The sequence below is a fragment of the Podarcis cretensis genome, assembly GCF_951804945.1.
Source record: "Podarcis cretensis genome assembly, chromosome: 3".
NCBI classification, from domain to species: Eukaryota; Metazoa; Chordata; class Lepidosauria; order Squamata; family Lacertidae; genus Podarcis; species Podarcis cretensis.
This window is the reverse complement of record NC_137172.1, coordinates 6,625,811-6,695,976: the sequence shown is the minus strand read 5'-3', so window position 1 is coordinate 6,695,976 and position 70,166 is coordinate 6,625,811. Positions and strand designations below refer to the sequence as shown.

Sequence of the window (70,166 nt, the reverse complement as noted above, 5' to 3'; positions counted from 1 at the left end):
TAAGGAAGCCTCAGTAGCATTTGAGTGTTGATAAGCTTATTTAAGCTTGCAGCTTTAGTCAGATGATCCAATTGCCCTTTATCCAGGGCAGTTCTGGTTTTATTTTTAAGCTTTTTAAGTAGCATGAAAACGATCTAGGGGGGCAATTTGATTTTTAAGGGGGGCAATTTGAAAGCTTGTTTGGACCAAGATAATGGCCTTTTAGACTTTGAATACAGTGGTGCCTCGCAAGAGGAAATTAATTCGTTCCGCGAGTTTTTTCATCTTGCGATTTTTTCATCTCGCGAAGCACGGACTTTGGAAAAGCTTCAAAAATCACCAAAGTCTTCAAAAACCTCAAAAAAGGCTACCACACCGTGTGCTATGAGTTGCTCCTCGAAGTGAATGCACGGTTTAAAGAAAAAGGAAACAAATTTGCAAGACAAAGGAAACAAACTTGCAAGACGTTTTCGTCTTGCGAAGCAAGCCCATAGGGAAATCTGTCTTGCGAAGCAACTCAAAAAACGAAAAACTATTTCGTTTTGCGAGTTTTTCGTCTTTCGAGGTGTTCGTCTTTCGAGGTAGCACTGTACAGTCATACCTCTTCCTGCGAACGCTTCATGTTGCATTTTTTGGGGGGTTAAGAACGTGGCAAACCTGGAAGTGTTTACTTTTGGGTTTTGCTGCATGCGCAGAAGCGTTTTGCACGGTTCGCATATGCACAGGAGCACTCTATTGCGCTTCGCACATGCGCAGAAGCACCACTCTGGTTATGGACTTTTTGGGGTGCGAATGACACCCCGGAACAGGTCGTGTCCGCAATCAGAGGTAACCACTGTAATAAGAATTACCGTATTTTTTGCTCTATAAGATTCACTTTTTCCCTCCTAAAAAGTGAGGGGAAATGTGTGGACGTCTTATGGAGCGAATGCAGGCTGCGCAGCTATCCCAGGAGCCAGAACAGCAAGAGGGATTGCTGCTTTCACTGCACAGCGATCCCTCTTGCTGTTCTGGTTTCTGAGATTCAGAATATTTTTTTTCTTGTTTTCCTCCTCCAAAAACTAGGTGCATCTTATGGGCTGGTGTGTCTTATAGAGCGAAAAATATGGTATATGTCACTGGGGGAGGAATCAGCATTTTAGAGGTGTTAAGTGGGGCGTGGCCCAAAAAAGGTTGGGAACCACTGATCTAGGGGTCTTAGTAGACAGCAAGCTTCACGTGAAGAAGCAGCAAAAAAAGTTATGCAGTTCTAGGCTGCAGCAATAGAAGTACAGTGTCCCTCTCAAGGTTAGTAATAGAATCATAGAATTGTGGCGTCGGAAGGGGTTGGGCTGGATGACCAGTGGTAGATCAGTGGTTCCAACTCTAATTAATTAATAGTTCTAAGTGGATTTTGAGGAAGTGTGCAGTTAATTGCTGCTGCTTTCAATTTTATTGTGTCTTTTCTTCCTTAGCGGGTTGTGCAAACTGCTATTCTGTTTATAGGGTAAGGAGAGGGCTCTGGAAATGAGTTTGTGGAACCAAGATGGCAATCTCCTGAAAATGTTTGGGAACCACAGGTGTGACTAATTCTGAGTTCAGTGGACTTAGTAGCCTGACTTTATATCAGGAAGCTGCTGCTTCTTCCTATGTAGAGGATTCTGTTATCTGGCGTTCCTTAGCAGCAAAAAGATTTGAAAAGGCAACCGATCTGGTCCCAAGCCAAGCAAACTAACTGATGTAATTTCCAGGAACTGTGAGCTTGTGTCTAGCTAGCGTATTGGTGGGGCATGCGCTGTTATTTGCCAAAAAAAGATTGGGAGTAGTCTGGTGGGAGGTGTCCATGCTAGAAGAAAAACAAAAGGGCCCACCTGATCTGTATTTAACTAGTGTCTGTAGGTATAAATCTCAAGAGTTTTGCATGCCACCCCTGAACAGCTGTCCATGGAGGCATAGGTCAATTCTGTGTCCAGGGCAACTGTTTATCAGCTCCATCTGGTACACAGGCTGAGACCCTACCTGCCCGCAGACTGTCTCACCAGAGTGGTGCATGCTCTAGTTACCTCACTTGGACTACTGCAATGCGCTCTACGTGGGGCTACCTTTGAAGGTGACCCGGAAACTACAACTAATCGGGAATGTGGCAGATAGACTGGTGACTGGGAGTGGCTGCCGAGACCATATAACACCGGTCCTGAAAGATCTACATTGGCTCCCAGTGTGTTTCCGAGCACAATTCAAAGTGTTGGTGCTGACTTTTAAAGCCCTAAACGGCCTCGGCCCAGTATACCTGAAGTAGCGTCTCCACCTCTATCATTCTGCCCGGACATCATCATTCTGCCCTGCGAGAAGCAAAGTTACAGGGAACCAGGCAGAGGGCCTTCTCGGTAGTGGCTCCCGCCGTGTGGAACACTCTCCCATCAGATGTCAAGGAGATAAAGAACTTCACACCTTTTAGAAGACATCTGAAGGCAGCCCTGTTTCGGGAAGTTTTTAATGTTTGGTGTTTTATCACATTTTTAATATTTTATTGGGAGTGGCCCAGAGTGGCTGGGAAACCTAGCCTGATGGGCAGGGTGCAAATAAATAATAATAATAATAATAATAATAATAATAATAATAATAATAATAATAATAATTTATTATTATTATTATTCAGAAACTGTACCCAGTGATAGGGAAACACTAGGAAGGGCTCAGTGGCACAACACTTGCATGCAGAAGGTCTCAGGTTCAATCCCTGGAGAGATGCTGCCAGTCAGTGAAGACAGTACTAAGGTAGATGGGCCAGTGGTATCTGACATGGAAGATGGCATCTTCCTATGCTCCTACATGGGTGTGTCTCCTTTAAATTGGAGCCCTTTGGCAGGTTGGTTGCAGATCATAGAATTTTAGAGTGGGAAGGGACCATGGCGGTCATCTAGTCCAACCCCCTGCAATGCTGGAATCTCTTACCAAACGTGAGACTCGAATCCGCAACCCTGATAATAAGAGTACCAGGCTGTACTTGCTGAGCAGGTGTAGAGTTACACTGATGGCCTGGCAACTCCTTTAGAGGGGGGAAGGAGAAATGGGATGAAAGGCAGCCCAGGGCCTGGGGGTGGAAAAAAACCTCTTGCTGATCTGTGGCCCAGAGGTTTCCACCCACTCAACCCTCACATCTCTGTTCCACTCTCCGCAGCGTCACCAGCTCAGACACCGGACGAGATCTTTTTTTTTGGCTGGCTCCTGTGGTTTGAGCTGACATTTTGGTTTCCTGGAGCAGCCGTGACATGTCTTGGTGGGGAAGGGGCACAGTAGGCGTCAGTTGGCTGAATAGCGAATAGGATTTGCAGTTGGGCTAATTGCGTGCCGATTTCCCGCCCCCCCCCAAGTGGAAATAAAGACACATGGCACAATTATTAAGGTTAATGGGCCACAACTTTATTGGTTACAGGTGATGAGTGGTATTGGCTTAGGCATTGGCCCTAACCCACTATCCGGCTTCAGTCTGTCCGCTTGAAGTCCAGGAAGGGTTAACCACCAGTAGGGGGAGTCCTGCACATCAACTAGGAACTCTTCGTGGGGCCCCCGATAGGGGGCATGGCTTAGGCCCTCACCTCCCCAGGCTTCGGACGGGGCCACGCCACCCATAATCCTTTACCGGACTACCCTTCAATATGCAGGGCAGGTGATGGCGCTTCCTCCCCTCTTCCATCTACAAAACAATACCAATGCCCTAACCACCACCCTATTTATACACAGATATACCCTTAAGACGACGCGGGTGGCGCTGTGGGAAAAACCTCAGTGCCTCGGACTTGCCGATCGCATGGTCGGCGGTTCGAATCCCCGCGGCGGGGTGCACTCCCGTCGTTCGGTCCCAGCGCCTGCCAACCTAGCGGTTCGAAAGCACCCCCGGGTGCAAGTAGATAAATAGGGACCGCTTGCCAGCGGGAAGGTAAACGGCGTTCCGTGTGCTGCGCTGGCTCGTCAGATGCAGCTTGTCACGCTGGCCACGTGACCCGGAAGTGTCTCCGGACAGCGCTGGCCCCTGGCCTCTTAAGTGAGATGGGCGCACAACCCCAGAGTCTGTCAAGACTGGCCCGTACGGGCAGGGGTACCTTTACCTTTACCTATACCCTTAAGACAGGTTTTGTGAATGAAAAGACAATGGGGAGGCTTTTCCATTTTACTTTGATGTTGCGGAGAAAACATTTTGTCATTTTGGGAGCCAAAATGGCTCCAGGGCTGCCCTCCTGTGCTGCCTCAGACATGTGGTCCATACATTTATGTATGTGTTTGCCTGGCAAGTCCATGAAAGTTTATTATAGATATAAGACCTTAATTTATTATTTTCACTGGGCTCCTTAGCTTTCATCAACCAGCCCGACCAGCATGCATAGTGGTCAGGGTGATGGGAACCAGAGTCCTAAACACCAGGTTGAAGAAGGCTGAGGAACACAAAACCTGGCCCTGAATCCTTGTGGGGTTTATGTCAGATGAAGCAGAGGCTTCCCAGCAGATTTGTAGAGGACCCCAAAGCACCATCTAGTCCAGTGCAGGAATCACAGCTTAAAAATCCCTTTCTGTGATGTGGAAAGCTTGAAAACACGCCTGCCTTAAGGACAACAGAAACAAGCTCTTCTTGCATGTATCTGGGAGAAGGGGAGGAAGACACTCACCATGAAAAATCTCTTCAGAACCACAAATCTGGGCTGTGTGACCCAGATTTCTGGCGGTCTTTCCAGCTCTGCTTGCTTTTCAAAGAGCTGGGCCTTTTGTGTGTGTGTGTTGTGTGTTTAGAAGGATTTATGTTCTGTTTTACTGGGGCAGGGAGGGGAGAGAAGAGGCCTGCGTAAACGGGTTCAAAATCAACTCCTATCGTAAATACAGTCCAAAGTCTGCTTGTTCCTATTGTCTCTGGCGAAGTCACGAGTTGGTTGTGAGTTGTTTTAACCTGGGAGGAGGTTGGAAGAAGCAGTCCTTCGCTCATCTTCTTAATTCTTGGATCCTTTGTTCGAGGCTTGCACACCTCAACTTGAGGGTTTTGTTAACTCCTCTGGTTCCCCCTTTTAACTATCGCCTGCTTGCAACTTTTTAAAATGGACATTCATTGCCGATTGCATTTTAAAAAAATAAAAGGGCACTGGCAGATGGTGCTTTCTGTTTTGGTGTCATTTCTCAGGGGTCTCTCAACCACACCTACATCCATAAAAGTCCAATTTCAAGTACATGTGTCTCAGGAACCCTAGAATCATAGAGTTGGAAGAGACCACAAGGACCATCGAGTCCAACCCCCTGCCAAGCAGGAAACACCATCAGAGCACTCCTGACATATGGTTGTCAAGCCTCTGCTTAAAGACCTCCAAAGAAGGAGACTCCACCACACTCCTTGGCAGCAAATTCCACTGTCGAACAGCTCTTACTAATGTTCTTCCTAATGTTTAGGTGGAATCTTCTTTCTTGTAGTTTGGAACCATTGCTCCGTGTCTGCTTCTCTGGAGCAGCAGAAAACAACCTTTCTCCCTCCTCTATGTGACATCCTTTTATCTATTTGAACATGGCTATCATATCACCCCTTAACCTCCTCTTCTCCAGGCTAAACATGCCCAGCTCCCTTAGCCGTTCCTCATAAGGCAACGTTTCCAGGCCTTTGAATATTGGTTGCCCTCCTCTGGACACGTTCCGGTTTGTCAGTGTCCTTCTTGAACTGTGGTGCCCAGAACTGGGCACAGTACTCCAGGTGAGGTCTGACCAGAGCAGAGTACAGTGCCACTATTACTTCCCTTGATCTAGATGCTATACTCCTATTGATGCAGCCCAGAATTGCATTGGCTTTTTTAGCTGCTGCGTCACACTGTTGGCTCATGTCATGACTTTAAACCTGCCTTTAAAAAGTCTTGGAGATGCAGTAGCAGGTTTGGGTGAAGATTATCCTCAAGCTCACGCTTAACATTATGACTTTCCTCCACTGGAAAGTGCTGTGTATGTACCAAGACATTTGTCCACCTAGCTCAGGCATCCCCAAACTCGGCCCTCCAGATGTTTTGGGACTACAACTCCCATCATTCCTCGCTAACAGGACCAGTGGTCAGGGATGATGGGAATTGTAGTCCCAAAACATCTGGAGGGCCGAGTTTAGGGATGCCTGATCTAGCTCAATTGTCTACACTGATTGGCAGCAAGCAGCTCTTGAGGATTTCAGGCAGGGGAGCAAGCCCAGCCCAGTTAATCAAACAAATATTTATTACGGTCATAGACCAGCATAATTAGGGTGGGGTACATTCATTTAAAATGTGTAAAACGTTTTGGAAAGCTAAAATTATTAAAAGAGAAGGTATATATAAAAGACTGCAGTGGTACCTCGGGTTACAGACGCTTCAGGTTACAGACTCCAATAACCCAGAAATAGTACCTCAGGTTAAGAACTTTGCTTCACGATGAGAACAGAAATTGTGCTCCGGCAGCGTGGCAACAGCGGGAGGCCCCATTAGCTATAGTGGTACCTCAAGTTAAGAACAGTTTCAGGTTAAGAACGGACCTCCAGAACGAATTAAGTTCTTAACCCGAAGTACCACTGTATAAAAATCTAAAAGAAGGGTTAGGAGCATTAAACAGATATGGAAGAGCAAAAAAGGTTAGTATATAAAAGGCTATGGCTATCAATTTACAAAACACTCTGATATGAGTGTTCATTAAATCTAGTTTGTGGCACAGGTCATCATCTGACGAATTTTGGAGTCAAACAACATCTAGAGAGCTACAGGTCTGAGGGACGCCATATTTCAAGCAGTGAATATTTCTTCCTGAGAGTGTTTATGGGCTCTTGGCTGCTGTGTGTTGAAGCGTGATAGCGAAGTCAAGTGAGTCATCGGCCGACGGAAGAGGAAGAACTGTCCTCTGCAAGGAAGAAATGAAAGTTGCAGGTTGGACAGCCTGGGTATTCTCAGCCTTGTAACCAGAGAGTTTCTCCTTGCTCATCTGTTCGTGGAGCTGTTTTTAAAGACACTTCTGTACTGCAGCTCATCAACATGAGTGCATGTGAAATGGGGAAATTGACAAGGGCACAACCTAACTATCGAAGCTTCTTTGAGTGAAGCAGCTGGTACTGTGATAAATCTTCGAGTCTCCCCACAGAGTAACTCTCTTTATAACTTGTCTTGTGGCAAGTTTCTGAGTTTGGCAAAACACTTGAGGATCTCATTGGGAGCAGACAGGCACTTAAAAAGAAGGTCAAATAGAATCATGGAACTACAGGGACCCTGTGGATCATCTGGTTCAACCCCCTTCAATGCAGGAATAGATCCCATACGGGAATCGAACCTGCAACCTTGGCATTATCGACACCACGCTCTAACCAACTGAGCTATAGTACAAACCGAGTGGCAAGGAAAGTTGACTTTGGTCTGTAAACTACGCAGACTGAATGTGTGCATAATTTGGGTTTTCTCTGGCATGGCCAGGGAGCTAGCAAGACACTTGGCTCGCGCCCCACCCATCTTAGTGTGGCAACACCTGTAACACTTTGGAACTCCCTGCCTGTTGACAAAAACATATTTTGTTTGTTGTTGTTTAGTCGTTTAGTCGTGTCCGACTCTTTGTGACCCCCTGGACCAGAGCACGCCAGGCACTCCTGTCTTCCACTGACTCCCACAGTTTGGTCAAACTCATGCTGGTAGCTTCAAGAAAACTGTCCCACCATCTCGTCCTCTGTCGTCCACTTCTCCTTGTGCCCTCCATCTTTCCCAACATCAGAGTCTTTTCCAGGGAGTCTTCTCTTCTCATGAGGTGGCCAAAGTCTTGGAGCCTGAGCTTCAGGATCTGTCCTTCCAGTGAACACTCAGGGCTGATTTCCTTCAGAATGGATCAGTTTGATCTTCTTGCAATCCATGGGACTCTCAAGAGTCTCCTCCAACACCATAATTCAAAAGCATAAATTCTTTGGCGATCAGCCTTCTTTATGGTCCAGCTCTCACTTCCATACATCACTACTGGGAAAACCAGAGCTTTAACTATACGGACTTTTGTCGGCAAGGTGATGTCTCTTGCTTTTTAAGATGCTGTCTAGCTTTGTCATTGCTTTTCTCCCAAGAAGCAGGCATCTTTTAATTTCGTAACTGCTGTCACCATCTGCAGTGATCATGGAGCCCAGGAAAGTAAAATCTCTCACTGCCTCAATTTCTTCCCCTTCTATTTGCCAGGAGGTGATGGGACCAGTGGCCATGATCCATATTTTGTATAGGCAACCCCATATTAAAACGTGTATAATGTTGGCATGTGTTTTAGTCTGCTTTTCAGTTTATTGCTGATTATGCTTATTTTTGGAAATAGTTGTTTTTAGCTTTCTTTTTTCCTTCAGCCCCTGATAATTTCATTGTTTTCTTATTTTTTTGTAAAATTCAGTAGTAAGCAGAATAGTTTAGGGGATTGCAGTGGAACTTCCTCGCTGAACTTCCCAGAACCCTCCCGCTTTTAATTTTAATATTTCACTCTCAAGTCCCACTTCCTTTAAAAGCAGTGGGGAAGTTAGAGGCAGTGGGAATGAGCTTTACGTGTTCCATTTAGTGTTGCAACTTTTAAAACATAACCAGGCTGGTGTCTGTCTGGCTTGCCCTCGGTGCAGTTCAGCAAAAAGTGACGGCCTGTTTTCCTGCGTGTGACTTGGGTTCTGAGATAATGCAAAACCCAAGACGCTTCAACTGATATGAGTTGCAAAATGTGCTTGTCTGTCTTTAGATAAGAGTCTGTCTGCCCCAAGAGAGGTTTGCAAGGACTATCGCCTCCTTTCCCTTACACCAGACAAGTAAGATCGTAGCTAATCCTGTCTGTGTCAACTGACCACTAGTGTGCCTGATAGAATCCCAACCTGATTTGGAAGACAGCTGACTGGTCAAAACCAAATACCATTTCGGGGGTGATGTTAGTCTAGTTATCACCGAGGCTTGAAATCTGTTTGGGCCATACTGCTTCCTAGTGGAGGCTTGCTAACCTAAATACAGTGGTACCTCAGGTTAAGTACTTAATTCGTTCCGGAGGTCCGCACTTAACCTGAAACTGTTCTTAACCTGAAGCACCACTTTAGCTAATGGGGCCTCCTGCTGCCACCGCGCCGTGGGAGCACGATTTCTGTTCTCATCCTGAAGCAAAGTTCTTAACCTGAGGTATTATTTCTGGGTTCGCAGAGTCTGTAACCTGAAGCGTATGTAACCTGAAGCGTATGTAACCTGAGGTACCACTGTAGTCCTTCCCTACCACTGTTAGAAACACAGGCATATAAGCTAGGTGCCATGTGGCTTCTTAAACCAAGGTTTAGGTAAAGGTAAAGGGACCCCGACCATTAGGTCCTGTCGTGGCCGACTCTGGGGTTGCATTGCTCATCTCCCTTTATTGGCCGAGGGAGCCGGCATAAAGCTTCTGGGTCATGTGGCCAGCATGACTAAGCCGCTTCTGGCGAACCAGAGCAGTGCACAGAAACGCCGTTTACCTTCCCGCCAGAGTGGTACCTATTTGTCTACTTGCATTTTGATGTGCTTTTGAACTGCTAGGTTGGCAGGAGCAGGGACCGAGCAACGGGAGCTCACCCCGTCGCGGGGATTCGAACTGCCAACCTTCTGATCAGCAAGCCCTAGGCTCAGTGGTTTAACCCACAGCGCCACCCGCATCCCAAACCAAGGTTTACAGGTTACCAAAACAAAATGTCTAGTTACCATTTGGGGGCAAGATAGCTCTGAAGTCTTATTTTTCTCTGTAAATAATTTCCCCCCAAATAATAATAATAAAATAAGGATACAAAAAACCAAACCACTATCTAACATTTAAACTTCTAATAAAAAATCCTACTATTTTACAAACCTTCTTTTGGGGTTCTTTAAACCTCAAAACTTCCTTCCACCCCCTTCTACTGGTTCTTTACATCTTACACCATTCTCTGCAATTTGTTATCATTTTTATCCACTTGTTAACCTTTACATTCTCTAATATTTTTTTTTTACTTACAGGTGCTTAATCTAAACCTGCCAACTTGTTTACAGTATTTCTGCACATACACAATAAATTTCCCCCACTCTTTTTAAAACTTCTCATTGTCAGAGTCTCTTTTGAGTTTTGCCATTTCTGCATAGTCCATAAGTTTTATTTGCCATTCTTCTGTTGTTGGCAGCTGTTCTTCTTTGCATCTTATTTTTCAAATGTGATCTTATTTTTTAACTGTGATTGATTATCCGTTAAACATCTGACTAGTTCAGATGATAACCTTGAGTTAACGAAAGAGCTGTGAGAAGTCAAAGTAGAAAAGTCACTTGAGGGGATATTTACTGAGACCACCTGCGGGCACCATAGAATGTGTTGCGTAGGCTCAGTGCTGTTGCTGGGTGAAACATTGGCAGCATTTGTTTTTCTCTGTGCTTGTACAGTCGTACCTCAGATCCCGAACCCCTTGTGACTCGAATGTTTTGACTCCCAAACGCTGCATACCCAGAAGTGATTCTTCTGGTTTGTGAACGTTCTTTGAAGCCAAACGTCCGACGCGGCTTGCGATTGTGTGCAGGAAGCTCTCTAAGCCAATCGGAAGCCACGCCTTGGTTGCTGAAGGTTTTCCGAAGTCAGAACGGACTTCCAGAATGGATTCCTGGTATGCAGGCTAAGACCATACCTGCCCGCGGACTGTCTCGCCAGAGTGGTGCATGCTCTGGTTATCTCTTGCTTGGACTACTGCAATGCGCTCTGCGTGGGGCTACCTTTGAAGGTGACCCGGAAACTGCAATTAATCCAGAATGCGGCAGCTAGACTGGTGCCTGGGAGTGGCCGTCGGGACCACATAACACCGGTCTTGAAAGACCTACACTGGCTCTCAGTACATTTCCGAGCACAATTCAAAGTGCTGGTGCTGACCTTTAAAGCCCTAAACGGCCTCGGTCCTGTATACCTGAAGGAGCGTCTCCACCCCCATCATTCTGCCCGGACACTGAGATCCAGCGCCAAGGGGCTTCTGCCGGTTCCCTCATTGCGAGAAGTGAGGTTACAGGGAACCAGACAGAGGGCCTTCTTGGTAGTGGCTCCCAACCTGTGGAACACCCTCCCTTCATATGTGAAGGAAATAAGCAGTTATCCTATCTTTAAAAGACATCTGAAGGCAGCCCTGTTCAGGGAAGTTTTTAATATTTAATGCTGTACTGTTTTTAACATTTGACTGGGAGCCACCTAGAGTGGCTGAGGAGACTCAGCCAGATGGGCGGGGTATAAATACATTATTATTATTATTATTATTCCATTTGACAACCAAGGTGCGACTGAATTGCTGATTACTTTGACTTTCCATGAGGTTTGGTTTTTTACTCTTCTAGCTCACCCAAGTTTGTGGTTAAAAAAACAACACACACTCGTCATATACTTTGCCTTACACACCTTCTGAAGGCCAGAGGGGTTTCTTAATATGACATCACTTCCACCCCTACCCGCTCATCTGGTTTCACTGACTTCCTAGATGCACTGTTGAAAAACTCTTGTCTCCTGTGTTCTTCTTCCTCAAGCAAAATGAAAATCTTTTCTCTCTTTAATTGGTCCAGATGGCATGATGCTTTTTATATATATACAATGAGCTGGGGTCTCTGGCTAGTCAATAGCCCAAGACAGTTGGCTGTAGTATGCAAAACCACCTCCAGGCAAGATATCATTAGTCAAAAAGATGGGTGTCCATAATTATTTGTAACATTGATATGCTCTTTCTAAAAGAGTGATGTGCAGTTTTCTTGATCGTTCGTGTTTGGCAGTTTATCAGTCATGCAACTTTAAAATTTGCTGCCATTCTTTTTTCCCACCCCTCTTAGGGTTCCAGTTTCCAAAATGTGGCGGTCCGTGGTATCTCTGTGTCTCCTGGTGGTCCTTACGGGTGCTCGCAATGTCCCCATCTTCCCTCCTCTCTCTCACGACATGGTCAACTACATCAATAAGTTGAACACTACCTGGCAGGTAAGTACCAACTTTTGGCTGGCCAGTTGGGATGGTGGATGACACTGGCAGGAGAAGGAGGTGTTATATCTGAAGGAGTGTTCTCACCCCCATCGTTCTGCCCGGGTGCTGAGGTCCAGCGCTGAGGGCCTTCTGGTGGTTCCCTCACTGCGAGAAGCAAAGCTACAGGGAACCAGGCAGAGGGCCTTCTTGGTAGTGGCGCCCACCCTGTGGAACGCCCTCCCATCAGATGTCAAAGAGATAAACAACTACCTGATATTTAGAAGACATCTGAAGGCAGCCCTGTTTAGGGAAGTTTTTAATGTGTGACATTTTAATGTATTTTTAATCTTTGTTGGAAGCCGCCCAGAGTGGCTGGGGAAACCCAGGCAGATGGGTAGGGTACAAATAAATTATTATTATTACTATTATTATTATTTATTATTATCTGCCCACTGGGATGACAGCAAGGCAGATGTCCCATTCCTGAGCTTTTCCCTTTTTTTTACCTCTCAACATGCTGCAGATCAGGTGGTAGAATGGTAGGCTTGCTTTCCTCCAAGGACAGCTTACTCTGTGGCTTTAACCCCTTCCAAGCTTTAATGAAGAGTTGAACATTTTGGTTACCCTACAGTTTGTTCTGAGGTTCCCAGTTCAGGTCACCTGCCCTTCTGCCAAGTTCTCAGCTGTGAATTCAACATAGGGGTGGAGAGGGGAGTGATCAGGTTCTCATCAGAAGACAATTCTGCAGGATACTCCTGCACAATAACTATTGGAGAGTGTATAGTGCTAGCTTGGTTCTCAAACTTAATCCATTCTGGAAGTCCGTTCCAAAACCAAGGTGCGCTTTCCCACAGAAAGTAATGCAATCTGGATTAATCCGTTCCAGACTTTTAAAAACAACCCCTAAAACAAGAATTTGACATGAATTGTACTATTTAATGAGACCATTGACCCACAAAATGACAATGTACTGTACTGTAAAAAACAACAACAGAAGATAAAAATGAAAATGTCACACAATCAATAAATCAGTAGCTGAACTGGGTTCCACACAGTCACAAAAACAAGAAAAGCCACAAAAACGAAAAATAAATAGCAAAAACAGACCTGAGCGTAGCACTCAGAATGGAAGTGTGGCACTCAAATCGGAAGCATAAAACTCAAATCGAAGCATGTTCAGCTTCCAAAAAAAGTTCGCAAACCAGAACACTTACGTCTGGGTTTGCATTGTTTGGGTTCCAAGTTGCTCGACAGCTAAGCCGTTCGAGAACCAAGGTACCACTGTACAATCACGCTTCTGTCTTGTCTTAAAGGCTGGACACAACTTCCACAATGTGGACCTGAGCTATGTGAAAAAGCTGTGTGGCACGTTCCTGCATGGCCCCAAACTACCAGAAAGGTGAGTTTTCTGTTCCTTACCTCTGGAAGCTAAAGCTTGCACGAATTTCCTGTAACTCTGGACTTCTCCGTTCTCCATTCAGTTTCTAGACACAGGTCTAGCCTGCTTTTTAATGAGGACGATGCTTCAGATATTAAGTGGAACAAAATATGGATTCCATATTGTTAAAATGTGAAATTGATTTAATAAATGCAGTAATATCCCTTTGGGGTTCCTTTCCCCCCCCCCCCTGCATAATTTTTATTGTTTTTTGGATCATAACAAACAAACAAAAAAATAATAAAGCAGTTTACACCTTGTTGTCGCAGATTTCTTTCTATAAGACTTCCTTCAGCTTCCCCTGAAATCATCCATACCCTAATTTAACAAATTCACACAAATCCTGGCTTATATTGACATTATTTTCTCTTTCCTTCTTTAGACAATATTCCAACCTTTTCACAAAGCTTTTTTAAACCCAACTAGCGTTATCTGACCTTCACTTATATTTTCCAGATATTCCACAAATTTCCCCCAGTCCTCAATGAACCTTTGGTCTTTTAAATATCTAATTTCCCCCGTCAATCTGTCCATCTCCGCATATTCTAGTAGTTTTGCTCTCCATTCCTCAAGCGTCGGTATGTTCTGTTGTTTCCAGTTTTGAGCCAATAGGACCCTTGCGGCTGTTGTTGCATATTGAAAGAATTTACTGTCATTGTTCTTTATATCACTTCCTGCTAACAGAAAAGCCTCCGGCTTTTTCCCAAAGTTATATCTTAATATACTTTTCATTTCATTATATACACTTTCCCAAAAGCCTTTGACCTTTCTGCAGTCCCACCACATATGGAAGAAGGATCCCTCTTTTTCCCTGCATTTCCAGCATTTGTTGCAAGTTTTATATATTTTTGCTAATTTTGCAGGTGTTATATACCAACGGTAAAACATCTTCATGAGGTTCTCTTTTAACGTTATGCAAGCTGTAAATTTAAGATTTTTTTTCCAGAGTTTCTCCCATTCTTCATAGTATATATTATGGCCGATGTCCCTTGCCCAATGAATCATCACCGACTTCACTTCCTCATCTATCAAGTTATACTCTAATAGCATATTATACGTTTTAGAAAGAATTTTGTAATCATTGTTTATTATTTCAGTCTGGAATTTAGATTCTTTATCCGCGTATCCTCTCTCTTTAACGTCTTGTCTAAACATTTCGTTTATTTGAAAATAGTGTAACCAATCATAGACTTTTTCTTTAACCTGATCATATGGTTTCAGTTTCCATGTCCCCCCTACTTTTGTTAACAATTGTTCATAAGTTATCCAATCACCTCTCATGTTTACTTTTTTCACGCTCATAACTTCCAATGGGGATAGCCAGTGTGGTACTTTAGGTTCTAGTAAAAATCTATTCCTCTCCCAAACTTCCATTAGAGGGCCTTTAAAAATATGCGATGCGAAACCCTTGTGCTTCCTCTTCCCCTGCCATAAGTACGCATGCCATCCTGCTCTATTGTCGAACCCCTTCAGATCTAATAGTTCCTTATTTTCCAATCTTATCCACGTTTTCACCCAGCAAAGGCACGATGCCTCGTAATATAATTTCAAATCTGGCAGAGCGAATCCCCCTCTTTCTTTAGCTTCTGTTAAGAATTTAAACTTAATCCTTGGTTTTTTGCCCTGCCAGACATATTTTGAGATTCCTCTTTGCCACTCTTTAAATATCTTAGTGCCCTTGATTATCGGTAAGTTCTGGAACAGAAATAACATTCTCGGGAGAACGTTCATCTTAATTAAAGCTATCCTACCCCAGAATGACAATCTCAGCTTCCCCCACCTCTCCAAGTCCTTTTTTATCTCTTTCCATACCTGCTCATAGTTATTCTTAAATAGATCTATGTTTTTCGGGGTTATCCATATTCCTAGATATTTCACCTTTTTGGCCACTTCTATTTCTGTTTGTTGTTGTAATTCCTCGATTGCCTTCGAATCTAAATTCTTCACCATTATTTTAGTCTTTCTTTTATTTAACTTGAAACCAGCCACCTTACCAAATTGTTCCAGTTCTTCCAGTATCTCTTTTATTGAGTTCAGCGGATCTTCTTCTGTTGTTATTACTAAATCGTCTGCGAACGCCTTAACTTTATATTCATTTTGACCAATTCTAATCCCTTTTATTTTCTTATTTTGTCTTATTGAGTACAGGAGTACTTCCAGTACTATTATAAATAGCAACGGGGAGAGTGGGCAACCCTGTCTTGTACCCTTCGCTACCGTTATTTCTTCTGACACCACGTTGTTTATAATCAATTTGGCCTTTTGCTCCGTATAGATTGCCTTTATTCCATTGAGGAAGTTCATACCGACCTCCATATATTCTAACTGTTTTAGTAAAAAGTCCCAAACTATATTATCGAATGCTTTCTCTGCATCCACGAACATCATTATGGCTTGCTTATCATACCTGGCAGACAAGTATTCTATGGAATTTATTATATTTCTAATATTATCTTTCATTTGCCTGCCCGGCAGAAAGCCCGCCTGATCTCCATGGATATATTCTGACCATATGTTTTTGACTCTACTTGCCAGTATTCCTGCGAAGATTTTATAATCAACATTTAACAGCGAGATCGGCCTGTAGTTCTTAACTTGCGACAGATCTGAGTCTTGTTTTGGGATTAAAGTAATGAAAGCATCCTTCCAAGTATCTGGTATTTCTTTTTCTTTCAAAATATTGTTCATTACTTCTCTCAGTGGTGCCAATACAATATTTTCCATTTCTTTATAGTAGCTTGCCGTGAAGCCATCTGGGCCCGGGGCTTTCCCTCTTTTTAAATCTTTAATTGCTAATTTTATTTCTTCTGTCTATTGAGGTGTTTAATTGCTCTTTTTTCTCTATTGGAATCTTCTGAACCTGCTTATCTTTCAAAAAAATTTCTATTTTTCTCTGGTTGAATCTTTCTCTATTTTTATATAATCCTCTATAATAATCCAGAAAAACTTTCCTTATTTCCTTGGGGTTAGTTATTTCTTCTCCGTTCGCTACAATTTTATTTATTGTGCTTTGTTCCTTTCTTTTCTTGGTTTGCCATGCCAGAAGCTTCCCTGACTTGTTCGCAAACTCAAACGTTCTTTGTCTTAGTTTTTTTATGTTCCATTCTACTTCCCTATTTATTATTGTTGCATACTGGGTTTGCAGTACTTTAATATTTTCTTTTATTCTCTTATTATTAGGTTTTTTAACTAGTTTCCCCTCCAAGTCCGTTATCTGTTTCAGAATGTCCTTTTTCCCTTTATCTCTTCCTTTGTTTTTAATGGCATTCTGCTGAATAAAAAAGCCCCGCATCACTGCCTTACCCGCATCCCATACCACCTTAGTTTTGGTGCCTTTATTCATATTATCCTTAAAGAATTCTTTCATCCTTTTCTGTGCTTTTTCAACTATATCTTGGTCATCTAAGAGGTAATCCTTCAGTCTCCATCTAAAAGTACCTTCTTCCAGACCTTTCAGTTCCATCTTTATTGGGTTGTGGTCAGATATTATTTTGGCCTGAATCTCTACCCGTATAATTCTTGGTGTTAGTTCGTTCGAGACCCAGATCTGATCTATTCGGGACAGTGATTGGTTAGGCTCAGAGTGGTACGTAAATTGCTTTTCCAGCGGATGTCTGAGTCTCCAGGCATCCATTAGGTTACAGTTTTTAACCAACGAGAAAAAGGTTCTGGGCAGCTTCCCTTCCTTACCCCCCGCATCTCTGAGTCTGTCCATTTCTAATGAGACCACCCCATTCATATCCCTGAGTATAATCATTTTTTGATCTGCGTACTCAGCTAATTTTTCTTCCAAGGTTTTATAAAACTCGGATTTATTATCGTTTGGAGCGTATAGTCCTACTATAATTAAATTTTGTCCATGCCATTTAATTTGTACCATCATTATCCTTCCGTTTTCATCTTTAAAGATTTGCTGGGCCTCAATTTGTTTTTTAACATAAATAACCACACCTTTTTTTGACTTTATCAGATGATATGAACTCATTTCCCAGTCTTTTATTTATCAGAATTCTTTTATGCCGTCTTGCTATATGGGTCTCCTGTAAGCAAATAATGTCTACACTTTCTTTTTTCAAGATTTGTTCGACTTTGTTCCTTTCCCCCCCCTCATTTATCCCATTAATATTCCAACTCCAAATCTTTAACACCATGGTGATTGAACCTACCTAAATTACTTCTTTTCTTATATTTCCGCTAATTCTTCTTCCTCCTGTTCTTCTTCTTCTTCTCCTCTTGACCCTTCTACTACCTCCTCTATCTCTTCCTCAGCACCCCCTGCTGCCTCTCCTATTTTGTCTTCCTCTTTTTCTAGTCTCAGTTCTTTATATTTTCTTAGGAATTTGCTAGTTTCTTCTGGATTAACCAATCTATGCCTCTTACTTCTGTACATGAATGAGATGCCCTCCGGATACTCCCATTTAAACTTTATATTATTTTTCTTCAACGTCTGTGCCAATGCTTTATACGGCTCTCTACGTTTCAGAATTCTAATTGGTATGTCTTTGAAAATTATTATATAATTCCCATTAATGCACAGTCTTTTTTCTCTATTTCTTTGCAAAATCTTATTTCTCATTTCCTTTTCTTTAAATATAATCAGGCAGTCTCCTACAAATTTTTTAGCTCTGGTTGTTTTTATTTTTAATCTGAATGCCGTTTGTACTGATTTTGCCATCTCTTCTATTGGTATATCCATCCATTGGGCTAATTCTGCAATCAGATTCTCTTTAATGTTTTCTCCTTGTCTTTCTGGCACAGCTCTAAGTCTTAAATTAGCCTCCCTTTGTCTTAGTTCATTCAAAGCAATTATGTCTTTCAAGTCTTCTTGCGCTTTGCTTAGTTCTAATAGCTCTACTTTGATCCTCTCCTCCTCACGTCTTACCTCCTTCAATTCTATTCTCGTCTTTTTTAACCCCTCTTCTGTTGCCTGAGTTCTCCTGAATACTTCCTTTATTTGACCTTTTAATTCATTGACTGTTTCGTCCATCTTTTTATCCATTTTCCCTATCTTATTGTCTACTTGTTCTAGTTTTACTTCTAAATTTATTTCACTTTGTTTGATTTCCGCAAACATTCTTAGAATATCTGCTTTGAAGTCTTGTTCTTGCTTCGATCCCTTTCTTTCAGAATTTTGATGTGCTTTCTTTCACAATTTTGATGTGCTTTTGAACTGCTAGGTTGGCAGGAGCAGGGACCGAGCAACGGGAGCTCACCCCGTCGCAGGGATTCGAACTGCCAACCTTCTGATCAGCAAGCCCTAGGCTCAGTGGTTTAACCCACAGCGTCACCCGCGTCCCAAACCAAGGTTTACAGGTTACCAAAACAAAATGTCTAGTTACCATTTGGGGGCAAGATAGCTCTGAAGTCTTATTTTTCTCTGTAAATAATTTCCCCCCAAATAATAATAATAAAATAAGGATACAAAAAACCAAACCACTATCTAACATTTAAACTTCTAATAAAAAATCCTACTATTTTACAAACCTTCTTTTGGGGTTCTTTAAACCTCAAAACTTCCTTCCACCCCCTTCTACTGGTTCTTTACATCTTACACCATTCTCTGCAATTTGTTATCATTTTTATCCACTTGTTAACCTTTACATTCTCTAATATTTTTTTTTTACTTACAGGTGCTTAATCTAAACCTGCCAACTTGTTTACAGTATTTCTGCACATACACAATAAATTTCCCCCACTCTTTTTAAAACTTCTCATTGTCAGAGTCTCTTGAGTTTTGCCATTTCTGCATAGTCCATAAGTTTTATTTGCCATTCTTCTGTTGTTGGCAGCTGTTCTTCTTTGCATCTTATTTTTCAAAATTGATCTTATTTTTTAACTGTGATTGATTATCCGTTAAACATCTGACTAGTTCAGATGATAACCTTGAGTTAACGAAAGAGCTGTGAGAAGTTAAAGTAGAAAAGTCACCCTTTTTATTTATACTTTCCGCATTTACAATTTTCCCCCTCAAGTACAAAACCAATACATTAATTGTCCAGCTTCCCTTTCCCCTGCTCCCATGGTTCATTCTAGTTTCCCAATTGCTCTTGCATATTCCAATTGCCCCCTATTCCCTTTCCAATAGGGCATTGTTTAAATTCTTGGTTGGACTTGGTGTGGGGCACCATCCTGTTTCATGTCTTGATCTGGAAAAAGAAGGTGTTATGTACTGAAGTTCTCGCCCTGGGTCAGCAGGGGGATACTGTAGATAGTTATGCAAATAAGGGATCAAAAGTGACGTTCAGTGATTGGATAGTTTTAGAAAATTGTTACAGTTACGTTGTAGTGGAGCTCTATATAAGCAGGCTGACTGAACCCTTCAGTTCAGTTCTGTTCTGGCCTGTGAATAAACAAGAGCTGTTTGAAGAATCGCTGTGTCATCTGATATGTTCACCCACAACTTAACAGAAGGAATGCCCAGAACGTTAATCTGTCACTCCTCTTTCCGCACTCCCAATTTTGAAATGCACATAGGATTGGATTCTCCAACGACTTGGTCCTGCCTGAAAGCTTCGACTCGCGGGAGCAGTGGCCAAAGTGTCCAACCATCGGTGAGATCAGAGACCAGGGCTCTTGTGGTTCCTGCTGGGTAAGACAAAAGTTTCAAAGCCTCTCCTTTGCCAGGGTATGAATTGAGGGGCTCCACATCTGCTATAGTCTTTCTTTCGTTCTTCCTTCCTTCTTTCTTTTTTGGGCCATGTTTTTCCTCCAATTTTGGAGGCAACAACGATTCTGAATACAGTGGTACCTCGGGATGTGAACGGGATCTGTCCCGGAGCCCCGTTCGCATCCTGAATAGAACGTAAGACGTGCATGTGTGGGTCGTGTTTCACCGCCTCCGCGCTTGCGCTTGCGCATGATGTCATTTTGACCATCTGTGCATGTGTGAGCGGCGAAACCTGGAAGTAACGCGCTCCATTACTTCCGGGTTGCCACGGAGCGCAACCCAAAAATACTTATCCTGAAGCATATTTATCCCGAGGTATGACTGTACAGTGGTACCTCAGGTTAAGTACTTAATTCGTTCCGGAGGTCCGTACTTAACCTGAAACTGTTCTTAACCTGAAGCACCACTTTAGCTAATGGGGCCTTCTGCTGCTGCCGCGCCGCCAGAGCACGATTTCTGTTCTCATCCTGAAGCAAAGTTCTTAACCTGAAGCACTATTTCTGGGTTAGTGAAGGCTGTAACCTGAAGCGTATGTAACCCGAGGTACCACTGTACCAGTTTCTGAAAACTGCTTTTACGTTCTGTTAAAATGCTTTGTAAAATTAAATTTCATAGCAATGAATGGATATAGTTTGAGACAAAGGTTTGCGCATGAATCGGTGAGGAAGCATGGTGGAGGGCTGGTCTTGTGTGTGGCGCAATATGATCACTGCTGTTGTACCATTTATATTTTTTAATACAATTACTCTGTGTGTATACAGCCCAGGCAAAGTTCTTTTTATAAAGTTCCACAAATCTGAATCGGAGAAGGGTAAGCACCATCTTATTGTCTCCTAATAAGAATCAGTGGTGCTTTTTTAAAAGTGCCCAGTTATGCTGGGAGCGTATCCAACCTATGAAAGCAGCATATACAGTGGTACCTTGTTCTCAAACTTAATCCATTCCGGAATTCCATTCCAAAACCAAGGCGTACTTTCCCATAGAAAGTACTGTAATGCAAAATGGATTAATCCATTCCAGACTTTTAAAAACAACCCTTAAAACAGCAATTATGGATTTTACTAGCTAATGACGCCATTGATTCATAAAATGAAAGCGATAATCAATGTACTGTACCATAAAATGAGACAGTATTGTGGATGATAAAAACGAAAAAAAAAATTTCCCTTACCTGCACTGATGATAGTCATTGTTTGGATGGGGGGCTTTTATCAATTTCCGCAGTCGCACAGTCAGTCAATCAGTAGCCGAACTGGGTTCCACACAGTCACAAAAACAAATTAACCGAAAAAGCCACAAAAATGCAAAATAAATAGCAAAAACAAAAGCGCCAAATTTAATCCATTCCAGAAGCCTGACTTCTGAAATGTTCGAAAACCAAGGAGCGGCTTCTGATTGGTGCAGGTGCCCCGGAAACAATAGCCAACAGCCGCATTGGACATTCGGCTTCCGAAAAACGTTAAAAAACCAGAACACTTACTTCCGGGTTTCCAGCATTTGAGAACCAAAGTATGTACATATGCAAATTTAAATCAAGTCTCTGCCCCGAGGAATTTCTAGTGGGAAAGGGAGGGGAAAAGGCAAGCTAATGGTTATGGAGGACGGATGCAATTGCACTCGTTTAATTATACAGTGGTGCCCCGCAAGACGAATGCCTCGCAAGACGGAAAACCCGCTAGACGAAAGGGTTTTCCGTTTTGGAGGTGCTTCGCAAAACGAATTTCCTATGGGCTTGCTTCGCAAGACGAAAATGTCTTGTGAGTTCCTGCGGTTTTTTTCCCCTCCCCCCCCTTTTTCTAAGCCGCTAAGCCGCTTATCAGCTGATCCGCTAAGCCGCTAAGGCGCTTAACAGCTGATCCGCTAAGCCACTTAACAGCTGATCCGCTAAGCCGCTTATCGGCTGATCCGCTAAGCCGCTAATGGGCTTGCTTCGCAAGACGAAAAAACCGCAAGACGAAGAGACTCGCGGAACGGATTCTTTTCGTCTTGCGAGGCACCACTGTGGTTTGTCTTTGCGGGTGAGGCCTAAGGCGTTATTCTTCAAGAGTTGGCTGGGCCGCTCCTTACTCTCTCTCTTGATTGCATTCTCTGAAGGCTTTTGGTGCCGTAGAGGCCATTTCTGACCGGGTTTGCATCCATACCAACACCAAAGTGAATGTAGAGATCTCTGCAGAAGACCTGCTCTCTTGCTGTGGCTTTGAATGTGGAATGGGGTAAGTTCTTTTCCCGTGTCTTCACCTTTCAGAACAGCGACACCCCAGCTCCCTCTGTATCCCGACTTTCCAGTGAAGCAACCCAAGCCCTTCCTCTGTTTGAAGAGCTGCCCCATTCAGGAATACAGTTGTACCTTGGTTTTCGAACAGCTTCGTTCTCGGAACGCTTTGGCTCCCGAATGCTGCAAACCCGGAAGTGAGTATTCCGGTTTGCGAACTGGAAGCCGAACATCCTCCACAGCTTCCGATTGGCTGCAGGAGCTTCCTTCAGCCAATCAGAAGCTGCACTTTGGTTTCGAAGTCGAACGGACTACTGGAACGGATTCCATTCGATTTCCATTGTACGGCTGTAGACGTGCCCAGCATTAGCTCATAGTACCTCTGATCCACAAGGGACGCTGTGGGTTAAACCACAGAGCCTAGGACTTGCCGATCAGAAGGTCGGTGGTTCGAATCCCCACGACGGGGTGAGATCTCATTGCTCGGTCCCTGCTCCTGCCAACCTAGCAGTTCAAAAGCATGTCAAAGTGCAAGTAGATAAATAGGTACCACTCCAATGGGAAGGTAAACATTGTTTCCATGCGCTGCTCTGATTCGCCAGAAGCAGCTTAGTCATGCTGGCCACATGACCCGGAAGCTGTATGCCAGCTTCCTCGGCCAATAAAGTGAAATGAGCGCCGCAACCCCAGAGTCGGCCATGACTGGAACTAATGGTCAGGGGTCCCTTTACTTACCTCTGATCCACTGTACATCAAATAATTTAAGTATGGGGAAATGGATAATTAACTTTAAGTGTCTCTTGGCATGGGATGTCAGAATATGCCTCTGGGGGCCCACGCAGCGCCCAGGATGAGACAAACCTCTCTGGGCGTCTTCCTGGTGTTGCACAGCTCTGGGACTTCCACAAATCATTAGCACACCAGGGACACATAGCAGATGCCTATGTGCTCACACACTCAGCAGAGATTAGCAGAAACAAAGTGGACATTGGTGTGCTCATTCTAAGCTAGGGGTCGGCCAACTTTTTTAGCCGCGGGCCAGTTCACTGTCCCTCAGACCTTGTGGGAGGCTGGACTATATTTTGAGAAAAAAATATGAACGAATTCCTATGCCCCACAAATAACCCAGAGATGCATTTTAAATAAAAGGACACATCTATTCATGTAAAAACACAGATTCCCGGACCGTCCGTGGGCCGGATTTAGAAGGCCATTGGGCCGGATCCGGCCCCGGGGCCTTAGTTTCCCTACCCATGTTCTAAGCCAGCCTTTCTCACCCTGTGGGTCCCCAGATGTTGTTGAACTACAACTCCCATCACCCCTAGCTAGCAAGGCCAGAGCTCAGGGATAATGGGAGTTGTAGTCCAACAACATCTGGGGACCCACAGGTTGAGAGCCGCTGGTTTTTATTAAGCAGTATATACAGGACAAAGTGATCATGGCGTCCTCTCTCTTCAGCTCTGAGAGAGAACAGAAAGTAAAAAGTACAAAAAACACAACAGAACGGAAGAGATAAGACTAGCTTCCGTTCTCAGGCTTTCCAAGCCTAGAAAGTAATCACAGACAAGTGATGGAACAGTCACACATCAGCGACGGAGGAGTGAAATGCTAACATGGAATGGGAACTGACATGCAGTCAATGGCTGCTGCAAAAGACTCTGTTATCCACCAACCTGGTCCTGCAGTCCTTTGAAAGGCCCACCGACATTGGTTTGCTCTGCAAATCTTCTTGCAGGCCTCCAGTTAAAACTACTCCTGCCTTTATTTCCCCCACGGATCTTCGCGATGGCATTGCATAAATCGTTGCTTTCTTGCAGGTGTAATGGAGGCTATCCTTCAGCCGCCTGGAAATATTGGACGGAGAAGGGTCTGGTGTCTGGCGGCCTTTACGACTCCCACGTGGGTGAGTTTGTCTCCCGTAGCAAACCAGAAACTGCATCAGCCCTCCACCCCACCTAGTGGTTTTATCTTTGTCCTACACCTATGCAGGCACACACACACACACACACACACACAAATGCCCACTTGTGAATCAGAGGCACGCTACCTCCATCCACTGGAAGCAGTAAACTGGGTTTAATGCTGCCAGGGAGTTTACGGTGGGCCAGAAGTTCAATTTGCAGTAGATGGTTGGCTTAGGATTCCCTGTGTTGGGGGGGATGTTTGAGAGTTTTGTATGTGGAACAAAATTAAAAAATTCCTTCCAGTAAGCATCTTAAGAGACCAACTAAGTTTGTTATTGGTATGAGCTTTCGTGTGCACGCACACTTCTTCAGATATGTGGAAGAGATTGTGAAGGATGTTTTTGGAAGATTATGCTTATTGACTTATTTATTTCTGAAAAGTTAAACATGGCTTGCTTGTAATAAAAAACAACTGCAACTCAGAGCTGTTGACAAAGAGAATGGGATTATATTGTGTCATCGGTAGAAAGAATCCTTTAAGAAACTTTCAGAAGAGAAAAGTCAGCAATAAACTAGAAGCAGATTATAAAACAGAGCATCTGCCCCCTTGTGGCTTTTTGCCCGGCTGCTAAAACATTCCTGTTCAGGATGGATTTTGGAGACATCCGTGGCTTTTAAGTTCCTGTATATAGCCTTGTGTGAAAACTGTTCTGCTGGTATAAGAGTGATTTAAATGTATGGGGTGGAAATGGCCATGGTTTCATTTCCCTTTTAATTTGCAGTTGGCTACTTTAAAAAAATAAATAAATTAGGAAGGCGTGCCTTAAAGGAAATAGTTCTGTTCTGCTGTTTCCTGCAAAAAAAAAAGTCACATTGGTGCCTGAATTGTGGAGGGGGAACAAAATTATGCAGATGTACATGTTTTATTTTTGACTGGAGGATATGTTGGTGTCCCAGCCACAGGGTCTCTGGCTCTATGACCCCCTGGATGGAATTTGACTTTTGTATTTTTGCTCCTGTCCAAACAGGCTGCAGGCCATACTCTATCCCTCCTTGTGAGCACCACACCAACGGAACTCGACCCCCCTGCACCGGGGAAGGGGGCGAAACCCCAGAGTGCAAGAAAAAATGCGAAGATGGCTATTCTCCATCCTACAAAGAAGACAAGCACTACGGTAACAGCATTGCTTCGTGGCAAAGGCCAGCAATAACAATGCAGTTCTTTGTCCCTAGGTTTGAAATATAAAAGACACAGCACAGAAGGAAAAAGGGATGTGGAGGGTAGAGGAAGGAACACCAAGGTCAGGCACCACTCGTTTGTGGTTAACAAGAGTTCTTGTTGGTGGAATAGAACTAATTAAAGGAAAAGCAAATTAAAAGTGCTTGTGTTTCAGCAGAGGCAACAAAGCAGCCCTGCTTCCCTTTGGCGCAGCCTGATGGAATCTTTAAAAGGCTGTTTGCATTGCATGCTCAGGGCTGCAAGCTTTAAAGGGCTGCAATTTAACTTTGTGTCTTGTTTTACAATCCAGTACAGACACCCATGGCAGCCTGTTTGAAATAGCAGCCCTAGAAAAGCAATCTGATTAATGTGGACAGGTTTTTAATTATGACAGAGCCTGCAGTTTTAGGACTTTACATTTAATCCGGTGCTTAAGATCCCCATTGGGGATGCAGTTCTGCCGTAAAGGTAAAGGGACCCTTGACCGTTGGGTCCAGTTGCAGATGACTCGGGTTGCAGCGCTCATCTCGCTTTACTGGCCAAGGGAGCCAGCGTACAGCTTCCGGGTCATGTGGCCAGCATGACTAAGCCGCTTCTGGCGAACCAGAGCAGCGCACAGAAACACTGTATACCTTCCCGCCGGAGCGGTACCTATTTATCTACTTGCACTTTGACGTGCTTTCGAACTGCTAGGTTGGCAGAAGCAGGGACCGAGCAACGGGAGCTCACCCCGTCGCGGGGATTCGAACCGCCGACCTTCTGATCAGCAAGTCTTAGGCTCTGTGGTTTAGACCACAGCAGTACCCGCGTCTTTCATGGAGAGCAGCTATTCCTAAAGGCAGTTCATAGACCAGGGGTGTGACTTCACCATCCCTGGCATCATTGGCTACGCTGGTTAGGTTACAAGCAGGGGAGGTTATAGAATTGGCATCCTGTCCTGTTCTTCAAAGTGTGTTTCTAGTCCCTATGATTTAAACAAGGCTTGAGGATGCCTCCTCAGGAAACCACAGCTACTGCGACTCAAATCCCAGCTGGGCACCTTGGGTCAAACAAAGGGAAGGTGGGAACTCTACAAATCTGATTTTGATTTTAAAAAATGCTTTGAATTCTTGCTGATTTGGAGGTTGCCTCCTCTATCTCCACAGGTGTGACTTCCTACGGTGTGCCCCCCAATGAGGATATGATAAAGGCTGAAATTTACAAGAACGGGCCGGTGGAAGGAGCTTTCGTCGTTTATGCAGACTTCCTCATGTACAAGTCGGGTAAGGCTATTGGGGTTTTTTTTCCTATTTCTGAATAAATTGCCTGGCGCTTTAACTCTTACAGCAGGGGTAGGCACTAGATGTGGCCCTTCGGACCTCTCTGCCTGGCCCCTGGGAGTCTGTTCGTGGCACACCTCTTCCCTAGAAGAAAAGGTGAAGGAGTAAACTCTCCACAAATATGGAGTGGCGTCCTTAAGTAGGTTGGATGGTGCCTTGCACACCTCCTTCTGGAAACTCCTGGAACCAAACCATACCTGTCAACCTTCCCTTTTTTTGCGGGTAATTCCCTTTTCCAGCGCCATTTCCCGCTGATTCCTGCTGCTATCCCGGATTGTTAGCTATCCCATAGACTGTCCCCGGGACAGGTGAGGCTGCTGGTCCCTTATTTTTGAGGCTGCTGATCCCTTATTTACAAACCTGAAAGTTGACAGCTATGAGCCAAACTGGTGCCAGATGTATTTCTTTGCTTTCCTTTGTACCATATCAGCAAGGCCGAGCGGGTGGGTCTTGTCATCTGGGTATCCCAGGACCTCCATACACACTGCCCAGGGTTGCACCCCAGGGTGCTGCTAACACAGCATTTTGACTTCACCCCTGGAGGCGCACTCCATTGTCTTTTGAGACGGACGGATGCCAACATCAACAACATCTGTCGAGTTGCTCCATCCCACGTCCCTTGCTCATTTTGGTTTTTAGATGTAGTTAGTCTATTCTGGTCCCGTGGGTTACCCGAGAGGCAAGGTCCAAGTCCGGTCCGTGGTCAAAGGTGCAACATGGAGGCAGTCCATAGTAGCTGAAGCTGGGTGCAGGGCAGGGAGTTGGGTGAAGTCAGGAACAGGCAAGCAAGCAGGGAGCCAGGGCAGGTCAGGAGCTCAGGGAGGAAAGCAGGACACGGTTCAGGCAGGAACTAGCAACCAACAATGTTGCTCCCGCAACTTGGGACTGGAGCTGGCCGGCTTTTATCTGCCCCGAGGCATAGGGCGGCCCCGATCCTCTGTTGACTCGCCTCTCCTGGCCTGGAGGTGAGCACTCCTCCTGCAGGAACTTAGTTTCCTCCGCCTCTCTGCCCTGAGCCTCTGTAGCTCAGGAGAGGCTGGACCCAGAGGCAACCTCAGCTTCCTCTGACGGGGCTGAGAGTGGAGCACATGCAGGCAATGGGTCCTCCATCACCTCAGGAGCCAGAGCAGACTCAGCTGATTCCTGCACCTGAGGATCCAGCACAGGTGAGGACCCTTCAGGCTCATGCCCCGGCCCCGGCTCAGCTGGTTCTGGAGGCGGGGAATCCTGTGCAGGCTGGGATCCCTCAGGTTCAGCATCCAAGTCCGAATCCCAGGCCATCACACAGTCACTTTCTTCCATCATTGCAGGTGTATATCAACATGTCTCTGGAGAGGAAGTTGGTGGCCACGCGATCCGAATCCTCGGCTGGGGCGTCGACAACGGCACTCCCTACTGGCTGGCTGCAAACTCCTGGAACACCGACTGGGGTGAAAATGGTAGGTGGCCTTACGGGGTCCTGGCTTGTTCAGGTGATAACTTGCTGAGTGGGTGGGCTGTGTCTTTGCAGGAGAAAAAGCGTCTTTCATTTCTTTGTATACTGTTCGGTGCCAAGGCTGTCGTGAAAACATCTGACACTCAGCTTGATTTCAAAGAGTAGCTTGTGTTTTTTTATTATTAAAAACAATGCCTAATACCTGTAGTGATTTGCGTAAGTCAGACCCAGTCAATGAGCTATTCCTTGTCTTATGCCAGGGGTGTCCAAACTTTTTTCATAGAGGGCCAGATTTGATGAAATGAAGGGCCATGAGGGCCGACCGAAGTTGTTGGCCTTTTTTTAAGATTGAAGTTGTTGGGGTTTTTTTAGGATTTTACGCCAGGAAATAGAAATAAACTGCCACTGAAGAGCAACTGTAATCAACAATTTACGCTAGTAGGACTACAAGAAGTTTTGTAAGGAGAAATATCACAAAGAAGATAGACATTAGTTATGATATTTAAATGTAACAGTGAAAGTCGGAAATGTGAATTGAGTGAAAAGATTGGAAAATTTTCTGATGTGATTGATGGAAGTCAAAAAAACATTGTATAAGATATAAAAGTATGTTTAATAATTGTTGAAAATCTTACGTTAAAAAACATATATATATATATATGAGAAATAAATTGCCACAGGGGCCAGATTAAACCGACCAGCAGGCCGGTTTAGGCCCCCGAAACAGACTTTGGACATGCCTGACTTATGCAAATCATAGCAGTCAGGAATTGTTAAAAGGCAGCTTCTGTGTCCCATCTATCGCTTGCACAAAAACGCTCCAGGGTTTAAAAGGTTGCTTCTCTTTGCCTAGCTGAGAGCTCTCAGGCTTGGAGACGCTTCACTAAGGCATTATTCCTCTGCATTCCTCCTAGGCTTCTTCAGAATTCTCCGCGGGGAGGACCACTGTGGAATCGAATCCGAGATTGTCGCTGGCATCCCTCGGACCAGCCAGTACTGGAAACAGCTGTAAACCGCTTTTCTTGAATCCAGCCAGTTAGCCCTTCTGCAAATAATCAATTGATCGTACCTGTGGAGAAAATAAGCGGACAGGGTTGCGAAAGTTTCATGCAAGACATTTTAGACTTTGGCTTTTTTTATTTTTATTATTAAAGCTTTCGGATAATTTTTGGTTTTTAATTGTGTTGCGCTGCTCCCTCTGGCAAAGTCTGCCTTTGAGCCAAGAGGCACGTAGCTTGGGTTCGACACAAAGCCTTCCTGGGCTGCCAGCGACAGACAATTTGCAGAGCTGAATTTGGGGAGTCTTCCAGTACAAGTGGAAGTGAATGCAACCCCCATTTATTCTTTCACCACCCTCACTGATGATAATCTGAAACTTCTTCTTCCAAGCCTTAATTGCAACAATCCTCTGGAATTTCTCGAGTTGCTGCAGAGCCAATACAGTTGATCCAACGGCCTTGGCTGCTGTATCCCAGTGCCAAGAGGTTAAAAGGGTATGTTTCCCCAGTTGCCTTCATCTCAACATGCCCCTAAATTGGGTAGGGGGAACAGTGAGGTGGTTTCAGAGGCCCATGGCCTTATTTCTGAGCCGACCCAGCCCCAAAAGTGCAACAGACAGCCAAGCGCTCCTCCTCTTCTGTTGCAATCTCCATATGAAATGTTGTTTGATTTATTTTAATCTGGCTTTATTGGATTGCCACGCCATCATGTTCACTGGTGCCTGAAAGCCAGCTTGCAATTATAATTGCATTTAACAGCGGCAGGAGGGAACGACTCTGCCTTTGTTTCATTTTTAATTAAGATGTTAAGTGATGACACTCAATTTTTTAAAAATCACCTATTCTGTTAGGAGAGCTGGGCTTTGTGCATGAGCAGCTGGGAGTGACGTAAAGAACAAACCTATTTTTACTATTTCAAATTATCAAGTTGTGTTTTTACGAAAATGAACTAAAGCATGCAGCCAGCAGTTGGGAATAAGACAGATACACGAATCTTCCTCATTTCACTATCTTCCAACTCAAAATACCACCCCACCCTTTTTGCATTTGACAAGAACCATGTATTACAATTGGCTGCTGTTGCAATCACAGGATTTGTCAATTTGTCTCTTCTCTCTACAATAAAGGCCTCATTACCTGGCTATATAGCAAGTTCTTATTCTTCCCCCTTGTGGCCAAAAATGCTTTTGTGTTTTCCTGGGTATGTATTATGCAGCAGTTCTGGGGTAAAAGTTTTAGGCTTCCTGGTCTTGTGTGCCCGCCTGCCTGCTTAGCTGCTGGTGGTGGAGAAACTGGCGTGATGATAAACCCCAACCTTACTATGGAGCTCCATATACAAAATGCTGTACTTTTAAAGCACATTCGTTCCCTCAAGGAATTCTGGGCGCTGTAGTTCGTTACGGGTAGCTGGGGGACTGTGGCTATACAGGAGCCGAACTACAGTACCCAGAATTCTTTGAGGGTAAGAACGTGCTTCAGGGTTGCGCCAGAATATTAGAGCTGCTATTTTGGGAGGGGGAGGGTGCATACATTTTCAGGCTTTTGAACCACATTGCGCTCGGAAGGGTGGAGTCTGTTTGGCATGAACCAGGCCAGCTTTTGACCAACTGGGCTTCTGCAGTTATTTCGTACCACAGTTCCAGTTGTGATGGCTGAGCCCAATTGGAACTCTGGTCCAAGACATCTTAAAGGTAAAGGGACCCCTGACCATTAGGTCCAGTCATGGACGACTCTGGGGTTGCGGCGCTCATCTCACTTTATTGGCTGAGGGAGCCGGCGTACAGCTTCCGAGTCACGTGGCCAGCATGACTAAGCCGCTTCTGGCGAACCAGAGCAGCGCACGGAAACACCGTTTCCCTTCCCGCCGGAGCGGTACCTATTTATCTACTTGCACTTTGACGTGCTTTCGAACTGCTAGGTTGGCAGGAGCAGGGACTGAGCAACAGGAGCTCACCCTGTCTATCGCGGGGATTCGAACCACCGACCTTCTGATCAGCAAGCCCTAGGCTCTGTGTGTGGTTTAACCCACAGAGGGAGCACCACCTGCGTCCCTCCAATACATCTTAGAGGGGCCCCAAATTCATCAAAGGCCAAGCAATCTGATCAGAGTCGTAGAATCTTAGTAGGAAGGGACCCCGGGGGTCATCTAAGCCAGTGTTTCCCAACCTTGTGCCTCCAGCTGTTTTTGAACTACAACTCCCATCATCCCTGACTAGCAAGACCAGTGGCAAGGGATGATGGGAATTGTAGTCCAAAAACAGCTGGAGGCACAAGGTTGGGAAACACTGATCTAAGCATCCCTGACAGATGTCCACCCAGCTTCAGCTGTCAGAAAGTTCTTCCTCTTGTGCAAGTCTATTGGCAATTGGAGTGAAGAGACTCAAAATCTCTCTCCTGGATGCTTTTAGGTTTCGACTTCTGTTTCTGATCCACAATTTGTTTGTTCCTTCCCAACTATGCTCATTAAGCAATGACCACTTCAGCCTTTATGCTGCGTTGTGCAGCACCACAATCTCTGATCAGTGCAAGATTCCAGGGGTTCCAGATGTTTACCAAGAGTTTTGTTTCCTTGGAAGGAGGGACCGCAGAGACACTGGCATCTTTAGGACGCAGTATATTGTTTATTCACATTGATATAGGTAACTTCCTTTCTCGTTCGAATAACCCATATTTAGGGATCATAAATAATGGTCCTTGCCTGGCTAATTCAGCAATGGGGTTGCTTTTTTAATTGTTTTTTTTAAATTAAATATTTTCTGGGGTTACAAAAAACACGATTGTGTCTATTTTCAGATTGTAAAGTCTACAGATCAGTTATATTTGATGTGAGACTTTTGATGTCGTATGCAGGGACTCGAGTGGCGCTGTGGTATAAACCACTGAGCCTCTTAGGCTTGCAGACCAGAAGGTCGGCGGTTCAAATCCCCAACAGCGTAAGCTCCCTTTGCTCTGTCCCAGCTCCTGCCATCTAGCAGTTCAAAAGCACACCAGTGCAAGTAGATGAATAGGTACCACTGTGGCAGGAAGGTAAACGGCGTTTCTGTACACTCCGGTTTCCATCACGGTGTCCCGTTGCACCAGTAGCGGTTTAGTCCTGCTGGCCACATGACCCAGAAAGCTGTCTGTGGACAAACGCTGGCTCCCTCGGCCTGAAAGCGAGATGAGTGCTGCAACCCCATATAACCATCCAGGGGTAACTTTATCTTTACCTTATACAGTATAAGGTTTGGAGAGAAGGGGGGGGGGATCATCTATTATTTTAACCCTTGCTGGATCCAGAAGGCACTCTGGCATCATGCAGCCCAACACACACAGAGAGACAAACTCTCCCAACACTAGAAAAAGCTTATAGCATTGTAGAGCTGGAAGGGAGCCAAGCGGTCAAATAGTCAAAAATCCCTGCCACAGGAAGGTTGGTCTTCCACCAAAGGTATTTTAGTAATCATTGCGGCTCCTTGCTGCGTGCTCCACATGTACAAAGCAAAGCAGAGACTCCTCTCTTTAAAGACAACCTGTCATTTCCCCTTTTTTGGCCCATGTGTTGTGGATGCTAACACAACCACAACCCATGCCCAAGAGAAGAGCCCATAGGAGGCTTGTGGGGCAAACATGGGAATTTGCTTTTATGTACAGTCAGAGCAATTTGGTCCATCTGGCAAAGTGTTTTCTACAGGGGTTTTCTGCATGTGAAGTAGATGTTTTATCACTACTTAAGAGGTAGGGTTCAAGGTCAAGGGTCAAGAGACCGCTGACCATTAGGTCTAGTCGTGACCGACTCTGGGGTTGCGGCACTCATCTTGCTTTACTGGCCGAGGGAGCCGGCGTACAGCTTCTGGTTCATGTGGCCGGCTTGTTGGAAGCCGCCCAGAGTGGCTGGAGAAACCCAGCCAGATGGGCGGGGTACAAATAATTTTATTATTAATAATTATTAATGATTAATTCAATTGATACACCGCCCTATACCCGGAGGTCTCAGGGCGGTTCACAAGCAAGACCACAACATATAAAATCAAACCGAAACCAAGAACCCAATAACACCCTTCCAGAAAAGAACCACATTCTAAAAGGGTGTTGGATGTCAGTAATATCAACCAAAGGCCTGGCTAAAAAGGAATGTTTTTGCCTGGCACCTAAAGGTGTATAATGAAGGCACCAGGCGAACTTCCCTGGGGACAGCATTCCATAGATGGGGAGTCACTGCAGAGAAGCCCCTGTTCTAAAACAAGCCGGGGTAAATCCTTGGTAAATAGTAGAACTTGCTGTGATTTCTAAATAAGCCCAACTCAAGAGAACCACACCATGGACTCTTGTGCTGCTTTGGTCGCTGAATTTGAACAACTTGAATAAAAACGGAAGAAAGAGCAGGAGGCTTCATCGCAGTATTTTTTTTTCTTTCCCTTTTTACTGTCAAAATTCACAAGCAACAAAGAGGCACCTTCAAACACTCTAGTTAAAAAACACTCTATGTCAAAAACACACAAAAAAAGACGCAGATCCAAACAGGTCTGCGGGAAAGAAATGGAAGGAAAAATATATTAAGACAGACTTCAATGACAGACTTGCCGGTAACCAGTTCCTCCAAAAGAGGAAGGAAAAAATTAGAGGTCTGGAAACTGTATTTTGTTAGACGCTTCAAAGCTAGCAAGTAATTGCTTTCTAGGTGAAATTTTCTGGCTCCAACTTTAGCTTGCAAGATTCCAAGCCCTTCTCCAACAGTCCTGGGACATCTATGAGTTCTCCCGTTCCAAAAGGGCAAGGAAATAATAACAGCAGCATATTCCATCCCACTGCGAAGGGCATAGGCATCCTTGGAAATCTGCTCTCAGTTCTCGCCTGTATGGACGTATTCCTCTGCGGCTTTCGACACGGTGCTCAGGTACTGCCAGCTCAACGCAGCTAAGAGCATCACGCAGGACAGGTAGATGGGAGAGTAATGGGTGCGAGAGACCAGGGCGCCGCTGGGTAGGCTAACGGATCGGACAGAGGCAATGATCTGCTGTATCTTGCTGGAGGAAGGATCTGTACTTGGGATCTTCTGATGGATCTGTGGGAGAGAAGAACTAGCTTTCACTAAGGCAGCATTCATCCAAACAGCTCTGCTGTTATTTATTGTAACACACCAGAAGTGAAGTGACTGCGTTTTATTGCCTTAACACACCAGAAGCAAAGTAAAGGTAAAGGCAAAGGGACCCCTGACCGTTAGGTCCAGTCGTGGACGACTCTGGGGTTGTGGCGCTCATCTCGCTTTATTGGCCGAGGGAGCCAGCGTACAGCTTCCGGGTCATGTAGCCAGCATGACTAAGCCGCTTCTGGCAAACCAGAGCAGCACACGGAAACGCCGTTTACCTTCCACCGGAGTGGTACCTATTTATCTACTTGCATTTTGACATGCTTTCGAACTGCTAGGTTGGCAGGAACAGGGACCGAGCAACGGGAGCTCACCCCGTCGTGGGGAATCAAACCACCGACCTTCTGATCAGCAAGTCCTAGGCTCTGTGGTTTAGACCACAGCGCCACCCGCGTCCCAGAAGCAAAGTAGCCTTGTCTTATTACAGCAACAAACTAGTAGCAAATTCACCTCAAAACAAATAAAGCAGGTGTGGCGATCACATAGGGCCCCCGGACGTTTGGTGGTCTATTGACCCTGTGCCACCACTGTGTTTGCTTTCTTCGCTGCCACCAACCCATTTCTCCTCACGGGTACACACAGAGTCCAGTCAGTTGGTATCATTAACAAATAATCAAGTTTATTTTATAGGCAAGAACAAGCTTATGGTTTCAGTAAATTTTTCTTGGCAGTTTCTTAATCTTAGTTCCTCAACTGTCCTATTCGTTCCTAACAACTTCAAACTGATTATCCCAACTAACTATCTGACTCCACCTAACACTTCCTCTCACTCTTTCACCACACAACTCGACCAGCCCACAGACTTATATCTTCCCTCTTCCTTCTTCAACTCTCAACTAACTTCCACACAACACCCACACTCACTCTAACTCCTCCTATCAGTTTCCACTGGCCAATCACATCACACTCATTTTAACCCTTTCCTTATGACCCACCTAGGAGGCAAATGCCACAGCAGGCAACCCCCAAATTTGTCTGCCCTTAATTTCCAGCCCCACCGGTAGGTCAACTGACTGAGGTTTGCCAATCTCAAGTTTATAACCACACTATGCAACTTTTAGAAGACGTGCGGTCTTTGTTTGCCCTGCTGATATTCATTTAAGTTGGGTTCGGTTTTGTAACTTACCTTGAAATGTTGCTATATTTTATTCTGTATGTTGGCGTAAGACGCTTTGAGCATGGTTCTACCATGGAAAAGAGTCACAGAAATAAAACCTATGGCGATCATGAACTCACCTCTTCCACGTACTGGTACATGATGGCCTTAACAGCCTGCATGTTCGTTGCGTCCATCATCAGAGTGACGGCTTGTCCCTTCCGAATCTTCACCACTCCCCGGAAGACTTGCTGGTTGTTGTAGCAGGCAGCCAACGTGGCGATGGCCATCACCTGGGGACCAGGAGTGGAGGGGGGAGAAGAAGACAAGTCACAAAAACAATCCTGCTTGATTCTGGGCTATCAAAGGTCATTAGATACATGTTCTCTTGCCTGCTCCCAAAAATATCACTGGTTTGCTCCTTTCTATATAAAGTGGTACCTCGAGTTACAGGCGCTTCAAGTTACATGTTTTCGGGCTGCGCACCGCGCCAAACCCAGAAGTACCAGGACGGGTTACTTCCAGGTTTCAGTGGTTTGCACATGCGCAGAAGCGCCGAATCGTGACCCACGAGTGCGCAGACACGGCACTGTGGGTTGTGAACACTGCAGGCTGCGAATGTGCCCCCCGCACGGACCACGTTCACAACCCGAGGTTCCACTGTATAGGGTGCCTACATTCTGCATGGACTGGTTGCACGGCAACATGTGCAAATGGCTTTAGTTACCTATTAAGTCGATAAATTACCATATAGCATATATTCAACACCAAAAACAAAGCCCGCCCAGTGCCGGATTTACATATAAGCTATAAACAAGCTATAACTTAGGACCCCACTCTCTAGGGCCCCCCCAAAAAAATTAAAGGAAAAAATAACTGGATGTACATTTCCAAAATATAAGATAAAAAACAAATAAAATAAAACATACAGACAGCAACAGTGTTTTGTGTTATCTAGGTTCCTATGATGTAAGTCATGGGCCCCGCCTGCTAGCCTGCTTCCGAAAATATCACTGGTTTGCTCATTTCTATATATAGGGTGCCTACATTCCGCATGGACTGGTTGCACGGCAACATGTGCAAATGGCTTTAGATACCTATTAGGTCCATAAATTATCATATAGCATATTACAGGTGGGTAGCCGTGTTGGTCTGACCTAGTCAAAACAAAATTAAAAAAAATTCCTTCCAGTAGCAACTTAGAGACCAACTAAGTTTTTATTGGTATGAACTTCTGGTGAACCAGAGCAGTGCACGGAAACGCCGTTTACCTTCCCGCCGGAGCGGTACCTATTTATCTACTTGCACTTTGATATGCTTTCAAACTGCTAGGTTGGCAGGAGCAATAAAAACTTAGTTGGTCTCTAACGTGCTACTGGAACAAATTTTTGTTTTGTTTCGACATATAGCATATATTCAACACAAGAAACAGTGGCAATTTGTTGTTGACAAAGGACGACTGGATATATAAAGGGCCCCATTACCTTCAGTAGCTTAGGGCCTCATCAAACCTGAATCCGGCCCTGTTAACAGGAGAAACACAAGAGCACCTCCGAAGCGGGAGACAGCTTTGCAAGCCAAGCGCCCCTACCCACCTGCGGAATAGCGCAAAAGTTGAAGACGCTCTGGTTCTTCAGGCGGGACAAATACGTCAAGACGTCAGGGACGTGGTGCAAGGCGTTGGTGATGAGCTCGTTCATGCACTGAACGGCTTTGTCGATGTTCTCCGGCTTGGTCAGGTCAGACAGCTTCTTCACGTACTTGCTCCAAACCTGGGAGACACCAAGAGGCTATCAGAGTCATACAACTGGAAGGGACCCCCAACGGTCATCTAGTCTGACCCCCGTCGATGCAGGATGTGAACTGAGAGTGGCTATGCAGCCCTGCCCTGAGAATTTCCTCTTCCCACTAGTTCTTTGCTTATGTATTTAAGCTTGTGTGGTGTCTGTTTGTTCGTTTGCAACTTTCATTTTATTCCAGTTTTGTGAAATGATTGGTTTTTATCCGACTCGATACATTTTGTCCCCATTTATTATATATTTATTTCGTAAAATCCACACAACACTTTGTTTTTTTTTAAAAAAAGCAAACCTCAAAGGGGTTTACAAAGAGAACAAAGCAATACAATTATTGGTAAAAACAAAACTAACAAAAAACCCAGCCGAAAGAAGCTATTTTAAACGTTGCAGGTGGTGGGGAATTAAATAAATTTGGCAATAAACTAGAAGCAGATCAAAATACCCAGGAACAGCCTACATATCTAGTTCCTTGTGGGGAGGAGGCTTATTGTATATATATTTATTACTTTTATTTACTTATTAAATTTCTGTACTGCCCGTCACCCAAAGACAGCCCTGTTTAGGGAAGTTTTTAATGACCGATTTATTATTATTATTATTATTATTATTATTATTATTATTATTATTATTATTATTAGATACGTTTTAAACTGCCTAGAGTGGCTGGGAAAACCCAGCCAGATGGGCGGGGTATAAAAAGTATTATAATTATTATTTATTATTTTATAAAAACCACAAAATACATACCATAGTATCATAGCCCTTTTTTAGGGAAGTTTTTAATATTTGATGTTGTTGCTTTTTTATTACTGATGGGCTGGGTATAAATAAATTATATCATCATCATCAAATAAAGACAATACCTTGCCACACACATAAGAGTTTAAAAGGCCATAGGTTGTTTAATTAGGCAAAGGCCTGGGAGAAGCGGAATGTTTTTGCCTGGCATCTAAAGATATCCCAGGCGAGTCTCTCCACAAGTGGGGAGCCACCGCGGAAATACCCATTTCTCGTGTTCCATCAAAACAGGTGGTCTCCATCCCTGGACCAAATGTCACAGCTTTCCCTCTCTTCTCTTGTCACCCCTTGCTTTACCTCTTTGGGCCAAAACTCCCGGCCTTCGAGCTCATCCTCCAAATAGTCCCGGATGATGTTGACTTTCTGCAGGAAAACCCCCAGGGAGTTGGCCAGCTCTGTGTCCTGCCCGACAATTGGGTCTTCCAGCTTCGACGCAGAAAAGAGCTGGGACAGGCCAATGCCCACCAGGCCAGCGACGTAATGGCAATACTACAGAGAGAAATCAACCAATCAATCCTAGGTATAGCATGTTTTTTTTGGTTTAATCTACTTATTAAAAGAGCTGCAGGACTTGAGGCTTTCCATCTCCCTCCTTTGTCTGGCACACGGTAAGGGAGGGTGTGCATAAGCACAAACATGACTGCCAGTTGTGCGCATCAATGAAAAAAAGCATTACGGCGTAAATCTCAAATAATTTATTATTGTTTGGCTTTTGATATTTATCTTGCGTTTTTGTTTTTGAGGCCTTTTCAGTTCATTTGTTTCTGCAACTGTGTGGAACGCAGTTCAGCTACTTGTGTGATTGTGCGACTGACTTCAGATGTCTTTTAAAAATAGGATAGCTGCTTATTTCCTTGACATCCGATGGGAGGGCGTTCCACAGTGCGGGTGCCACCACCGAGAAGGCCCTCTGCCTGGTTCCCTGTAACCTCACTTCTCGCAATGAGGGAACCGCCAACAGCAATTGGAACAGGACGACGCAATAAAGAATAAGAAACACCCCGAGGAGCAAGGAGTGCATGATTTTGCCTGCCAACTGCTAAACCTACGAAGGACATCCCACACTGCAAGTTGGATCCATTTCGGCGCATTTCCTGAACGCAAAGGTTTCAGCCCCAAGTAAATTCCCCGGGGACCCCTTCCCAAGTCTGCTCACCTGGTCCCACTCCTTCTCAGAATCCACCTTCTTCTCCAAAAACTCAGCCATCCCCAGACCCATCTTGTGGCAGATGTCAGCAATCACATCTCGGTAGATCTTTGCCAGGTTGCGGAACTCCAAGGAGATCTAAGGCGATAACCACAAGTGACAGGAGGAAACGAAATGAGCTAATTCAAAACAAGGGTAAGGATGAAGTTTCTGAATTTAAGGGAAACGGACCTATACACCTCTTTCTAGGGCCCAAGTGTAACCAGTCTGACAAAGGGTAACCACTTTGATAGTAGGCACAGGTCTCCTCAGAAGTCAAGTCCCATCCAGTTCAGTGGAGCTTTCTCCCGGGAATGCGGTTTTGGGATGGCAGCCAAAGAGCCCAGGAATTATAGCAACTTGAAGGCAGGGGTGGAGAACCTATAGTATTGGACTACAACTCCCATCATCTCTCATCACTCACTAGGACCGATGGGAACTGGAGTCTATAATATCTAGAGGGCCACAGTCTCCCTCGCCCCTTGGTTCAGGACCAGATTATTGTCCAGCTGCAACTTTAGGGATGCTGTCAGGGAACTGACATCAGAGCTAGAGGTGGAGGCAGGGCTCCAAAGGGATGCAGGAGAGGGGACCAGCAGGGGGGAAGGAATTCAGCGTAACACCAGTAGAGAAGAGAAGGAGATGGAGGATTGGGAGACAGGGCTCCGAGACCCTTCACCAGAGACTAGTGGGGAGAGCGCTGACACGCCTCTGCCTTCCCCTTCCTTGCGCAGACGAGTTCCGCGCAGGGAAAGTAGGAGGAGACTTGGCGTCAAACAGCTCTTATGCTGGAAAAGGTTCAAGAAACGCCCACTGACGGATTCTGCAAGCGACTGACCGGCCACGGAGTGTGGGCTGTCAGCCAAGGAATGGTGAACCAGGCAATCTAACTCAAATTGAAGGCAGCTTACGCACAAGTAACCCCTTACAACCATTACAGACGCATTTGATGTGGTAACTTTTTCAAGAAACCAATTGTAGAATCTTGCCTTCGCACTAATAGGGAGCCAGCGGCCTTGTCTCTGACATTGCTCAGAAATTCTAAGAAACCCAAAATGTCAGTGCGGTTTTGAAACCAATGGTTAAAATCAGGTCAGCTGTGGAAGATCCAGTTCACCATCCTGATGGGACCCAACTAGAAGAATGGCAAACCAAGCGGGTGGACTATGCCGAAATGGCAAAGTTGACTGGAAAACTCGGGAATCAAGAAGATAAAAACTTCACAAAAGAATGGGGAAAATTTATAAGCTATTTAAAAGACTACCGTGAGCAGATGGAAACACTGGAAGGATTTTGATTTCACTAGTAGTGCAACAATCACCATGGAAAATATGGATTGATATAATAGAGTATGGAAGAAGATGCAGTTTTAATTGATTAAAATGGGACTCCAGGGAGAGGGGAGGGGGGAGTCCTGAGATTCCGGGGAATCTCTGTGTATGGTTATGTTTTTGAATTTTTAAAATAATTTTGTATCGTAAAATCAAATAAAAATGATTTTAAAAGAACAAAACAGAACAAAATTTGCACATCTCAAAATGGCACCCAACTGCATCCAAACACAGACAGAAACCTGCTCTTCATTCTCAGGAAATTTAGTTATATCTCAAGAGGCGTCCAAATACTTAGCAATCAGGCGAGCAATTTCCCAAAACATGCAGTAGTCAGACCAGTCTAAGATCTGTGTTTATCCCTTGAAGACTGAAGCATCCTTGGAGGCACTTAATTGAATTCGGGGGCCACGCTGTTGTTTTTCTCCCCGCCACCCCACCTTAAAAGTGCTGCTAAACCCCCTTGAGAAGAGATGGCTCAGAAAGAGACCATCATAAAACCAACTTCCTATCTGCTGCCAGCAAGCACCCATTTTGCAGATACTACAGCAAACTGGCAATGTCAGGATTTGCACAGCTAACTTAAAAAGACCGCACGAACACGAGACCAACTGGCCAAATTGCTAACCGTTGGGAAGTCTTCCAAAACTTGCTTGTCCTTCTCATTACTGTCCATGTATTTCCAGTCCGGCTGATACAGGTAGGAGTGGAAGTTGTGGAGCATGGGGACCTTGGTTTCCAGGTTGATCGTCATGTCGTCCTCGATCGTGTCCAGGGCTCGGAGCACCAGGTAGAAGATGCACACGGCATGGCTGAGGACGAAGAGGAAAGAGGTCTGAGCTGAAGGTCTCCCCTAGCACAGGGGGTGGAACATCCACCTTGCAAGCAGCTGGCTTCCCACGTTCGAACCCTGGCATCTCCAGAAAAGGCTGGGAAAGTCCTGCTTGAGAGCTAATAGAATTATAAAATTGGAAGTGACCCTAAGGGTCATCTAGTCCAACCCCCTGCTGGCAGTCAGTGTGGGCAGAACTGAGTTGGATGGAACGATGGTCTGACTCAGTAAAGGGCAGCTTCCTATGTCTCCATAGGCCCTAAAGAGACAGGATATTATTTAGGGCTGCCTCTGAGACTGTTTTAGGGACGCGGGTGGCGCTGTGGGTTAAACCACAGAGCCTAGGACTTGCCGATTAGAAGGTCGGCGGTTCAAATCCCCGCGACGGGATGAGCTCCCGTTGCTCGGTCCCTGCTCCTGCAGCGTTCGGGAGTCGATTTGTACGGGAGGTAAGCCGTTCGAGTACCAAGGTACCACTGTATATTGCCACGTCAATAACTGATATCACAATATTGACTTCAAACTGGTTTTGGACAATATATTTTTATCTTATTTAACTTTCCAAAATTCAGTCCAGTTCTTTGCTATTATAATTACAGATCAGCCCCACTTTCCTGGATGAAACACTTCATTTTCAAATATTTAACTGCGCCAGCTTGTTAAATGGGCAGCAAGACTGGGTCACCCTCTGCAGTCTGGCTGAAGCAATTTGCAGAAAACCTCCTGCATTTTTTTACCCCACGCACACACACACACACTCCGCTATGTATAGGAAACGGAGTCATTGTCTGCACTTCGCCTTTCATTCTTTCTCAGAGGCAGCTGAATTAAAGTTAATTGCTCTGAATTAAAGTTAATTGCACGTGTTCCTATAAAACAGGGTGGAGGAGGAGGCCCGTTTGCGGTGATGCAAAGGGCAGCTCAGAGAATATCTTGAACTTGCTAAGATGCAACAGGTGTGTGCTGTGCCAGAATAGGCTGCGAAAGACACAGGCTCAGAGCAAGTAACAGCAAACGTTCAGAATTCAAATAGACAAAATGCAGAGCATGTCAGGGAATTCCAAGAGGTCCAAAGCCAATGATTTAACAGAATCAATTCAATATTTACAGCAACAAAAAAGCAATCTAGATTTCATTAGGGGCTAGACTGCATGCTGCTGGCTCCCATATCCTTACTCCAGAGGAGACTGGCATTGCACCAGCAAAAGGCAAATGTGAAAGCAGGATGCTGGACTAGGTGAGCCACTGGCTTATTGAGCAAGCTGTTCTTATGGTCTTAAGAAAGGTTGATGCTGGAAGTTTGAGAATTGCACCAGGAGGCTAAGCCAGATGCAATTCCTTCCTGGAATTGCGTTTTCACCGCCTCCTAAGAAATGGACATCGGATCTTTTTAAGTTGGTGGAAGCTGCCAAACCACGATGTTCTCTTGATTTCACAGGCCAACCCAAAACCTTGTTTGGGGGAGGAGCTGTCTGGTCAGCAAGCACAGCGCATGCTCTGGGACCTCCCTCCATGCTAAGGGCACTGCTGTTTGGCATGCAGAAGGACCCAGGCACAACACCCACCATGTCCTGGGGAGAGCCACTGCCGGTCAGAGCTGACAGCCCTGGGCCGTCAATGGAGAAAACAGCCCAACCAGGCAGAGGCTGCCTTACACGGAACCACAGAGCTGGAAGGAACCCTGAGGGCCCTCGAGTACAACCCCCAGCAAGGCCGTAACTGCAATGACAAAACCTCTACTTAAAAATTTAATAAATAATAATAAATAAAGACCTCTGTCCGTACTATATATTTCCAAGGGTCCCTGGATTTACAGAAACAGTCCCAGGTTTCTGATCTGATCCCAAAATATCCCCGTTTTCCTTAGCATGTCCCTATTTTCATCGGAGAAATGTTAGAGGGTGTGGAGTTGGCCAACCCCTAAGCCATCTGAAGGCAGCACTACATAGGGAAGTTTAATACTTTATTATGTTTTTATATATGGTGGAAGCTGCCAAGAGTGGCTGGGGTACATCATCATCATCATCATCATTTATTATTTATACCCCGCCCATCTGGCTGGGCTTCCCCGGCCACTATGGGCGACTTCCAACAAAATATTAAAATACAGTAATGCATCAAACATTAAAAGCTTCCCTAAACAGGGCTTCCTTCAGATGTCTTCTAAAAGTCTGGTAGTTGTTCCACAGGGCAGGTGCCACTACTGAGAAGGCCCTCTGCCTGGTTCCCTGTAACTTGGGAACGGCCAGAAGGCCCTCGGTGCTGGACCTCAGTGTCTGGGTAGAATGATGGGGGTGGAGAGGCTCCTTCAGATATACTGGACCGAGGCCGTTTAGGGCTTTCAAGGTCAGCACCAACACTTTGAATTGTGCTCATCAGAGAAATGTTGGAGGGTACAGTATTACAAGCCAGCCTTTCTGAACCTTGTGCCTCCGGAAGAGTTTGGGACACTCTCAGCTCCCCAGTCAGCATGTTCAGCACCTGGGGGCTGATGGGAGTTGTAGTCTAGCTAGAGGTCGCCAGATTGCAGGAAAAACATTGCACGCTTTGCAGCGCTGAAACTTCCAGGCTCCAGCCCCGCAGGTGGTGCCAAGCGGAGCACAGGAGCAAAGCTTCTTTTTTTCGCGATCACTCGGAGCGCACTGCCTGGCGCAGGAATTCGATTAGGATTTCACTCCTCCCCCAGGGGGAGGGGAAAAACCCACGAAACTTGCAATCAAAACAAAACCCGTGCCCGCGCACGGTTAACCCTTTTCTTGCCAGACCAACGCAGTTAACCCTTTCCATCCTTAGCCAGCGTGCAAGCTTGCCCGCCCCTCGCTCCCTGCGCCCCGCACCCGCCCGGGCCCCGGGGAACCGGGCCCCGGGGAACTCACCGCAGCTCCCCGTCGAGGGCTTGGATGACGGCGGCGAAGCTCCGGCTGGTCTGGTTCAAGTACTGGTAGCAGCGGCGGAGGCTGTCGCTGAGCGAGTCCTGCAACAAGAGCACAGAGGGCGGCGGCGCGCTCAGGAAACGGGTCCCCCGGGAAACCAGCGGCGGCGGAGCCTGGGGTTGCTGGAGGCGGTGCGGGCCGGACGCCGAGCGCACCCGGCCCCCGGCCCAGCAGCAGCTGCTGCTGCAGCCGCCGCCCGGCCCCGATCCTCCTGCTGCTCCTCCAGCACGGGGCGGGGAAAGGGCCAAAGTACGCTTGAAAAGGGAGCTTGCGGCTTTGGAGGGGCCGCTGGCCATGGAGAGGGAACGAGGGGCGCGCCCGGGCGCACGGCTCAGCGGGCCAGCAACGCGGCCCCCGCCTGGCCCCGTGCCATGGGCGCGGGGGAAAGGATCCGGGGCGCGCGCAGCCAGAGGGGAAGCGGACACACCCACCGCCCCTTCCCTCGGCGGGGAGGGAAGGCAGCCGAGGCCGGCCCGCCTCCTTCCCTCCCCGGGCGCCACGCCACGCCTGGCCCACTTAACCAACCCGGAGCGCTCCCTGCAGGCTCCTTGCAAAGCGCCCTGGGCGAAACAAACTCCAGCTTTTCCTTTCCTCCTCTCCCTTCATTCAAGGGGAAAGAGATCCCCCCCCCACCCCATGCCACGAAAGCGCAGCGGGATCCACAGCGCGATCCAAGGCGCTTTTAAATTGCCATCTCATTTTTCGCCGCGTTCCAATCTCCACCTTTCCCCAACAGCCGGAGGTTCCTCTCCTGCTCCCGGCGTTATCCTCGCAACCAGCAACCCTGCGAGGTGGCTCAGGCTCCGAGTGGCGGGAGGCTGCGCGCGGATCTGAACCCGGATCTCACGCGGTCGGGGTCCTAGTCCGACGCCTTAACCACTAAACAGCACTTGGGCTTTACCGTTTGCGCGTCTTGGAGCGCATGGAGACTCCTGCATAACCGAACGGCACTGCTTTTATTATTTCGATTGTTACTTGCTAAATTCCTATGCTGTCCTTCCTCTTAGGATCAGGGGGCAGTTTTCAGTATAAAAAAATCACAAAAAGACATGACAAACGTTTTCTCCCCACACCCATGCCGAATTTAAAACGTCCTAGTTTGCTAAATTAGCCAAAGGCCTGGTAGAAGAGGCATGCTTTTGCCTGGCACAGTATTGCATATGCGGCTAATAACGAAAACAGCCTTATAAAACTTTTTGCTTGACTTAAACTGAGTATCGCCTTTTATCCAAATAGTAGCCTGGTGTAAGAAGTTGAGTTATTTGGTTGTTGCTTTGTATGCATTGCTTGAAGACCAGCTTCTGGGAGTAGGGTGGGATGGTTCATTAGTTGTTATGTGCTGAAATAATTTAATAACATTTATTTAAAGATTGTGCCTTTGCTGAGAAGCAAGTCGCTCTTAGCTTCTTGGCTCTTAATTTCCTGGGGCTTAAGTCCCCTGCTGGCTTTTCCTACTTGCCAAGTTAGCGCCAGAGATGTTCAGCTACGCTCTCTTCAGAGTCAACATGCCTACTGCTGCACTTTAGATGTTGGCGTCTCATGAACCCAGTGTTGCGGGGAGGAACTCTGTGATTTGGGCCTTCAACTCCCATCATTGTGCGCGCACACACAAATACACACACCACCAGCAGTGATCAGGGATGACGAGAGAGGTAGCCCAACAAAAGACCTAGTGGAGAGGATTCAGTAGGGCTGACATCTGCACCCTGGGGGCATTCCCGGGCTCCAATACCTCTCCCCGTATGAACTGCCCTGGACCCCGCAGTCATCATCTGAACCCCTTCTTTGTGTGCCTCCTCCATGAGATCTGGAGCGCGGCAACACAAGAACGGGCCTTTTCTGTGGTGGCTCCCGGCTTGTGGGATGCTCTCCTCAGGGAAGTTTGCCCAGCACCTTCATTGCATATCTTTACGCGCCCAGGGGAAAACATTCCTCTTCTCCCAGGACTCTGGCTAATTAAACCATCTCCTGCCTTTAAAGAGGGTGTGTGTGTGTGTGTGTTATTGTTTGTTACTATTTTTGTATTTTTATGTTCTAAACCGCCCTGTGATCCTCAGATGAAGGAAGCTCCCAAACCTGCTTTCTGGCAGCAGTGGCTGGGTCCACAAAGTCACACTCACAGAGTTTTAAATTTCCTACAAGATCCCAGAGCACCCGATGGGGCATCACCTTGGAGCACTGTGGGAAAAGGACATGATGGTGGGTCCCCAGTCTTAGCTGCTCGCACCAGGATGCACAGACTGGCAAGTTGCCAGGGAACCCTGCAGACACAGAGCCAGCCCTGGGACTCAGCCACACCTCGGCCAGCTAACTCTTTGCACTAAAAGCAGGGCTAGGGAACCTCAGACCCCGGAGTGTGTGTGCTAAACGTGGCTCTCAGTCTGGCCCCCAAGGCTCTCCCCAGCCAGTGGGCCCACTCCACCCAAGGGTTGTGTTCCTTTTCGGTCTGGCCAAAACCTCCTTTAACTTGCCTGGATGAAGGATGCAGAGTGGTCTGTGAAATGTGCCTGTAAAAGTTGCTTACCATGCAAAGGGGGAAATTATATTTGTTGCGTCTGCCCCCACCCACCACTGGCATTTGGGCCTCCCCCCGGAAAGGGAATGTGGCCCTGCACTAAAGGAAACGGGTGTGTGGATACTCTACACATCCTAGGAGCAGAAGGGGAACAAACAATTCCTGCCTTTTCTCTTTTAATTAAATCTTCTGCTCTGGAATCAGAAAGAACTAGCAGCAGGAGGGTTGGGTGTTGGGCAAGGACCTGGGAGACCAGGGTTCAAATACTCAGCCATGAAGCTCATTGGGTGACCTTGGGCCAGTCACTGCCTCTCAGTGTAACCTACCTTCCAGGGCTGTTGTGGAGATTAAGGGGAGAACCACAATAAGCTCCTTGGAGGAAAAAGCTTCGGTAAAAATGCAAGAAATAAGTGCAGCAGATAAATAATAAATAAAGGACCACAAGGATTTTACTTAATTGCCTTTCATTTTCAAAGATTTCTTGGAGAATTTGGGGCAATGTGAAACAGCAATGAGGTGAGGGAGCTGGGCAGGAAAGTTTGGATGGATCCCACCTCACTGCATCTGGCATTCAAAGTAGCCCCCCACCCAGCTACTTCTGCAAGAAGAAATTTGCATCATGCACTCCAAAACAGCAGTTCCAGCATAGTGCGATTTGGCCCAAGATCCTGCTGAAGATATTTGGTGGAGGGAAAGGGCTTTTCACTTTAAAGAAGAGAGAAAGGAAGAAAACGGAACAAAACTGTTTGTCCAGAGGACAGGCAAGTTGACTGCACATATAAAGTCATAATAAAGAAATATAATTGATACCTTTCATAAAATCTGACAGGCAGCAATTCATAATTAAGGTGCAAGAGTGCTTCATCATATCATGAGACAATAGTGACAGTCCAATTTAAGACCTGTCTAGCACTGTAATTTCACAATAAAGAATTTTATTTGATTGCTATAAATTAATATTTTTCAAAGTATTTCTTTCTGTCTTTGTTCCTGTCTTCCCTGCTCCAAATCCTGCATGACTGACATTAGATTGTGGACTTTGGGAAACAGTATGAATCCATTGTCTCTGGCTAAACGGCTGCAATTAATAGACTAAAGATGTGTATTAAACATGTCTGAAAATAATTTACAGATTTCAGAGTCTCTCCAGCCCCACACCCCCTTCTGAAACCATGATTTCTTCTCTCACTTCCTTGACAAGGTAGAAGCATGGAGCAGGAAAAAACAGAACGGGAAAAGAGAAAATAAGACATACAACAACTCCTCATCTCCATCTTTTTCTATTACCGGTCTATTTTATCTATTAAAAAAATATTTTTATTCTGCTTTTGTGCCTGAACATGAGCAACTCGAGGAGAGTCACAACCAATCCAATAAAAAACATGGAAGCTAAATAGAGCTTCCACGTTCAGAGGCAGGCTATCACTTAATACGCCAGTTGCTGGGGGACAGGGAAACCACTGAGGGAATGCAATTTCCTTAATGGCTTGATGATGGGCTTCCTGGAAGTGTCTGTCTGGCTGCTATGAGGTCTTTTGGCCCTATGAGGTCTTTTGGCCGCTGGGAGCAACAAGATACTGAACCATCAGAGACTGGCAGTGCTCTCCAGAGTTTCAGACGGGAACATTTCCAGTCCTGCTTAAGAGACACTGAGCATCGACCCTGGGACACTTCAGGCACTGTAACCACCGAGCTAAGGGCCTTCCTAGCCAGCAAAATTAAAAACCAGGGAACAAGACAACCCATTCTTTCCACACCCATTCAACACAGTGCACTGTCCCTCACTCACCTGGTCCATCTTGGGCATCACCGTCTTGTAGCCTCCCATCTTAAACCTCACCAGGTTGTAGAGCTCCTCTGGGTGGCCCAGCCATCTCTTGAACAGCTCCATTAGCTTCCAGTCTCACCTGTCAATTTGTGGGTGTCCAGAGCGATAAGATTTAATGAGGCGATAATATTTAATTAAGATCTGCCCTGCCCAGCCTTCTCCCCAAATCCCTCTTTTTTTCTCCACCCTTTGGAACCAACAATTTCTTTTCTCCTTTTAATTCTTCTTTCCTCTCCCACTCCCATTTTTTAATTCCTCCTCCTCCACATGGCTTCATTCCCCTACTCTAGCCTTCCCCTCACCTTTTACTTTCCTTTTTACCCACTCTTCTTCCCACCCACCTGTCTCCTGACTTAATCCACCCCTTCTAGATCCCAACCCACCCTTAAGCCTCCCTCTCCCTGGTTTCTAGTTCCTTTGATGTCGTCCCATTCCCTCCCTACCTATGATCCTGCTGTGTTCCTCTTTCCCATCTGCCTTAATTTGCCCCTTCTATATTCCTGCTTTACCTTACCTGGAGGTTTCCAGTCCCTATGAGATCTTTCCCTCCCCTTGCTCTACCTACCTATATACCAACCTAGGACACCGCTCTTTACCCCCCCCCTTACCCTCCTTGGAGGTTTCTAATCCCTATTACGTCTTCCTTCCCCTCCCTCCCTGCGATCCTGTAATATTCCTCTTTCCCACCCACCCCGTCCCCCTGGCTTAATTCACTCCTTCTCTGTCCCCCTACCCTTACCCTCCCTGGAGGGTTTCTAGTCCCTATGAGGTCTCCCCACTCCCCTTCCCCCACCTACCTACCTACCTGCGACCCCGCTGTTTCCCTCCTGCCCCACCCCACCCCACCCCACCCCACCCTGCCCCCCACCTTATTTCGCCCACCCTTACCGTCTCCTTGGGAGGGTTTCTAGTCCCTATGAGGTCTTCCCTCCCCATACCTAACTACCTGTGACCCCGCCGTTTCCCTCCTCCCCTCCCACCCCTTATTTTGCCCCATCTGCACCCCCCTGCCCACCCTTACCTTGGGAGGGTTTCTAATCCCTATGAGGTTTTCTCTCCCCATACCTACCTGCCTACCTACCTACCTGTGACCCGCCGTTTCCCTCCTCCCCCCCACCCTTCCCAACTTATTCCGCCCCATCTGCACCCCCCGCCCACCATTACCGTCTGCTTGGGAGGGTTTCTAGTCCCTATGAGGTCTTCCCTCCCTCCCCCCACCTACCTACCTACCTACGTACCTACCTACCTGTGACCCCGCCCCTGCCGTATTTTGCCCCATCTGCACCCCCCTGCCCACCCTTACCTTGGGAGGGTTTCTAATCCCTATGAGGTTTTCTCTCCCCATACCTACCTGCCTACCTACCTACCTACCTACCTACCTACCTGTGACCCGCCGTTTCCCTCCTCCCCCCCACCCTTCCCAACTTATTCCGCCCCATCTGCACCCCCCGCCCACCATTACCGTCTCCTTGGAAGGGTTTCTAGTCCCTATGAGGTCTTCCCTCCCTCCCCCCACCTACCTACCTACCTGTGACCCCGCCCCTGCCGTATTTTGCCCCATCTGCACCCCCCTGCCCACCCTTACCGTCTCCTTGGAAGGGTTTCTAGTCCCTATGAGGTCTTCCCTCCCTCCCCATACCTACCTACCTACCTGTGACCCCGCTGTTTCCCTCCTCCCCACCTCTTATTTTGCCCCCCCTGCACCCCCCCCTGCCCACTCTTACCGTCTCCTTGGAAGGGTTTCTAGTCCCTATGAGTCCCTGGCGGCTCCTCTTCCTCCCTCCCCGCCCGTCCAGCCTCCTCTGCCGAGATGCCCGGACAGCCCCGAAGAAAGCGCGTCGCCATCCTCCCTCCTCCGCCCCCCTCCCCTCCTGTCCCCTCAACGGCCGTCCCCTAGCAGCAGCCAATCGGAGGGCGGATAGGCAGCCCGGTGGCCGCGCGGCGCTGGCGCCAGGGCCGCGTGGCCCAATGAGGCCGTCGCGGGGGCTGGCGTGACGGCCGCTCGGCGCCTCCGGATTGGCTCGGAGGAGGCATGGGTGAAGATGGGGCGGGGCGGGGCTTCGCAAGCAGCCGGGTTCCTTAAAGGGGCCGCGCGCGCGCCCCCCCCTCGCTCTTGCGCCGCCGCTTCTTCCTCGTTCCGTCATCCTTGCAAAGGTTGCGTGTGACCCCCAGGATCGCTGTGGGGCGAGTAAGGGTGAACGCAGAGACACGCAAATAAACACAAAGGCAATGGTGCAATATATCTGGAGGCGATGGTGCAATAGGAAACGTGACGTGTGTTCACAAACAGCCAGGAATATCTGTGTTATGGGCAATTTAAATCTCGCCTCGTGGGTACCTGATAATTAAGCTGCGCTACTGCTACGAAGATCATGGCCCCTGGTCCCATCACCTCCTGGCAAATAGAAGGGGAAGAAATGGAGGCAGTGAGAGATTTTACTTTCTTGGGCTCCATGATCACTGCAGATGGTGACAGCAGCCACGAAATTAAAAGACGCCTGCTTCTTGGGAGAAAAGCAATGACAAACCTAGACAGCATCTTAAAAAGCAGAGACATCACCTTGCCAACAAAAGTCCGTGGTTTTCCCAGTAGTGATGTATGGAAGTGAGAGCTGGACCATAAAGAAGGCTGATCGCCGAAGAATTGATGCTTTTGAATTCTGGTGCTGGAGGAGACTCTTGAGAGTCCCATGGACTGCAAGAAGATCAAACCTCTCCATTCTTCAGGAAATCAGCCCTGAGTGCTCACTGGAAGGACAGATCCTGAAGCTGAGGCTCCAATACTTTGGCCACCTCATAAGAAGAGAAGACTCCCTAGAAAAGACCCTGATGTTGGGAAAGATGGAGGGCGCAAGGAGAAGGGGACGACAGAGGACGAGATGGTGGGACAGTGTTCTCAAAGCTACCAGCATGAGTTTGACCAAACTGCGGGAGGCAGTGGAAGACAGGAGTGCCTGGTGTGCTCTGGTCCATGGGGTCACGAAGAGTCGGACACAACTAAACAACAACAACAACTGCATATGTGATACTGCTATTATTATGATCACCATTGTGAAAAGGGGACTATAATGTGCAATACTGAGAGGATGCAATGCTACAGGATGGCCCATGTTCTATGGCCAGGGGTGCCAACTTGAATAAAATATTGCAGCGGAGGTAAACTCCACCCTGCATATAATTGATAACATGAAGTTCCAGACATGTCCTGGTTTTTGGGTGTAAAAACGTCAGGAAAGTTTGGATGTATGGCAACGCAATGGGAAAAGCAGTTCCAAATCACTATTTTCGGGTTAGGATTCTGAAAAAAAAGCTCAGCAATTTGCGTTTGTTTACCCCAAAAAACTTAACAATCTTGGTGGGGGGGGGTTAGCAGGTGTCAGGAATTTTACTTTTTGAAATATGGCAACCCTAGGGGATGTCCCCTTCAAATATTTGATTGGAGGCTCCTAGGAGTTGGCTCTTATCCTGATGGCCTTGCAGCAAATTTCCTGGTGGCCCACTGTCGTCTTCTTGTTTAGCGATCCCTTGTAGCTGAGTAAGATTGTCTTCCATAAACACGGTTTTAACAATGAGTCTGTAAGTGACTGTGGAGGCCAATTATGGATCCACACGTCCTTCCACAGTGGGGACATTGGTTCCGGTGGGAGTTGATCACGGTCTGGATTTGCCAAGCGTGCCTTCCTCCTGGCACGTTTCTCCCTTGCGTCATGAGTTTGAGTGTCTTCAAAGCCCATGACACCTCTGGTAAAGGCTGTTCTCCAACTGGAGCTCTCCCAGGCCAGTGTTTCCCAGTTGTCAGTGTTTATACTACTTTTTTATTATTATTTGCCTTGAGACAGTCTTTAAACGTCTTTTGTTGACCACCATCATTATGCTTTCCAAAATGACCAGTCCAACGAAGTTGATGTTGAAGAATCATTGCTTCAATGCTGGTGATCTTTGCTTCATCAGTACACTGATATTAGTGGCCCACTGTAATGCGGAGCTAACCAGGGCTATCAGCTGTCTGGTTCCAAAGCGCCCTCCCTGTTTGCATTGAGCCTGGATGGCCCCCTGATTTTCCCCAGAGCTGATTGGTGATGAAACAACTGCTGAGACAGCTAGAGTGCTGGTGGTGAAAAACTCGCTCTGAAGCAGACTGAACACAGGTTAGAGCTCAGCATGGAGCCTGCCGAATGGTGACAGTGATGGTGAAGAGGACCTTCTTTGTCAACTCTATGGCATCTGAAGAAAACAGTACCAGGAGACTCTTTTAGATGGTTCAGTCTTTCTTTTCCCCCAAAAAAATTTTTTTGGGTTTTTTCACAAAAAACACACACAGACAAATAGAGAAACAAACATAAATCATAACCTTATGAAAACTAATCTAATTAACATTGTTAAGTGACTTCCTCGTATTCCCCGGTTAGATTTCAGTGTATCTCATTATAACGGTTTTCCAAATCAATATTCTTATAAAATTAACTTAATCACTTAACATCTTTCTTTCCAATTCAGCATTAAACATATTAATTCATCACATTACATATTTAAATCCTGAGCCTATCCGGTATTTGCAAGCTTTTTCTAATTAATTTAACTTAACCTATTTAACTAAGTAGTCATTAAATTTTGTCCATTCTTCCTGGTACTAGATGGTTCATAGTCTTAAGAGAACCACCTTTGCCATCGGGGCCTGGGGAGGATCCCAAGATCTCCTGCAATGATTTTGCAAGGGGTTTTTTTGCAGATAAAGTCACTCAGATTCGGAAAATGCTACACTACACCATGGGAGCTGGGCCGGAGCGGGAGAGTGCTAGAGTCCTGTCTGGTCGAGTTGCATGGGATCAATTCCAACCTGTTACCTCCGAGGACGTGGACAGGCTGCTTGGACAAGTGAAACCGACTCCCTGTCTCCTTGATCCTTGCCCATCCTGGCTCATAAAGACAAGCCAGGCAAGGCTGGGTAATGGGCTTTGTGGGGTAGTGAATGCTTCCTCTGTGAGTCTTCCCAGTCACCTTTATTAAACCGGTTCTTAACAAAACCATTTTTGGACCTGGCCATCATGGCTTGTGCCTCGGGGAGGTCACATCAGTGCAGCTAATGCAACAGTTTCACTTCACCCCCCACCGGCATACTCAATTGTCTCTCGGATGCCAACAACAGTATCCACTCTGGCTGGGGTTGATGGGAGTTGTAACCCATTTTCCATTTAAGGGGAGGTTGCTATGGTTCTTCCTGGAGGATTAACACTGGCCAGCACTGCAGGAACAGTTGGCTATGCTCAATCCCCTCTTAGCCAGCAAATAATGGGGAAAGGGTCCCTCTGCCTGAAAGTCCTGCACTTTAGACACACATTTTCTAATTCACTGCCTACTGGACCTGCTGGGTCACATTTTTTTGCACCATAGATAAACGCTTGCAAGCTTGCAACACCCTGGTTTCAACAGAGTTACTTTAATTTACCTTTTCTAATCGCCAAAGTAGGTTGCGAGTTTTCTGCCCGCAAAGCAGCCTGGCCTCTTCATATTTAACAGATGGGTGGTGGTGATATTATTATTATTATTATAAAAGAAAAGAAAAAATTGTCTACACAACAGGATTGTTAAGAACTGAAGCTACAACTCTGCGGAGTCGAGTTAAAGGCCTGTTCTACGACAAGAGCATATTGGGTTGCTGCAACTAACTTTTACTCATAGTGTTCCTGTTGATATTAACGGCCCTAAGATAATTGTGGCTGCTAACTTCAATTAGTCTGCTCTGACAAAAAGTTACCGGTAAGTGCAACCTTCAGGCTTCAGAGAGAGCACAGAACAAGTTATTCAGTTCCAGGGAGTTTCCTAAATTTCAAACTTGTGAGCTCCTCTTGCAGATAAAAAGATTGTGCAAGCATCTTTCAAAAAGCTTTCTCTTCTTTTTTTAAAGATTGGGAGTCTCAAGACCACCATTTGGGGATTTTTCTTTTTAAAACAACAGGGAATATGCCCTCAAGACAGAGAAAAACTAGAACCCTGGCAACAAAAGAGAGCACAAACAAATTGTTCCTGCTTTTTTTACAGGTGTTTAGTGATAAGCATCTGCTCCGCAGGGCACATTACAACCAAGAACTAAACGCAGGTTGTGTTCTTAGGAGCAGTGATATTTTTCCAGAAGGTGCCAGAGCTCACCGGGAACTTCTCCTTCGTTCTCTTAGAATGGTAATGATGCCCACCTGAGAGGGTCAGCTCCAGCTAAAGGAAGAGCTGTCCAGAAGTGAACATAATATTGCATACCACCTCAGTCTCCCAAGTGGTGCAAGATTCTAGGGCAGTGGTGGCGAACCTTTTTGAGATCGAGTGCCCAAACTGCAACCAAAAACCCACTTATTTATCATAGAGTTGTTGAGCGTTTTTGGGGAGGATTGACCAAAGTTGTTGACCTTTTTGAGGAGCAACGCACAAACGAAACACCTGACTGGCAGGCACGCATGTCAACCAAACACCACTGCGGGCAGAGCACAATCAAGGAAGCGATACCAACTCAAAGCTGTGTCGGAGACTCTATATAATAATAATAATAATTTATTATTTATACCCTGCCCATCTGGCTGGGTTTCCCCAGCCACTCTGGGTGGCTTCCAACAGAATATTAAAATACAATAGTCTATTAAACATTAAAAACTTCCCTAAGCAGGGCTGCCTTCAGATGTCTTCTAAAAGTCTGGTAGTTGTTTTTCTCTTTGACATCTGGTGGGAGGGCATTCCACAGGGCGGGTGCCACTACCGAGAAGGCCCTCTGCCTGGTTCTCTGTAAATTGGCTTCTCGCAGCGAGGGAACCGCCAGAAGGCCCTCAGCACTGGACCTCAGTGTCCAGGCAGAACTCTAGGGGGCGTTTGACCAGTGGTGTGTGTGCCAACAGAGAGGGCTCTGAGTGCCCACTCTGGCACGCTTGCCATAGGTTCACCACCACTGTTCTAGAGGTTCCAGGTGCTCAGCTGAAGTCCTTGTTACCTTTTGGAAATGAGGCACAGCAGAGACAGTGGGATCTTTATGATATAAGGTAACGGTAACAGACCCTGGGACACTCTCCCCAGCCACTCTGGGCAGCTCCCAACATGATATTAAAAACGTGATAAAAGATCAAACATTAAAAACTTCCCTAAACAGGGCTGCTTTCAGATGTCTTCTAAAAGTCAAATAGTTGTCGTAGTTATGCTTCTCTCTCCCGCCCCCCTATCTTGCAGAGGAACTCATCTGACTAGTTCACCAGCAAAATTCTCCATTAAATTTTAACCCTTACCGCATTGGAAAGGGGCTCAAGGTGCCTTATTTGGTGGGAAATTCCCTTATCCCAGCGCCGTGTCCCACTCCTGTCCCTTATTGATGATGTCCCTTAAATTTCCCGGGTTCCATGCTCGCCCAGCTCAGGAGGGAAGCAGCAGATTGGGGTTCTCCGCCGCGAGAGAGAGCATGTGCACGAGCTGCCTTGTCTCCATCTCTCCCTTTCCCCCCTCAGGTCAGGGGCGCGTCGTGAGGAGACGGGTGGTGGCGGGCAGGCAGGCAGCCCCTCTCTTGCGAGACTTGCATGCAGAAGGGTGGTGCTTCAGCGGCGCAACAACCTCATGCTGGCCTCGCGGGCGGCATGGGCGAGAGTCTCCCTCCCTCCCTCTCTCTCGGGCGGGGAAGGGCCGATGGAACTCTTCGCGCCAGGAGGATGGCAGCCCCGACTGCTGCTTAGCATCCCCTCCAACCAGTGCAGCATCTTAATGTAGTGATTTCCCCCTCTGCATCCCTTTCATAACTCTATTTTTATAAATCATTTGTCCATCCATAATTCAAATTTTTACTACAAGTTTTCTGTCAATCCTACCAATGTATGTAACTCTTTACAATAGCTTTTCAAATAAATTATAAACTTTCCCCATTCTTTATTAAAGAGGTCCTCTTCCTGGTTTCTAATTCTGCCTGTAAGCTTTGCCATCTCGACGTCGTTCATCAGTTTTGTCTGCCACTCTTCTTTGGTTGGAGTTGTAGACCCTTAGGATCATCTAGTCTAACTCCCTGCAAAACACAGTCGGTCGCAGCAAAAGCAGAATGGCTCCATCAGTGCCGGATTTATGTATAAGTCAAGCAAAATCCCTTATTTTGGCTGCTGATCCCTTATTTTCAAATCTGTAAGTTGACAGCTATGATCCCGTTCCTTCCTGAGCAACTTTCCGAGGGCGGCATGCCAGCGGCAGTTGGCATCAGAGGCCAAGCCAGATGGAACAGTAAGCGCAGCTTTTTAGCTTTGCGCAGGTGGTTGGTTGCTACACATGTTCAACTTCAAACACCCCTCCCTGTTCTTTGCATAGGTGAGCAGGAGAACAGTGTCAGCCACACCCGCCTGTGGTGTGGGGCAGAGCAAGTGTGTGGCACAGCTTGCACAGCAAACTTTTGGGTAGCGAAAGAGAAGCACAAGCAAATTTTGGAAGACTTCCTGATGATGCACGATTTGGCAGATCCCATTTATTGATTTATTTCGTTAAGAATCTAACCGCGAGCTAAAAAATAAGTAAATAGAATGCATAAAGACATTTTAAAATGTAGAGGAAAACAACAAGAACCATATGATCTGTTCTCTAATAATAATAATAATAATAATAATAATAATAATAATAATATATTAATTATACCCCTCCCATCTGGCTGGTACTGAAGTCTCATATCGAATATAACTGTAGAAAGGACTTTATGATATGAAAGTAGAGGCAATGCATGTACTTCCGTAACTCAAGAAAATATTTAATAAAAACAATTGGGAAAAACAACAATATGATCTGTCATTGATGCTTTAGATGAGATTCCTGCATCGCAGAGGGATGGACCAGACAGGGGTCCCTTCCAGCTTTACCATTCTATGTTTCTATGGTTCTATATGACAAAATATAATTAAGATTACAGAACTATATAACATATATGTAGATGGATGAACTTATTGTTTCCCTCAAATAGACATTGATGCATGACTCACGATGGTTTCAATAAATACGTTCATTAAATTTGTCCATGCGTAATCTTCCTCCAAAAGCAATCCGTTCATCGGTTGCAAGAATTCCCATGTCATCTATCCATCAATCAAAAGAGATACAGTGGTGCCCCGCAAGACGAATGCCTCGCAAGACGGAAAACCCGCTAGACGAAAGGGTTTTCCGTTTTGGAGGCGCTTCGCAAAACAAATTTCCCTATGGGCTTGCTTCGCAAGACGAAAATGTCTTGCGAATTCCTGCGGGGTTTTTTCCCTCCCCCCCTTTTCCTAAGCCCTAAGCCGCTTATCAGCTGATCCGCTAAAAGCCGCTAAACCGCTAATAGTGCTAATCTGCTAAGCTGTCAATGGGCTTGCTTCGCAAGACGAAAAAACTGCTAGACGAAGAGCCTCACGGAACGGATTAATTTCGTCTTGCGAGGCACCACTGTATAGAAATGCCAAATGCACAATCCAAATAAAAACAAGAACCACCCAATTATTCCCCCATCCCCAACACATTTTAAAAGGGCATTGAATGTCAGTCAACCAAAGGCCTGGCTAAAGAGGAACCTCTCCCCTCCGCCCCGGCGCTTAAAGGTGTATAATGAAGGCGCCAGGCAAACTTCCTTGGGGAGAGCATCCCACAAATGGTTAGCCACATATAAGTGCATTGCAGGGGGTTGGATGATCCTTGGTGTCCCTTCCAACTCTACAATTCTCTGTTTCTACAATTTTGTTCTGTGAGACCAGCATGCCCACCCACACAAAATGTCTCCCTTCTCCTAGGGTTTCGTTTGGTCTGCTGATTGACGATGAGGAATAAGGTTGTCTCTGCACTGTGAACTCACACCAGGGCATATTATTATTATTATTATTATTATTATTATTATTATTATTATTATTATAAAATAATAATATGTCAAGGAGATAATTGCACAACTTTTAGAAGGCATCTGAAGGCAGCCCTGTATCAGGAGGTTTTCAATGCCAGCCAGAGTGGTGGGGAATAATAAATAATACTAAAAATAAATGCCACTTGAAAGGCCATAGCTTCCCCTCAAACGAGCCTGAGAACTGCAGTCTGCTCACTTGCAGTGAAACACTTCTAAGAGCCTTAGTCACAGCCCCCTGACCCTTGGAAGAAACACGCACGAGAAACATTTCTGTCAAGGAACGAATAAAACTTTAATACAGAAACCAGGAACTTCTCAACATCTATATGGGGCTCTCATTCTCCAAAGAGGCAGAATGCTAAACTTCGGCTGTCTATTGCAACAGCCTTGGCTGCTATACTAACTGAAAAATCTGTCTTTCAGACTGAGAAACTCAAAGTTCAACAGCCGTCTCCGTTTTTGTTAGCCCAACATCTTACATTGAACTCACGCTTAACGTGGCCCAAGGCCACGTTTGAAACAACAACAACACCCCGCCACCACCCAAGCGAGGACTGGGGATGTGAATGCCACAATACGATGAGGACTAGCCGCTTGGTAAGTACTCGTCTGTATTAAAACCAGGGTGGAAATGGTTGGGGTTTGGGTGGCTTCTCCATAGCAATCGTGGGCATGTGCCCGCCCACCTCGCCCTGCCCTCTCTTCAAATTTTAGCATCCTAATACAATTCAACCGAGGTCAGAGAGGCTTAACCCTTCAGCTGCCGCGAGTAGAAAGATCCTCATCCTCTTCCTGAGTAACTTGAGGCTGGCACTGGGGACACCACCAAGTAAGTCTTCTCAGTCCATCCGGAGGACCAAAGGCTTCTTTCCTCACCTGGTGCCCTTCAGGGCATCTCTCTTTCTGGTAGATCTGCCAATGTTGCCTCCCTCTCTGCTGCTTGTTGATGAACCACTCCGAGGTGAAGCGAACAGCATGGTCAAGCAGGGACCTGAGTTCCGGGAGTGGCAGGAGGGATCCGAGGGAGAGCGGATGGATCTTCGCTAGGTACAGGGCCTCGTTCTTAATGATATTCCCTGGGATGAAATGTTTAAAACAGGGCATTTAACACCATCAAAACTTGCTAAAATGTATAGGACAAGATCTAGTGAGTGATGGAAATGTAAAGAAAAGGAAGGTATCGTTTACCATATGTGGTGGACTTGTAAAGAGGTAAAGGTTTTCTGGGAAATGATATACAGTGGTACCTCGGGTTACAGACAATTCAGGTTACAGACTCCGCTAACCCAGAAATAGTACCTTGGATTAAGAACTTTGCTTCAGGATGAGAACAGAAATCGCGCAGCAGCAGCAGCAGCAGCAGCGGAAGGCCTCATTAGCGAAAGTGGTACCTCAGGTTAAGAACAGTTTCAGGTTAAGAACGGACATCCAGAATGAATTATAGGTGAAACTTGGAAAATTAGAATATCGTGGAAAAGTTCATTTATTTCAGTAATTCAGTGAAGCACAGTGGACCAACACCAGCTGATTACTTGGCTCCCCAAATCAACACAGACTATGGAAACTTCACACTGGACTTCAAGCATCTGGCATTGTGTGCCTCCCCATTCTTCCTCCAGACTCTGGGTCCTTGGTTTTCAAATGAAATGCAAAAGCTGCTCTCATCAGAAAAGAGATTTGGGGAGCCATGTCATCAGCTGGTGTTGGCTCATTGTGCTTCATTAAGTCCAGGGTCAACACAGCCGCCTACCAGGAGATTTTGGAGCAATTCACGCTTCCTTCTGCAGACGAGCTTTATGGGGATGCTGACTTCATTTTCCAGCAGGACTTTGGCACCTGCCCCCACTGCCAAAAGTACCAAATCCTGGTTCAATGCCCATGGGATTACTGTGCTTGATTGGCCAGCAAACTTGCCTGACCTGAACACCATAGAGAATCTATGGGACATTGCCAAGAAAAAGATGAAAGACATGAGACCGAGCAATGCAGAAGAGCTGAAGGCTGCTATTGAAGCATCCTGGTCTTCCATAACATCTCAGCAGTGCCACAGGCTGATAGCATCCATGCCACGCTGCATTGAGGCAGTAAATGATGCAAAAGGGGCCCAAACCAAGTACTGAGTACATATGCATGCTTCTACTTCTCAGAAGTCCAATATTGCTCTATTTGCAGTCCTTGTTTTACTGATTTCATTTAATATTCTAATTTTCTGAGATTGTTAATTTAGGGTTTTCATCAGCTGTACGCCATGATCATCACAATTATAACAAATAAAGGCTTGATATATCTCGCTTTGCATGTCATGAGTCTATCTCATATATAAGTTTCACCTTTTAAATTGAATTACTGAAATAAATGAACTTTTCCACAATATTCTAATTTTCCGAGTTTCACCTGTAAGTTCTTAACCTGAGGTACCACTGTATAATGAGTGAAATAAAATGTTTAAAAACACTTTTGTTAAAAAAAACCAGAAGCCTTTTTACTGGGTATAGTAGGCAAAGAGATACAAAAAAAGGACACTCCTTTAGGTATACTTCACTGAGGCCATTTAGGGCTTTAAAGGTCAGCACCAACACTTTGAATTGTGTTCGGAAATGTACTGGGAGCCAATGTAGATCTTTCAAGACTGGTGTTATATGGTCTCAGCAGCCACTCCCAGTCACCAGTCTGGCTGGCTCCGTATTCTGGATTAGTTGTAGTTTCCAGGTCACCTTCAAAGGTAGCCCCACATAAAGTGCATTGCAGTAGTCCAAATGGGAGATAACTAGAGCATGTACCACTCTGGCGAGACAGTCTGCAGGCAGATAGGGTCTCAGCCTGCGTACCAGATGGAGCTGGTAAACAGCTGCCTTGGACACAGAATTGACCTGTGCCTCCATGGACAGCTGTGAGTCCAAAATGACCCCCAGGCTGCGCACCTGGTCCTTCAGGGGCACAGTTACCCCATTCAGGACCAGGGAGTCCTTCACACCTACCTGCCTCCTTGCCCCCCAAAAACAGTACTTCTGTCTTGTCAGGATTCTACCTCAATCCATTAGCCGCCATCCATCCTCCAACCGTCTCCATCTCACACAGGACCTTCAGCACCATTCTTAACCTGAAACTGTTCTTAACCTGAGGTAACACTTTAGCTAATGGGGCCTCCCGCTGCTGCCACGCGATTTCTGTTCTCATCCTGAAGCAAAGTTCTTAACCTGAGGTACTATTTCTGGGTTAGCGGAGTCTGTAACCTGAAGCATCTATAACGTGAAGCATCTGTAACCCCAGGTACCACTGTACATTTTTTTATTGCTTTCATTTTATGGATCAATGGTCTCCTTAGATGGTAAAATTCATGTCAAATTGTTTTAGGGGTTGTTTTTAACAGTCTGGAATGGATTAATCTATTTTGCCTTACTTTCTATGGGAAAGCGCGCCTTGGTTTCAGAATGCTTTGGTTTTGGAACGGACTTCCGGAACGGATTACGTTTGAGAACCAAGGTACCACTGTACTGGGAAGAAAACTAAAGAGATACTGCACAACCCGATACATACCAAGCCCTGAGAAATATCTTTGGTCCAGGAGGGTGTGGCACACAGGTACAGCTTTCCACAGGGCCCCCAAAGCACGTTCCTGATCAAACTCCAAGCTCAGGATGTCAGTAGCCGGCTCAGCGGTAGGAGAAGAACAGCTATGGATCCGGCAGTTATAAAAGACGAGAAAACCCCCTCCATGAAAATGCAGAACCAGCCTGAAAGTCGAACGAAGAATATCTTATTATCTTAGAATAGGGGTGGGGAAACATTTTGGTCTCTATGATCCAGAGTCTTATTGTGATCCGGCCAAATCTGAAAAGCAGGGACCACCTGCATGTCAATCAATTGGTGTCAGATGATTGACAGGTGGGTGGCTCCACTCATCTTTCCAAATCCCACGTGCAGCATCTCAAAGTATTAGGCAGACATTGGGCTGTTGGTAGTCCCTCTACTGTTTGCAAAGGGCTTTTAAGACAATTCACCCTGCTCTGCTGTCTGCGTCAAAGGTGACCTGTCTGAAACCACTTTGCAAAAGCACTCTTTGAAGCAATGTGCTCAGCAATGTTTAGAATAGGGCTTTGCAAAACTGCAGACTGAAGCATCCTCCCCTCAACTCCACCCCGCCCAGCAAATGTTTGAAAGAGGTGGGAAGACTGCTTCTAAGGGCCTTCAGAAGTTCAAAACAGAGCCCAGGGACTCTTAAAGAGCTCCACAAAAGCACTCTTTGAAGCAGCTGCACAGGAGAGAGGATTCTCCTGCAACCGGAGAGAGGAAACACTGCACAGATTCCTCTGTCCTCTGGCCCACCTGCTTGCTTAAATTAGAGGTCCAAGCCAGACGGGGCGGATTTTGGTAATATGGCACCCTGAGCAAGGAGGAAATTTAGTGCCCCCATCCCTAAATATTTCCTATTAACACAATAATTCTTTTTGGTAAAGTTACATTTTTGTGGATTTTCTCAGTAGGTACTCATATAAATGTTGTTGTTGTTTTGTTGTTGTTGTTGTTTGCCCACTTAGCTTGATGCCTGGTACGGGGAACTGCCTGCACAACCCTAAATCTGGCCCTGACCCAGCCAATCAGCTGGTGGGTGGGTGGACGTGTTTTTGCAAAAATAATAGCCTGTGAGCCGAAGGTTCTGCACCTCTGGTTTAGAAAAAGTGTAAGCTGCTGCCTTGGTCTATTTGCCTGTGCTTGAAATCCATGTCACTGTAGGCTAACACTTGCATTAGGACTTATGACAGTTTTTGCTCACAACTCTGTGCAAACAGGAAGCTACCTGGGCCTATTTTTTGTGGCATCTGCACAGCGTAAAGGTAAAGGTAAAGGTACCCCTGACCATTAGGTCCAGTCGTGGCCGATTCTGGGTTTGCGGCGCTCATCTCGCTTTATTGGCCAAGGGAGCTTGCATACAGCTTCCGGGTCATGTGGCCAGCATGACTAAGCCGCTTCTGGTGAACCAGAGCAGTGCACGGAAACGCCGTTTACCTTCCCGCCAGAGCGGTATCTATTTATCTACTTGCACTTTGACGTGCTTTCGAACTGCTAGGTTGGCAGGAGCAGGAACCGAGCAACAGGAGCTCACCCCATCACAGGGATTCGAACTGCCAACCTTCTGATCAGCAAGTCCTAGGCTCTGTGCTTTAACCCACAGCACCACCCACGTACCTCTGCACAGCATAGTAATTATCAAATTCGTACCTGGGAACCGGATCTTTCCAGTCTCCTCTTTTATTAGCCTTGTTGGCCCTTGCAAACTCATTGGCACGGACACTCCCATACAGCCAAAAGTGGAAGTGTAGCCATTTCCAAGGGGGTCCAGCAGCGTCGTCCATAAATGATGGCAGATCAGCTTCATGCTCCTCCTGCAGGGGGCGCCACGGACCCCCAGAGACGGCCTTGCCTCCTTCCCAGCTCTGGAGAATGGGACTGCCTCTGCCACGGCCCATCCCCTGGCTGCTTGACCCGGGTTTGGAAGGTTCTGTAGACGAGCCCTCGCTGCTGGGTGCTGCTTCCTGAACGCCATCAAAAGCCAGGAACAAATTCTTCCCATGGACCTGAAAGAAATTGGGGATATCAGAAGGCATCGTTTTCTGTTTCACACTGTATTCATCATGGAGATGTAAAATTTCAGAAGCTGCGCCTTGGTTTTCAAACGTTTTGGAAGTCAAACGGACTTCTGGAACAGATTAAGTTTGGCGCTTTTGTTTTCGCTATTTATTTTGTGTTTTTGTTTCCGTGGCCTTTTCGGTTCATTTGTGACTGTGTGGATGATAATTTTTATCATCTACGATAATGCCTTATTTATTTTATAGTACAGTACATTGATTATTGCTTTCATTTTATGGATCAATTTAAGTAAAAAAAGGTGAGGTAAAGGACCCCTGGATGGTTAAGACCAGTCAAAGGCGACTATGGGATTGTGGCGCTCAGCTCGCTTTCAGGTCGAGGGAGCCAGTATTTGTTATGTTGAAATTCTTAATAAAAATTACCGTATTTTTTAAAAAAGAAAGGGAAAAAAATAATAATATTGCTGTAAGTTGGTGGGCACTAAACTTGACCTAAATTTCTGGAATCAAGTGGGTGCTAGAATTTAATTAATGCTTGGAGTATTAAAACTAGGTTGGCATACCCAATGTGTTTTTAAGCTGTTGGGCACATCAACAGCTACTAAAGATAAGCTGCTTTGACATTTGTATTGGGTGTTTCTAAATCCTCTGAAATTAGCATGTACTGTATTAAGTTTTAATTAGGCCAAGCTCAAGATGATGCTTTGAGTGATGTAAAGGGACCCGTGACCATTAGGTCCAGTCCTGGCTGACTCTGGCGAACCAGAGCAGCGCACGGAAACGCCATTCACCTTCCCGCCGGAAGTGCTTCAGGTTGAGCGTTTTCAGGTTACGCTCCGCGGCGACCCAGGTTGCATTCCTTTCAGGTTGCGAACGGCCTCCGGAACGGATCCCGTTCGCATCCAGAGGTACCACTGTACACAAGGTATTTGGGGGAGCCAAATGGGTGCGAGACTCACCTGAGTGTCCCGCAGCACCAGCCCCTTCAGATCATCCGGGTTCATCTGCTTCGTGCTTCCCCCTACTTTGGTCACGGCCTGCCCCACAAATGGGGAGCACTGAAGCTGGAACCTCTTCACAGTCGGGCCCTCAGGCATCGCTGCAGGAGAGGGAGAAAGTTAGGGGGTGGCAGCCGGGTCCCTGAAGCTGAAATGGGCCAAGTTAAGCACTCAAAGACACAGCTCTTGTGCAATGGACTTTCCACCGACAGGGCCAGCTCCAAGCCTGTACTTTTCAGCAAAATTTTTCAGTAGGGGGCCAGTCCCTCAGACCTTGTGGGGGGCTGGACTATATACATTTTTTTTTTGGGGGGGGGAGGAATGAATGGATTCTATGCCCCACAAATAACCCAGAGATGCATTTTAAACAAAAGTACAAATTCTACTCATGTAAAACACCAGGCAGGCCCCACAAGTAACCCAGAGATGCATTTTAAATAAAGGGGCACATTATACTCATGTAAAAACACGCTGATTCCCGGGCAGGATTTAGAAGGCCGCTGGGACTTAGTTTGCCTACCCATGATGTACAGGCACAAAAAACTGTGGAATATAAAGAATAATAGAATCGCAGAATCATAGAGTTGGAAGGGGACCAAGGGTCATCTACTCCAACCCCTGCAACGCAGGAATCTCAACTAAAGCATCCATGACAGATGGCCATCCAAACTCTGTTTAAAAACTTGCAAGGAAGGAGAGCCCACAACCTCCCGAGGGAGACCGTTCCACTGTTGAACAGCTCTTCTCCTCAGAAGGTTCTTCCTGAAGTTTTGTTGGAATATTCCTTCTTGTAACTTCAACCCATTGGTTTGGGTCCTACCCTCCAGAGCAGGAGAAAGCAAACTTGATCCATCCTCCATGTGAAAGCCGTTTAGATCGGGGTAGGCAACCTAAGGCCCGGTGGCCAAACGCGGCCCAATCGCCTTCTCAATCCGGCCTGTGGATGGTCCGGGAACCAGCGTGTTTTTACATGAGTAGAATGTATCCTTTTATTTAAAAAGCATCTCTGGGTTATTTGTGGGGCCTGCCTGGTGTTTTTACATGAGTCGAATGTGTGCTTTTTTTAAAAAAAATGCATATCTGGGTTATTTGTGGGGCATAGGAATTCATTCATTATTATTTTTCCAAAATATAGTCCGGCCCACCACATGGTCTGAGGGACGGTGGACAGGCTGAAAAAGGTTGATGACCCCTGGTTTAGACATTTGAATATGGCTATCATATCTCCTTTTTTCCAGGCTAAACATACCCAGCTCCTTCAACCATTCCTCATAAGGCTTGGCTTCTAGACCCTTGATCATCTTAGTCGCTCTCCTCTGCACACATTCCAGCTTGTCAACATCCTTCTTAAATTGTGGTGCCCAGAACTGGACACAGTATTCCAGGTGTGGTCTGACCAAGGCAGAATAGAGTGGTACGATTACTCTGCTTCTATGCTTAGTTATAGGCAGTTATGAAAACTGTATCACGTCACACACTCTCCTCAGGACGGAACAAGCACGCTAGCAAGTTGGTAGATGGTTGCCTCTTCAGAGGCTTGGTGTGGGCAGCTGGTAATAATAATAATAATAATAATAATAATAATAATAATAATTTATACCCCGCCCATCTGCGTCGCTTCCAACAAAGTATTACAATACAGTGGTCTGTTAAACATTAAAAGCTTCGCTAAACAGGGCTGCCTTCAGATGTCTTCTAAAAGTCTGGTAGTTGTTTTTCTCTTTGACATCTGGTGGGAGGGTGTTCCACAGGCCAGGTGCCACTACCGAGAAGGCCCTCTGCCTGGTTCCCTGTAACTTGGCTTCTCGCAGTGAGGGAACCGCCAGAATGCCCTTGGCACTGGACCTCAGTGTCCAGGTTGAACAATGGGGGTGGAGACGCTCCTTCAAGTATACTGGGCCAAGGCCGTTTAGGGATTTAAGGGTCAGCACCGACACTTTGAAATGTATTCGGAAATGTACTGGGAGCCAGTGTAGGTCTTTCAGGACCGGTGTTATATGGTCTCAGCGGTCACTCCCAGTCGCCAGTCTAGCTGCTGCATTCTGGATTAGTTGTAGTTTCCGGGTCACCTTCAAAGGTAGCCCCACGTAGAGCATGTTGCAGTAGTCCAAGCAAGAGATAACCAGAGCATGCACCACTCTAGCGAGACAGTCCGCGGGCAGGTAGGGTCTCAGCCTGCATAGCAGATGGAGCTGGTAAACAGCTGCCCTGGACACAGAATTGACCTGCGCCTCCATGGACAGCTGTGAGTCCAAAATAACTCCCAGGCTGCACACCTGGTCCTTCAGCGGCACAGTTTCCCCATTCAGGACCAGGGAGTCCTCCACACCTGCCCACCTCCTGTCCCCCCAAAACAGTACTTCTGTCTTTACAGGATTCAACCTAATCTGTTAGCCGCCATCCATCCTCCAACCACCAGAAATGGCAACGATGCAGATGTTCTTGGCCTTCTGTCTGCTGCCCAACACATTAAAGTACGTTTTGTAAGGCTGCTCATTCTGGCCTGGGTCCTGCTTTCTGAGCATCTTCAGCTGCAGGAACTGACACTCTGACAGGTGCAACCTGTTTCATATTTGCAAGAAATCTACCTTTTGGTGCAGCAGCGCCTACACTTTGGAACTCCTTGCCAATTGATAACCAGCAGGTGCCTTCACTGTACTCTGTTCAGCACTTGTTAAAACCATTTTGGTTTCCAGGAGACTACCCAGGCATTTGGAATGTTGATGTGGTGTCTCAATCCGCTTTAAGTTTCTCACTTTTTAAAAGTCGATTTTAACGGTTTCATTCTTTTTGCAACTGACACTCTGACAGGTGCAACCTGTTTCACATTTGCAAGAAATCTACCTTTTGGTGCAGCAGCGCCTACACTTTTGTGGTTGAGTTTTTAAAAAAACAATTAAGCGGTGAAGCTCGTGTGGCTGACGTATTCCTGTACCGCAGGAGGTTGGACTATAAATGATCCTCAAGGTCCCTTCTAACACTGCAATTCTATGATCCTATCATTTCCTCCGATTTTCTGGCATGGATACTACGTCCGGAAAGCTTCCGCGTCCAACACGTCTACGTGTTCACATCCCTCTACGACTGCAGACGTCAGTAAGCAACCCCCACCCCCCGCGAACACAATGCTTTGCCGAAGGAAGCCGTGCACACGTGCACCCCGCGTGTCAGAGTCGCCACGCGCATCAGTGGGAAGCAAGTGAACGTGTGAACGCTCCGCGTGCTCAGCCAACCTGGTTTCTCTCTGGCTCTCTCTCTCTTTTTAGGCTTCTGCGTTCTGATCATGGCATTTTTGCGGAGAGGAATCCGGACTCGGTACCTCTCCAGGGATGCGAAACTCCTTTCGCACTTTCTCAAAGCAGCTGATCCGGCAGACCAAGTCAGCAGAGCGCCGAACTGCGCGTCTCCGGAGCGATCGATGTCAGAGCGCCCTGCCTTCCCCGCCTCACCTCTTTTGGGCTCCGCTCTCTCCTAGCAGCTGTTCATGGTGATGTCTATGAGCAGATGATTTCTCCCAAAATGCCACCTAGAGGTCAGGACAAGTTCCTTCAGGGTTGTTGTCCTCTTGGTTTCCAAAAAAGCACTTTATCACTTTGGGCTTTGTGCCTCTGAGCACGCACAGAGTGTTCCCCCCGCCCCGCGTGGGAGAAAGGGGCTTTTAAAAATATCCAAGGTTCAAGGGATTCTGAGCATATGCAAATTGCTTTTTTTTTTTAAGGAAAAGAACTTTTAAGGGAATGTGGTGAGAGAGGGTTTTCTGAACATGTGCAGAGTGCAAAACAACCAAAACTGCTCACCCCGTTTGTCTGCCTTCCTCGGAAAAGAAGCTACAGTTAGAACTGGATATGGAACAACTGATTGGTTCAAAATTGGGAAAGGAGTAGGACAAGGCTGTATATTGTCTCCCTGCTTATTTAACTTATATGCAGAATTCATCATGCGAAAGGCTGGGCTGGATGAATCCCTAGCCGGAATTAAGATTGCCGGAAGAAATATCAACAACCTCAGATATGCAGATGACACAACCTTGATGGCAGAAAGTGAGGAGGAATTAAAGAACCTTTTATTGAGGGTGAAAGAGGAGAGCGCAAAATATGGTCTGAAGCTCAACATCAAAAAAAACGGAGATCTTGGCCACTGGTCCCATCACCTCCTGGCAAATAGAAGGGGAAGAAATGGAGGCAGTGAGAGATTTTACTTTCTTGGGCTCCATGATCACTGCAGATGGTGACAGCAGTCACAAAATTAAAAGACGCCTGCTTCTTGGGAGAAAAGCAATGACAAAGCTAGACAGCATCCTAAAAAGCAGAGACATCACCTTGCTGACAAAGGCCCATATAGTTAAAGCTATGGTTTTCCCAGTGGTGATGTATGGAAGTGAGAGCTGGACCATAAAGAAGGCTGATCGCCGAAGAATTGATGCTTTTGAATTCTGGTGCTGGAGGAGACTCTTGAGAGTCCCATGGACTGCAGGAAGATCAAACCTCTCCATTCTGAAGGAAATCAGCCCTGAGTGCTCACTGGAAGGACAGATCCTGAAGCTGAGGCTCCAATACTTTGGCCGCCTCATGAGAAGAGAAGACTCCCTGGAAAAGACCCCGATGTTGGGAAAGATGGAGGGCACAAGGAGAAGGGGACGACAGAGGACGAGATGGTGGGACAGTGTTCTTGAAGCTACCAGCATGAGTTTGACCAAACTGCGGGAGGCAGTGGAAGACAGGAGTGCCTGGCGTGCTCTGGTCCATGGGGTCACAAAGAGTCGGACACAACTAAACGACTAAACAACAACACTTTAGCACTTTGGGCTTTGTGCCTCTGAGCACACACAGAGCATTCCCCCTGCCCTGCGTGGGAGAAAGGTGCTTTTAAAAATACCCAAGGGATTCTGAGCATGTGCAAATTGCTTTTTTTTAATGGAAAAGAACTTTTAAGGGAATGTGATGAGAGAGGGTTTTCTGAACATGTGCAGAGTGCAAAACAACCAAAACTGCCCACCCCTTTTGTATGCCTTCCTCTCCTTTACATACTCCTGTTCTGGAAGCTTTGCCCAGACTATAAAACTTTGTCCCTTGGAGAATCTTCGATTCATGTCCCCTACGGCTCACCTGCGCTCCACAGGCTCACCTTCTGAATTCCTTCAACTGGTTCATTTCTAAAACAGGAATGGGGGAACCTCAGACCTGGTGGTCATATG

The 70,166-nt window shown here is 46.2% G+C and overlaps 3 protein-coding genes across 9 annotated transcripts; 1 reads left to right on the top strand and 2 right to left on the bottom strand.

Moving 5' to 3' along the window:
• Positions 1-11,735: 11,735 nt before the first annotated feature.
• Positions 11,736-30,223, top strand: CTSB (cathepsin B). Its single transcript, XM_079968963.1, has 9 exons — positions 11,736-11,907; positions 13,203-13,288; positions 19,802-19,916; positions 22,089-22,207; positions 24,024-24,109; positions 25,139-25,285; positions 26,475-26,591; positions 27,959-28,087; positions 28,998-30,223. The coding sequence occupies exons 1-9, from the start codon at positions 11,782-11,784 to the stop codon at positions 29,093-29,095; spliced, it is 1,023 nt and encodes a 340-aa protein (XP_079825089.1). The 5' UTR covers positions 11,736-11,781; the 3' UTR covers positions 29,096-30,223.
• A 3,238-nt stretch (positions 30,224-33,461) lies between these two features.
• On the bottom strand, positions 33,462-50,407 carry FDFT1 (farnesyl-diphosphate farnesyltransferase 1). Of its 4 annotated transcripts, none has more exons than XM_079968830.1 (9): positions 50,252-50,407; positions 48,489-48,606; positions 44,128-44,225; positions 41,048-41,231; positions 39,059-39,187; positions 38,200-38,391; positions 36,901-37,077; positions 35,446-35,598; positions 33,462-34,125 (listed from the first exon to the last, which is right to left on the bottom strand). In XM_079968830.1, the coding sequence occupies exons 2-9, from the start codon at positions 48,588-48,590 to the stop codon at positions 33,904-33,906; spliced, it is 1,257 nt and encodes a 418-aa protein (XP_079824956.1). In that variant the 5' UTR covers positions 48,591-48,606; positions 50,252-50,407; the 3' UTR covers positions 33,462-33,903. The 4 variants fall into 4 exon arrangements, with proteins under 4 accessions (XP_079824956.1, XP_079824957.1, XP_079824958.1 ...); XM_079968831.1 differs by lacking the exon at positions 50,252-50,407 and adding an exon at positions 49,990-50,043; XM_079968832.1 differs by lacking the exon at positions 50,252-50,407 and adding an exon at positions 49,416-49,434.
• An 8,246-nt stretch (positions 50,408-58,653) lies between these two features.
• Positions 58,654-68,362, bottom strand: NEIL2 (nei like DNA glycosylase 2). Of its 4 annotated transcripts, none has more exons than XM_079968954.1 (5): positions 68,292-68,362; positions 64,934-65,073; positions 63,607-63,962; positions 61,924-62,120; positions 58,654-59,462 (listed from the first exon to the last, which is right to left on the bottom strand). In XM_079968954.1, exons 2-5 carry the CDS (start codon positions 65,069-65,071, stop codon positions 59,143-59,145), a joined length of 1,011 nt encoding a protein of 336 aa, XP_079825080.1. In that variant the 5' UTR covers positions 65,072-65,073; positions 68,292-68,362; the 3' UTR covers positions 58,654-59,142. The 4 variants fall into 4 exon arrangements, with proteins under 4 accessions (XP_079825080.1, XP_079825079.1, XP_079825081.1 ...); XM_079968953.1 differs by having other exon boundaries at positions 68,206-68,351; XM_079968955.1 differs by having other exon boundaries at positions 64,934-65,120; positions 68,292-68,329.
• Positions 68,363-70,166: the final 1,804 nt, after the last annotated feature.

Bases quoted from the DNA above. Each gene is read 5' to 3' on its own strand.
- CTSB (XM_079968963.1), top strand. From the start codon at position 11,782: ATGTGGCGGTCCGTGGTATCTCTGTGTCTCCTGGTGGTCCTTACGGGT. The intron at 13,289-19,801 runs GTGAGTTTTCTG...AAATGCACATAG, and splicing joins GGCCCCAAACTACCAGAAAG to GATTGGATTCTCCAACGACT. The intron at 22,208-24,023 runs GTAAGTTCTTTT...GCTTTCTTGCAG, and splicing joins GGCTTTGAATGTGGAATGGG to GTGTAATGGAGGCTATCCTT.
- FDFT1 (XM_079968829.1), bottom strand. From the start codon at position 44,480: ATGGCCAGCGGCCCCTCCAAAGCCGCAAGCTCCCTTTTCAAGCGTACT. The intron at 39,188-41,047 runs GTTAGCAATTTG...TTATCGCCTTAG, and splicing joins TTTTGGAAGACTTCCCAACG to ATCTCCTTGGAGTTCCGCAA. The intron at 38,392-39,058 runs GTGAGCAGACTT...TTCTCTCTGTAG, and splicing joins CTGAGAAGGAGTGGGACCAG to TATTGCCATTACGTCGCTGG.
- NEIL2 (XM_079968953.1), bottom strand. From the start codon at position 68,257: ATGATCAGAACGCAGAAGCCTAAAAAGAGAGAGAGAGCCAGAGAGAAA. The intron at 65,074-68,205 runs GTTGGCTGAGCA...CCTCTCCTGCAG, and splicing joins GAGAGCCAGAGAGAAACCAG to CGATGCCTGAGGGCCCGACT. The intron at 63,963-64,933 runs GTGAGTCTCGCA...AATTTCTTTCAG, and splicing joins TGGTGCTGCGGGACACTCAG to GTCCATGGGAAGAATTTGTT.